The sequence below is a fragment of the Lytechinus pictus genome, chromosome 17, assembly GCF_037042905.1.
Source record: "Lytechinus pictus isolate F3 Inbred chromosome 17, Lp3.0, whole genome shotgun sequence".
Taxonomy (NCBI): Eukaryota; Metazoa; Echinodermata; class Echinoidea; order Temnopleuroida; family Toxopneustidae; genus Lytechinus; species Lytechinus pictus.
This window is the reverse complement of record NC_087261.1, coordinates 10,136,734-10,200,266: the sequence shown is the minus strand read 5'-3', so window position 1 is coordinate 10,200,266 and position 63,533 is coordinate 10,136,734. Positions and strand designations below refer to the sequence as shown.

The following is a 63,533-nucleotide window of genomic DNA, read 5'->3' as shown; positions in this document are numbered from 1 at the left end:
GGATGAAGGGCGGATCGATCATCAACTTCAGAAATTGGCTAAACCAAATCGTTAGCTGGCGCTCTTCAAAAAAGGGCCGTGGTATGTACTGGGCACACATGACTATTACAGACCCTCATTCACTCATAGTAGACCGGCCAAAACGATTTTTTATACTTTTAATTGGACGGCAAAATTTGTTAATGCTTGCTAATGCTTGGCATCCCAGCTAATTGTCTTGCAAAAATACTCAGGAATAGCGTACGGCCGGATGCCAAGCACAATTTTGCGTGAAAGTGTAATTTTTAGCGTAAATCAGAAAGAATGTAAAAAATCACGCATTTTGATATTTTGACGGATTATCATCATATTTTTGATTATCTTTGATATGGCATCATTTTTATTCAGAGTTTCAAGTTATAAGTCTCATAAATATGCTTTTCAAATTTGAATATTACACACACACATATGGCACAATGAAACATAAAACCGCGATTTCCTCAAAATAAAAGTTTTGTGAAAACTATCAATAGTTTGAAGTCTTTTTACGCAACTTAAATTCTTCGATTTAAATGCGTTTATCCTTCGAATGTATAGTAAATGTCCCAATGCCACAAATATTAAAATAATTTTCAAGTAAGATGGAAGATATCTCATTTTATGTTATCCGAAAGGAGACAATGTGCATTTTACCAGGTGCGCATTTTGAAAGAAAAATTGAAAATACCGTACATTATGTACATAATTACATGTATAAGTACATTCTAAAGCGAGTTTTTAATTGGATAGCACAATTTGTCAATTCTTTGCATCCCAGCTAAAAGTCTTACAGAAATACTGAGGAATAACTTACGGGCGGATGCCAAGTGCACTTTTGCGTGAAAGTATCATTTTTAGCGTAAAATCTGAAAGACTGTCGGAAATCACGCATTTTGATATTTTGACGGATTATCATCATATTTTTTATTATCTTTGATATGGAATTATTTTTATTCAGAGTTTCAAAATATAAATCTACTAAATAAGCATTTCAATTTGGAATATTGCACACACATATATGGCAATATGACATTAAAATTCGTGATTCACTCAAAATTAAAGTTTGTGAAAACTATCAATAGTTCAAAGTTTTTTTACAACTTAAATTCTTCGATTTTAATTGGTTCATATATTGAATATCGATCGTTTCTAATGTCACAAATATTAAAAGAATTTTCAAGTAAGATGGAATATGTATTTTCCGAAAGGGGACATGCACATTTTATCGGGGGGGGGGGGGGTGGGGTATTTTTAATGTAAAATTGAAGATACCGTACATTATAAACATAATTCAATGAATAAGTACATACTTAAATATAATGAGGATTAAAATGCCTTACTACCATTACTAGTAAGGCATTAAAATGCCTTACTTGGCACTAGTGCACCAAGTGGGAATCGAACCCAGGCCACCGGAATCCGAATCCCCCTCACTACCGATTGAGCTATCGCGCCTTAGAATGTTTCGTTTCTAATAAAAAAAAAAGCCAGCTCGGCTTGTACTGGCTTTTTTTTAAACAGATACATAACATTCTTTATTTCAAAACGTCATCAAAATATCCAATTTACGGATTGGAATATAAAAATCAGATTGCGTTTCGCGCTCGCATTAATAGCCTATATATTATTTTTTTTTAAATATGTATTAAATGCTCCGTTTTCATGTCAGAATATAAAAAAATTCTGAAATTTTCACATTACAATTAGATACGAATCATGTTCATGATTACACTTACGAATTGTGTAACTTTCTAACTCTCAGCTCTAAATTTCATGGCATATACAAAAACTGCTTGCGCTTCGCGCTCGCATTATTCAAATAGGCCTTGACGGATACTTAATCGTGCTTGTGAGAATAAAGATAATATGTACTTAATAATAAATACTTGATAAATGAATCTATTTTGGTACCCCCTGCAAAATACCAAGCCCCGCCCCCGTGCTCCTCTGCTGACAAAATCCTACCTATACGCTGCTGGTCAGTGAGCTGACTGACCAAGTCTTTTAAACAAAAGCCTTAATTTAGGGAAGAATTTGTGTTTATTACGAAAAAAAAAAAATTTAATTACAATATTTACATTCAATTAAGGTCATTATAAATAAATAGATATATATGTATAGACATATAAATAAATAGAAGAATAAATAAATAAATGACCCCCTCCCCAACGAGCTTTCCATTATTTTGCTTCTGTTGTTTTATGCTTTTCTTGATTTTTTTGGGGGGGCAAATTTCCCCCTCCCTTCACTTCCATGCATCTTCCATCAAAAGGCTTACGTCAGTGTCTGTAGCTCATATTCCCAATTTTAGAATGTAGAAGGCATTGTTTCATGCAACTACGTTCTCTTTAATCAGTTAATTGAACAGTTTATTAGACCAGAAATTAAAAAAGATCGGTCAAAAACCATCTGCATGAGCTAAGAGTTTTCATCTGCGGAGAATGATGTTTGAAATACCAAAAGAGTAGGTTCTTAAAGTTCACATTTTAATTCTAAAAGCTCATTTCATCACATGTATTGCCATGTTGGGAAATGCAGTCGTACGGCCATTATGACAAACAAATCTAAAGGCTAATGACCAGCGTCCAGCGCAGATATTGTAATATAGATGGTCGTACAACTGCATTTCCCCAAATGGCATTGGCAATACAGTCATGTATGTCCAGAGCTGCCCAGGGTCGGGCTGTTCGGCCCCCGTCTTAGACTACGATATATAACAGCATGGACCTATGATAATGAAGTAAAATAAACTGAATAAAAATTGTATTAAACTGGCAATGCAAAAGACCAAATAACATTTATTATTCCTATTTTCACATTATAATTATAGCAGCAGAACATTGGAAACAACTGAAACTAATAATTATTCACAAAAGCGCCATTCATGTGATAATAAAATAATAAGCTCATCGACCCTAAATGACGTATGACCTTGATCATGTGACCTGAAATTTGTGCAAAATGATCGATGATACTTTAATACCCTTATGTTCAAGTTTAATCATGAACTGGATCAATAAAATTTAAAAGTTATGATGACATTTCAAAAATACCCCATATGGCCAAAGTTCAGTGACTCTATTAAATGACCTTTGACCTTAATCATGTGATATAAAACTTGTGCAAGACGATCAGTAATACCTGAATACTCTTATAAGTGTCATTAATTTTTTTCTATACATTTGTAAGAGTAAAACCTGTAAGGATTGTGTACAGTATAAACCACTGAACTATACTGTTAGAGTTCAGTGGTATAACAATGAACTACTAATGAGTAACACCATAATGAATGAATACTCAAGGGATAAAAGCTATAATACTAGGATTAAGCTTTAGCTCAACTCATAAAGTAAAGCTGTTCTTTTATATAGAAGTTCTATATTATTCACACTTAACATATACTGGTACAGCTGGCTAATTAGCATGTCTGTAGATATAGTAACTATAGATAAACAGAGACTTACATAAAATCATACAGGGAAAGCAAGAAGGAATCAATCTTGCTTCCCACCTTCATCAGGTGTAGACCTGCCTCTAAAACCCAGACCACCACTCATGTGGTTAGAGGTCAATATTGGGTTCATCCGACTTTCATCCGATTTTGTTATATTATAATAAATGTTCCAGAATATTAACTATTATGACTGTGCTTCATCATTTGTTCTACTAGCTAACACTCATCCATATATCTACCACGCTACATTTAAAAGAGTGTTACATTGGTGGCAGCGTAAAGCGGAGTACGCCATCCCGCTCGAACATTCATCAGTGTTTTTTTATCAGTCGACTGTTCCTGACATTTTGATATCGATTTTGCATATTATTTTGGAGTTTTTCATCATTGGACAACTATATCACTGCAAGAGTTTATATCTGACTCTTCAACTTTTTATATTATGATATACATATTTTCGGGATTCCAATCACTTCTTTTGGAAATCTTTGCCTGCGGTTTTGAACTATTTTGATATATAACTGTTTAACTTTGCCTGTTGTTTGGAGCCGGATGAATTATTTCATCATACCAGCAGACTGTTTCAACTAGTACGTGTGCGGTCTACATGAACATGTAGCCGAGATCTTCATTTTTTATTTCTACGTTTTTGTTACTTCTATCCGGGACCTGTGCATCCTGAAATACCGACATTCCCTAGGCTGTCCGGGAATTCCAGTTTCATTTTCAACGGTCACCAATGTTTTGTCATCGCCGAGGTCTTCAGCGTCATCGCCTTGTCCATTCTTACCATCGTCGTCATCATTTATCAATTATCTCTTCGTCAACGTTCTGGCATTGGACTGTGACCTAATCTATTTCCTGGTTGCCCTCATTTTGACATCTATATAATGATATATTGAACTCGGACTTTATCTTTAACATAGTTTTTTTTAACGTTGGTATTGTTTCTTTGCTGTATTTTGCAATTGCGTAAGTTTTATTCCTTCATTCTTTTGTTTAAACTTGTACTGCTTTTGATTTTTTTATTGAATTATTTCGCCATGTATTCATCTTCTCATGACTATTCTCCTTCTCAGTCTAGTTATCACAGATCTCGCTCCCCTTCTTCCAATCACCACTATTATCGTTCTTATTCTCATGCTCATTCCTCTTATAATTCTCGTTCGTTCTACGACCATCCATCGTACGATTACGAGCAGCATAGACCTCGTCCCCGTTCTCCCATCAGAGAATATAATTCACACCCATATCACTCCCCTCCCGTCTTTCCCCCATTTGACAGGCACTCCTCTCACTTTCCGTCTTCTTCTCGCAGCAATCATTTTCGTCCTGTTTCTCCTAGATACGATGAGCGGGACCACCAGTCTCCTCGTCCTAGCAGAAAACTCTTTTCTCCTCCACCACCTTCTTCTCTGCCTAAGAAATCTTGCCTGCAGAAGGACTCTCGCTCTTATCCTCCCTCTTCTAAGTCTCCTGACCTTTCTACCACACCATCACTTACAGAAGAAAGAGGACAAAATCCCTCTCTACCATCGTCACCATTGCCCACTGCACCTCAGAATGCTCCACCTACATCTGCTTCCGCCTTGTGTGGTGCATTGATGGATAGAGGCATTCGACTCCATCAGGCCCAACATCAAAACCCTATCCTCCGCCAGGTGACTACCTGGATCCGAACTGGTTATGTGCCCCCCAAATCCACTATTCCCCGATACGAAGAGTGTCTCTTCAAGTATCGAACTCAGTTTGATCGTTTAGTGATCAGGGATGGCTTGCTATGCCGCCGGAAGAGGCATCCTTCTGGCACTATCATATATCAACTCGTCATCCCTCATTCCCTCATACCCACTGTCCTCTCAATTCTCCACTCATCTCCATCTGCACAGCACTTTGGGAAATCCAAGACAACCCAGCTCTTTGATGAGCTGTGCTACTGGCATGGGATGCGGAAGGACATCGCTGTCCTTTGCTCTCACTGTCAGGAATGCAACTCCTATTGCACATCCCTTTTCCCTTCATCTTCTTTGCCACACAAATGTGACGTGATCTCTCATCCATCCTCCCTTCCTACACCTCCCATCCCTGAACTGTGCCGAGATGCTCCCAAATCTAAATGTCCTACCAGTGCATCTACACTGCTCACCACTTTGAATCCACCCCTGGAAATCGCTTCTGAACCTCTCTCACAGTGTGTGCTTGACCTACCCAGTCCACCTCCATCTCCTCCACCGATTGCACTGGCCTATGCTGAACCTATCTTACCAACTAAATCGACTGTTCAATCACATGAAATTCATTTCTGCAAAACTCTGTCTGTTGATTCTGATGATGAGAGTGACATCCATTCTGATCACTCATCACTTCCTTTCTCTCCTCCTCTCAGTCCTATTCCTCATCAGCCCTGTCCTCCATTCTACAATCAGGGCTTAGCTTGTCACAGAGATGACCACTCTTCCATCTCACGTCATTCTCCACGTTCTCCGTCTTCTCAGAAACTTCTTTCATCCCCTGTCCTAGTCCCTCCTTCCAGGATGCATAGCACACGCATGGTCCTACACATGACACCATCTCATAATGGATGCGGTTACCATCCTCCTAAAATTCCACCATAACATCTTCTTTCACCTACTTTATTGTTTGCTCCTGTCTCCGTTCCAGTAATTTTTCTTTTTTAATGGAGACGTATCATCTGGATTTCGTTAAATTTCTCTTTCATAATTTTTAATGTGTTCTTATATTTTAGTTATTATTATTTTTTTCAAATTTCAATTTCCACATTGCTAAGTTTTAAGTTACTTTGCTGTATTTGTGCTTACAAAAACTTTCAAGACTTTTTGTAAAGGTTTTCTGAATCGTTAAGCTTTGTAGTTCCTTTTGGTGAGACACCTGGCATATTTGACTAGACATTTACTGTGCAAGCCTTAAAATGAGGATTTGTAGATAAACAAGCTAGTACAAGAATTCCTCTCCCTTGTTACTTAACTACAATTCATATCTTAATCAGTTGTTTCATACAATGTAGTCCCCTGCTTGCTATTTGGTAGGTTGACCTAAACAGCACAGATCGACTTAAAAAAAAAAATATGTATTCTGTTAATTTTTTTATATTTATGATATTTTGATAGATGTAGGTAATGTTAGTTTAATCACCAAGTTATATAAAAGTTATAGATTAATTTGTGTTCATTTGAAGTGACTGTAATTTATTTTGTTAAGGAATCATTTCATTTAGTTCCATGTAGTTGCTTGATTGTGACTTGATTTATTGTGTTTTCAAATAACAGGTGTTTCATGCTCCTTTTCTTAACTTTTTTTTTTCTTCCAAAAATGGAGTTGTCAGCTTCTGTTGTACAGTCATACATCTTTTTCATCCAGATTTACATCACTCAAATCAGTATTGAATTTTCTCAGTGTTAAGATATTGTGGATTAACCTTTATATTGGCTTTATCCTAAATGGTACTCTAGTTTTACAGATATTATTACAATTCACTTTGCACTGTTAAAAAAGATAATCCATTGGGTATGAAGTGTATTTTAGGCACTGACTTAAATAATCATGTTTTGTTTCACGATGAATCCTATTTGGTAGAAATGCAGTGAATGTTTTATTTGCAATTATAAATCTGAACTTCACCATTCTCATATTTCTCCTTTAAAGATCTTTGGATACCTTTCAATTATTAAACTTCATTTTGTTAATACTCCCCTCAAGTGAATTTTATATCTATTTAATAGTAATTTATAGTTTTTCCCATAAAGAAAAAAAACAGTGATTAAGTTTATATTGATATTGCTTTTCTGCTTTGATATTTGATCTTATTGTATAAATTTGTTACCAATTTAATTTTATACATTCACGAAACGAGGACGTTTCTTTTCGGAAGGTGTATCTAATGTAAGAGTAAAACCTGTAAGGATTGTGTACAGTATAAACCACTGAACTATACTGTTAGAGTTCAGTGGTATAACAATGAACTACTAATGAGTAACACCATAATGAATGAATACTCAAGGGATAAAAGCTATAATACTAGGATTAAGCTTTAGCTCAACTCATAAAGTAAAGCTGTTCTTTTATATAGAAGTTCTATATTATTCACACTTAACATATACTGGTACAGCTGGCTAATTAGCATGTCTGTAGATATAGTAACTATAGATAAACAGAGACTTACATAAAATCATACAGGGAAAGCAAGAAGGAATCAATCTTGCTTCCCACCTTCATCAGGTGTAGACCTGCCTCTAAAACCCAGACCACCACTCATGTGGTTAGAGGTCAATATTGGGTTCATCCGACTTTCATCCGATTTTGTTATATTATAATAAATGTTCCAGAATATTAACTATTATGACTGTGCTTCATCATTTGTTCTACTAGCTAACACTCATCCATATATCTACCACGCTACATATAAAGAGTGTTACACATTCAAAGTTATAATGAAATTTCAAAAAACGTAACCTTGGTTAGATTTCAAGGTTGATATGACGCTGTTATATCGAAACTGCCGTCGCCTCCGCCGGAAAAGTGGCCCCTTTAGTCCTGCTCTGTTATGCAGGCGAGAAAAACATTAGGCATTGACGTGGCAATTACGGCCATATTTTTTTTAGACTTTGATAATCCAATAACTGAAGTAAAATGTAGATTGAAAGAGTAGTTTAAAAAATGCTAATTCAATCGTTTTTTATTCATACATGTATATTTTCTATGTTTTGGGATATAGATATTCCTATAAAATTAATGTTACCATGGTAACGGCAAATTAAATATCAGACCTATTCTAGCAGACGACGCCCAGCCATAGCAACGACAGTGTATAAGTGTAGCCGCGCTATAGGGCACACATGAGTATTACAGACCCCATTAACGTGTTATATCATAGCTCATCAAAAAATCATTAAAAATCAATCCCTCGATAGATTTTGCTTTAATTCACTGACATTAGTCACAATTAACAGTACATTAAGACTTGAAATGTTAATCAGGTACTTGCCCAGCTCAATCAAAAGTTAAATGGCCTGAAATAAGACTAACCGTAATTTCGGCCAGTTCATTGCCAGAAAAACCAGTACTGCATTGTGGGTAATAATAATTAAAATGAAATACAAAAATGCAGTCGAGCCTCCCCAAACGCCTTAATTATGAAAAAGTGTGAACATAGCATTATCTCTATCGTTTTTCTTTTGATATACAAACATTTGATCTATTTTTAATGAATTATTTTAATCAATAAAGTCATGTGATCTTTACTTACGCCTGTCCGACATGCTTTGCGCGCAGATGAATTACTCTCGTGTGCCCTACTAGTACTTATTGGTGGAGCTCAGATACAGGCCAAAATAGTCCGGCAGCCCAGGTGGGTGTTTCATAAAGCTGTTCGTAAAGTTACGAACGACTTTACGCACGACTGGAACCTGTTCTTAGGTAAAAACTCAATTACATAGGGATATCACATAGCACAAAAAAGGATCACCAGTCGTCGTAAAGTCATTCGTATCTTATACCCCCATCTCACTAGGAAGGCGATCGTGGCGACCATGGCGATCTGTGTAAATCCCGCAAATCGTAGCAGAATCTTCCTCGAATTCTATTTTTATTCTGCGAGACGATTGCACTGCAACTTCTATGCGACCGACCTGCGCTGAAGGCGATGGTAATACGCTGAAAGTACGACGATGCCACTTTCTTGCGACGATTCGAGGCAGATGTGATGCGCTGCTTCTGCGATCAAAGCGATCGTACAACGAGGCTCATACGCTAATTAGGACCTCGGTACGGTGGTGCTACGAATGAAGCGATTATGTTACGTTCATGATGGGCTCTTGAAACGATTTCAAGCAATCGGCATACTAATCGCGGCACATGACACATTTTTCAGCCCATTGCCAACCTCCGACCAACATGGATGTCCAGAATTTGGTTGGACTTATACATCTTGGCACTAAAAGAACATCAGTTAAAAGTTGAATGCGAGGACAGGAGAAGGAGGAGGCTAAAAAGATACAGGGTCCGATCCTGGCTGTCACCTAAGTCATAATATACAATATTTTTAAAATTTCATTCAAAAGATGTCGATGAGCCTAATAGTTGATATGAGGGATGCATCCAGAATTTCATAAAAGAGCATAAAAATCTTTGATATTCTGTTTATTTTTTTCCACAAAAGTTTGTCACTCAAAAATATTTGGTAAATTCCTTTCAAATTTGCTGACAAGAAGTAGTCTACTGATGTGAGAGCACTCATAAAGAGGGAGGGGGGGGAGGGGGGCACAATGCCAGAATCTCCCTAAAGATTGCCTTTCCCAATCAATACATTAGTGATCGAATCATTAACAAAATTTGATGTTGTCTACTGTCACTGTGGTTAGAATTCAATTTATTTTCAAAACATAATCAATTTATTTATTTCTGCAGAGGTAACCCATTTCGTCATCAAGACATGTGAGCGTCTTTATTCTCTTTCCAGCTGGCTCAGCAGTAAGATTTTCATCCTCCTCCTGTACCCCCTCCTCTTCCTCCTCTACCTCCTCCTCCTCTACCACCACCATAACCCCTTGATCTTCCTCTTCGACCGCCGGCCTAAGAGGGGTAGCTTGGGCAGCTTTCCCTTTCTGGTCCCTTTTCTGGGAGGTCTGTTTGAAAACGCCGTGGTATCGCTTCGTAATCTGTTGCAAATATGATAATCCGCCACCATCGGCACGGCGTTTTATAGCAGCACGGACGGTTGTGGCGCAATCGCTGCCCAGTCATCAGCGGCGCAGCAAAAGCGCTACGCGAACGCATGTAGCGGGCTGAGAACGTGTGCCTCATGCCACCCAAAGAAGGAAGCGTCGTGGTGGAAGCTGTCTGAAGCGTGTCGAGCGCAAGGCAGTCGCCTTGTAAACGGAAGCAGCGTAGCAGAATTGTCTTGGGAACGGGCCTGAAAACATGTGATGCACTTTAGCACCTCTGCGATCTCGCTACGTAAGTTTTGAACATGTTCAAAATTTTGTGGCGACCAGGAAGATGGTGGCGATCCTTGCCGCTTCAGAAAAGATCAAGGTACGACGGAGAAGATTGAAAAGATCAAGGCACGATCAAGCTACGTTATACCACGCTTTGTCGATTTTTGACGATCGCAGTGGAATCGCCATCTAGTGAGATGGGGGTATTACGAACATCTTTATGAAACGGCCCCAGGAGGTTTATTCAACCGAAAGCCGGACAAGCAAATGACCCCCTAGCTGGATGGCATGGACCCCGACGTTTACAAAAATGCATTGCTGCTGGGTTCTATCCGTGGTCTTCTCTCCAAAATGACGTAATATATGACGTCACTCCAAAATCGCCCTATTTCACCATTTTTCAGACATTCTACACATAGCATGAAGTCAAGGGAGAATATCTCAGCCAAACTATGCTTGTTTTGTATGAAACTTTCAAAATATATTGTTCAAATAGTGCACAAGAGATATGCAAAACTTTAAGAACAGAAATTATTGTTTACATATGCAAATTACGTAATGAAATTTGCATACCATTAGTTTGGGAGATTTCTTGCCTAAAAAATTGTCGAAAATCGATTCAGAAATTTATTTTCTTTTTTAGTGTACTTTATTTGATATATTTCCTCTCAAGCATAATATCATTCTCTTCATCTATAGCTCTACTTCAAGAAAATATATGTCAGTAATCGGAAATGACATAGACTGTGATTTCAGCCCCCTTTTCAATATGGTGCGCACGTACCTAGATATCGTACGTTTTTGGCCTATTTTCACCATATAGCTGAGGTGTGCGAACGATATGCCTACTTTATTGATGTTTCCTGCATTTTGCATGATATCAAATCTTCCAAACAACATATTTTCATCTCCATTATGTCTCTGCTGATAAATAAATGATTTCAGCAAAGTTGATTGCCCACTGGGCAGTCTATAGGCTACGTTTTCAGCCTAGTTTTCAACAATGAACCTATACCATGTATGACTGCATTATTGTAGTCGAGTCGTAAATGGGAGTTCCTTTTTGCACCGTCATAATATATTTTTCACTCAACGTTTTTGTATTTGCCTGAAGTGTCTAGTTAATGAATCTTGATGTCCACTTCGCAAAATCGTGTCCAACGGGGTTCAAAATTGATATCTTTGGCGGCCCTCTTGGATTTTTTTAATGAAAAGTAATTATTTTCATATTTTTTGCACAGAGTGTGACAATGGGACAATCTTAAATGAACACGCATTTCACTATAGTAGAAATCGATTGAATTCGTTTTCTGGACAGCTAACATATTTTGAAATAAAATTTATCACGAAATTGCAATGAATTTGGTCAAAAATTTGCATGTGCATTGATATCTATCTGTTCAATCATTAACATAAACAACTACTGCAAAATATCAGCATTCGACACGAAAGAGGATATAATATACCGATAATACTGAAACGCTTCATGACAGTATGTATGTCTTATTTGCTTAGTTAAAGGGCAAATACCATATATTACTCGATATTACTCGACACCAAAAAGCGACCTCTGTAACAGTATATTTTTCTCTATCAGCTACATTATAAAGAAATGAGGGCGCAGCAAAGCCTACCCCCCCCCCCTTACGGGACCGCCGGAGTCCCCCATCCTTTTTTCGTATTTTGCCAATTTCTTGGAAAATTCGACATTTTTGGAGCCCCATTGAAGGGAAAAGACGTTTCTGCTTTGCAGTAAAGTCACTTTAATTGTTGTTTAACCACTTAGGAATAAAAGAGTATAGTTTTCTCTATCTGCTACATTTAAAGAAGAGCTGGTACAGCAAAGCCTATTCCCTCTGGGGACTGCCAAAGTTACCCACCCCTTTTACGTATTTTACCTATTTATGGGAAAATATGCTAATTTGGAGCCCCAATTAAGGCAAAAAACGTTTCTGATATGGAATAAAGCCACTTTCATTCTTTTGAAACTACATGGATATAAAAGAGTAGAGTTTCCTCTATCTGCTACAAATAAAAACCTGCTAGCATATTGAAGCATACCCCCTTAAGAGAGCATCGAAATCACCCACCCCTTTTTCATATTTTACCTATTTATGGGAAAATATGCTATTTTCGAGCCCCCATTGAGGCAAAAAGTGTTGCTGCTATGTATAAGGCCAATTTTATTTTGTTTTTAAACTATATGGAGACGAAAGAGTAAAGTTTCCTCTATCTGCTACATATAAAGGAGTGCTGGTACAGCAAAGCCTACCCCCTCGGGGAATGCTGAAGTTACCCGCCCCTTTTACGTATTTTGCCCATTAATGGGAAATTTTCGAGCCCCCATTGAGGCGAAGAGTGCTTCTGCTATGTAGTAAAGCCACTTTTATTGCTTTTAAACTATGTGGATACGAAAGAGTCGAGTTTCCTCTATCTGCTACATATAAAGAAGTGTTGGCATATTAAAGCATACCCCCTAAGGGGGTCGTCGAAATCACCTACCCTTTTTCCATATTTTACCTATTTATGGGAAAATATGCTATTTTCGAGCCCCCATTGAGGCAAAAAGTGTTGCTGCTATGTAGTAAGGCCAATTTTATTGTTTTTAAACTATATAGAGACGAAAGAGTAGAGTTTCCTCTATCTGCTACATATAAAGAAGTGTTGCCATATTGGAGCATACCCCCCTTAGGGGGTAGCCGAAATCCCCCACCCCTTTTCCATATTTTACCTTTTTATGGGAAAATATGCTATTTTCGAGCCCCCACTGAGGTAAAAAGTGTTTCTGCTATATAGTAAAGCCAGTTTTATTCTTTTGAACTTACGTGGAATTAAATGAGTAGGCTTTCTTCTATCTGCTGCTAATAAGTGATTGCACAGCAAAGCCTATCCCTCTGGGGGTTCCCAAAGTCACCCACCCCTTTTCCATATTTTTTCCAATATATGGGAAAATCTGCCAATCTTGGAGCCTCTGAAGAAGGTAGAAGTCGATGTGCCAGCAATTTTTTTACATGTAGCTGATAGAAAAAAGCCTATTCTTTTATTTCCAAGTGGTTTCCCAAATCAAAACTAGCTTTACTATATAGCAGAAATGCCCATTTGCCTGAATGGGGGCTCAAACACTGCAATTTTTTCAATAAAGAGGGAAAATAGACTTAAGAGTTCGGCAGCCCCTGAAGGGGGAGCCTTCAGTGTGCTACCACATCTTTATATGTAACTGATAAAGAAGATCCTACTTTGTCATCTTTATGTGCCTACAAAACAAAAACAAGGGCTTTACTGCAAGGCAGAAACACCTTTTGCCTCAATGGTTCTCCAAAATGACGAATTTTCCGAGAAATTGGCAAAATACGAAAAAAGGATTGGGTGACTTTGGCAGCCCCCTGAGGGGTAGGCTTTGCTATGCCCTTACTTCTTTATATGTAGCTGATACCCCCATTCCACAGAGAATTGGGCTCATCGGTCACTCATCGGAAGCAAAGTTTTTTTCTTCCGGTAACCCACCGAAGAGTATCGTATCACACTCCGATGAATCCGATTTGTGTTTGTCGACTATCAGGTCAGTGTCCGACGTGTCGGGCGTAATCCGATGAGGCGAAATCGTCCGATGAAGGAACTAAGCTCAGAACTTAGTTCGCCATCGGACGCCATTTCCGGTCGCAAATCGAGTCAGCGTCGGATGAATGTCGAGTCAGTCCGATGTGTGTCAGAATCGTGTTGTGCAACTATCGGACCTGTCTAGCCGACGTCCGACGGCAATCTGATGAGTGTCCGATGATTTACTGTCATCTGACGCTCATCTGATTGCAATCGGCGGTCTGCCCGACGCGCCTGATAGCCGCCCATCACCAATTCGATTCTCATCGGCGGTTAACGTGATAATTAGTACCGTCCGATTGCTATCCGTTGTGACATCGGAGGGTAATCGCTCATTAACCAAACTACCATCCGACACATATCGCATAGCAAGCGGCGACATCTGAAGGCCAACGGACTATGAAAGGAGGGCCAGCCGACGCTGACTTCACATATTTTCTCGGACACTACACAGCACCAAGATCTTAAATATGGCTCCAAGAAAAAACAGAAATGTTCGAGGACAGAAGGCTAAGAAGAGACCTCCCGACACTCCACAACAATCTCAAGTGGCAGAAGAATCCTCTGTGCCTTCTCCTGAGGATGCAGAGACGGAGGATAGGCCTATTCAGGCCCCAATCACTGCTCAGCCACACGACTCTCCTTGTGTTATTGGTAAGTACAGCTGAGTTAGGAATATCAAAGTGAGAAAAGCAAGTCAATATGTTTTTATAATGAATTGAATTGTAATTTTGAAATATTTGTAATCAATTCTTATCTAAATATTTGAAGAATTTTTGAGATGGAATGGAGTTTTATGTAGGCCTAAGTCATGTAAAGCTGTTTTTTCCATTATAAATTATCAGGCACCGTGAGGCCAGGCAGCACTGCTGCTACCACCAGCATCACCACCGTCATCACCGCCACAAACTTTACTGCAGGTTCCACATCCACTGCCTCCACAGCTGCTACTCCTGCTACTGCAGATGAAGATGACGATGAAGATGAGACAGAAAAAGGCAGGGACACTGATGGAGAAAATGCCCAGCCCCCTGCAAAGAGAAGGCGTAAGGCCCCGAGGCCTCCTGTCGTCCTTTCCGAAGAAGAAATGGTGGAGGTAGCTGAATTCCTCAAGGAGAACGATAGCCTGTATAACAAATCAAGAGACCTCTGGAGGGACACCCAGGCCAGAGCACGTCTGTGGGATCAGCAAGGACAGGCCATGGACAAGACGGGGTTGGAGCTGCAACAGTGGTACGAGAGTCTGAGGACAAAGCTTGGACGGCTAAAGAATAAAGCACAAAAGAGTGGATCTGGAGCTGAGGTCCTTACTGATGCCAACAAGCGCCTGCTGCAGCTTTTTGACTTCCTCACCCCTCACATGTACGTTGTGCAAAGGAGGAACATAGTTAGTGTAAGTATACTTAACAAAAAAAAAAAAAAAAAAAAAATTGTGAAATACATCATATCACGAAAAATGGAATAAAATTTAACAAAAAATTTTTTTGAATTATTTTACATTAACTTTGATTTATATCTTAACATTTCCTCATCTCAAAACATTATTTGCTTTGTATCTTTTCAGCTACAGGAACGTATTGAGGCCAGAGGACCAGCACCTCGGGAGGAGGAGGAAGAAGAAGAGGACCAGGAGTGAGGGGTGGAAAGACAGGTAGAGCCAGCCCAGCCAGAAAACCAGGAGGAAGCTACCACTAATCAGCAGTCTTTAGATGGAGCCAGCAAGGAAAGCACTCCATTCCCCAGGGGCAGCAGGTACAACAAGGGTAAGGCACCACAAAAGTCCCCGAGACAGCAGGAGACGGATGTTCTGGATCATCTTATCAAGAACCAGCAAAACAGCGAGCAGCTGATGGCCCTTTCTGCCCAGGTGTTGCGTACACTTGACAGGCCCCAGTCACAGCATCCAGACCGTGAGCAGTTCACTAACTACGTCGGTTCGGTGCTGCAGCAACTCCCTGATGACTTGTATAGGAAGGCAAACAGACTGCTGAGCAACTTGCTCCTTGACATACAAGATGAAGCCAGCACCAGACGCCAAGACTCTCTGTTCATGCAGCATCGACACACATCACTGCAACCTCCCTCGGATCCTCCAATAGCAAGACCTGGTACAAGTTCAGGGGTCAGTCAACCCCCTGCGGAGATGGATGGCAGCCCCCACCACACCTTTGGCCTACCAACCCAGTTTCCACCAGCGTTTGGCACTCCATGAAGCAGTCCTACATGGCGAACGTGATACCTGGGATGAACGACCATTCAACGCCCTCCTACACCACCATGCAGCCACGCTCCGCCAGCGCCCCTTCTCTCTCAGCAGGCAGAAGTTCTAGGGAGTCAAGTGACTTTAGTATGACAAGCTTCTTGGCAAGCCTGAATGATTCATCTCAGACGCCCCAGCAGCAGCAGACCCAGCAATGTTCACAGGAAGATTAGGGTCACCAAATGCAGAGCAAGGATGGCAAAAAAATGAAAAGAATAAAAGCAATTGTGTTTTTGTTTTCCGGCTTTGGACTTTTTTGTTTATCAGACTTGTCATTAATGAGGAATGAGCCAGGAAGACGATGTAGATTTTTTTTTGGATTAAACATGAGAACAATACTGAGAAGAAAACGAACATAAATCGGTCTTTGTTTTCATTGATTTAGTTTTTAGGAGTTAGACCCTTTATCATTTATAAGTTTTTTATCATTGACTTGTGTTTTGCTATGTTTGTAAAGATTGTTTTTGTTGAATAAAGTACGCACAGGTTGCATATTAATGTTTAGAATTATCTTGCGTATGATTTGTCATTCTTGAGTGAAACAAATCATTATTTCCCATCAATCTCTCTCTCTCTCTCTCTCTCTTAATGCTTTGGTTAAGAAATGAATACTTGTATTCGACTCCATTAATAAATTCAAATGTGAAGATTTGGAACGTAGAATGAATCAAGAAATAACAATTCAGAAAATTTACATTGTTCACTTTATTGAACACTATGCAACTCCCTTTTTAGATACATTGCCTTGGCTACAAGCTTCTTTGGCAATTCAAAAACACATCATATCCAAGTACAATAACTGATAATTATACTTGATGCAACTCTAATGTCGTACAAAATATTTTGGCAACTCAGTTACTCAGAAACACATCACTTTCATTAACTGATGTGTTTTTTTTTTTTTATTGATTGATTTTTTAAAATCAATAAGGTTTTTTGCAAATGCAACCTCACGGCATTTTGATTGAATTTTTTTTTACACACAAACATATTAGTCGCCGTTCAGACGACAAATCATGAACATTGCTTAATAATTATGACAATTAGTAATTTCAAGGCTCAACATCCATTGCGGTATTCTAACAAATGCTGGCAACAAAATAGTTAATCATAGTAATTGTCATCTTTATCTATGTCCACTTCAGGTAACAAAAGTTTATACTCCGTTATCTCAAATCATCCTCTCCTGCCAAGGAACTGCTCCTCCAAGAGGATTGTTGAAGTACAGTCTTAGGGTTTCACGCTGTGCTTTGGCCTCTGCTGTGTCGCGGAAGGGTCCTCTTGGAGTTGGTACTTCATGCATGGGAGCCATGTTCCTCCATTCTCCTGGTATGATGTTATGGTCGGTATCCTCTGTATCCAGCTGACCATGGTGCATGGCTGGGTGCCGTATTCCAATCAGGTTGTGGAGACAGACACATGTTTCTATGATGTTACGCACAACATCAGGTTGTTGCTGTAGTGTTCCTAGAAGACACTGGAATCTGGCTGCTAGTATTCCGAAGGCATTTTCCACGACTCTTCGGGCTCTACTTATGCGATAGTTGTATATCCGCTCTGTACGATTCAGGTTCTTTCTCGAGTAGGGCTTCATCATGTGGGTTCGCAAAGCAAAGGCGTCATCCCCGATCATGAAATATGGCATGTTCTGGTTGTCATTGGTCATTGGCTCAGGTGGGGGGAATCCTATTTGACCACTCTCCACTGTCTCTTTGAGCTCAGATGCATTGTATATCTGCGCGTCAGACATGTGTCCTTGAGCACCGGTGTCTATCCACAAGAACCGGTAGTTAGCATCAACAAGTGCCATGAGGACTACTGAGAAGAAATGTTTATAATTATGGTAGAGACTGCCGGAGTTCTCTGGTTTCCTGAGTGCCACGTGCTTGCCATCAAGTGCCCTCATTACATGTGGAACGTTCCAACGCCTCTCGTATTCTTCAGCAATTGCACGCCATTCTTGTTCAGTGGTGGGACACTGGATCACTTCATTAGCATACTCATCCACTATGGCTTGACAGACTTCGGGGATAAACTTGCAAATGGTTTCTCGAGCAACCCTGAAACTGTATGACAGTGACGGATACCGATCGCCAGCTGCAAGGTGCCTTATGGTACAGGCTAACTTGAGACCAGGTTCAAGGGCTCTCCTGGCATCGGTATCGTCCTTCGTGAGTCTTGGTGCGAGTCTCTGGAGTAGTTCATCAAAAAATTCTGGCGTAACTCTCAAGAAATTGAAAAATGCCGTTGTATCCTCCATTCTTAGTTCATTCAAGAGTCTGGTGTAGTGCCCATATAACAGCCTTCTCTCAGCTTGCAGCCATGGTCGAACCCAATAACGACGTAATCTTCTTCGCCTTTTTCTCAGCCTCTTTCTCAGGACCTGAAGGACTATTGCGTCTTGTTGCATAGTTTGTTGCTGGAGCATAAAAACACAGCCCAGGGCTGCAGCGTTGCGAAGAAGTTGATCCATGTCTAGTATTGTCAGGAGGTGCAGCCTGCTTTTATACTCGACTGCCGATTTTGGCGAAAATCCGACCAGTATTGGGTCAGTGTCCGATTACCCTCCGAACAGCAACCGATTTGTCGGGTTGATGTCGGGAGAGTGTTGGAAGTGTCAGATTAGTGTCAGGCCACCCTCGAATTACAATCCGACCACATTCGAATCAATCGGACGCTGCCGATGAAAATGGCGGACAGACATCGGGCTGCTACCAGTCCTTCATCCGATTACCCCGATCAATGTTGGATCTTTATAGGATTTTACGGAAAACAGGGACCAAAAAAGTGGATGTCGGGTGAATTTTCATCGGAGCGCTGACATTTTTGCAAAATTGGGATCAGATTGGCGTCAGATCAGGTTCCGATGGTCAGTGGAATGGGGGTATGAATAGAGAAAAGCCTACTCTTTTGTCTTTAAAGGAGAATGAAACCCTTGAAACCAGCTGAATCCATATAAAAGAGAAAAATCAAAGAAACATATTGTTGAAAGTTTGAGGAAGATTGAATGAATAATAAGAAAGTTATGAGCATTTGAATATTGAGATCACTAATGCCATGTAGATCCTCCCATTGGCAATGCAACCAAGATCTGTGATGTCACACACGTGCATCTCCCTCATTACTTTAGTATTTATTTCACTTATATTCTCACTTTTATAGAGTCTATCACAAGGTGAGGTGTTCTCTTTATGAGAGGACAAGTACAGAGGTTTCACAACATTATATCATTGATGAATCGTTTGTCATATGATTAGAATGAGCAAAAAGAGATGTTTTGGGGTACATTTTCAGTGTCCAAAAGGGGAGAGTTGTCCAGTTTTGGACACTGAAAATATACCCCAAAACATATCTTTTTGCTCATTCTAATCATATGACAAACTATCAATGATATAATGTTGTGAAACCTCTGTACTTGTCCTCCCATAAAGAGAACACCTCACCTTGTGATAGACTCTATAAAAGTGAGAATATAAGTGAAATAAGTACTAAAGTAATGAGGGAGTTGTACGTGTGTGACATCACAGATCTTGGTTGCATTGCCAATGGGAGGATCTACATGGCATTAGTGATCTCAATTTTCAAATGCTCATAACTTTCTTATTATTCATCCAATCTTCCTCAAACTTTCAACAATATGTTTCTTTGATTTTTCTCTTTGATATGGATTCAGCTGGTTTCAAGGGTTTCATTCTCCTTTAAGTGATTTAAAGGGAAAAAATACATACCCAAAACAAAATTTTGCCACATTGGGGGCTCCGAAAAGCACGATATCATAATAGTCAAGCTATGGATAAGGGTGTGGTATGTAACCTTCTATTTCGGAGAGAAGACCACGGATAGAACCCGACAGCAATGCATTTTTGTAAACTTTAGGGTCCATGCCATCCAGCTATGGGGTCATTTGCTTGTCCGGCTTTCGGTTGAATAAATCTCCTGGGCTGCCGGACTAAAAGTCGGCATATTGACAAGTTATAATGGGTCGAAATGATAATGATTAAGTTTGTATCAGTGGTAATTATTTCAGAATCACAATGATCAAAATGAAAATGTTACTATTAATGGTAACAAAATCTACAACAGGCAACGATAATGATGAAGGTGACGACGATGATGATGATGACGGTGGTGGTGATGATGACGATGGTGATGATGATGATGATGGTGATGATGGTGGTGATGATTGTGATGATGATGGCGATGATGATGAAGATGATGATGAGGAGGAGGAGGAGGAAGAGGAGGAGGATGATGGTGGTGGTGATGATGATGATGATGATGATGATGATGATAAGGAAGACGAGTGAATAAAATAAGGTGAGGGGAAGACTTGCAAAAAAAAATGTTTATGTCACTACATAAAATCTTCGCTCGAGCTTCATGCTCGCATTGCCTGTTTCAATGAGATTAAAATCTTGCTCAATAGGCTGATTGGGAGAGCTTAATCAAGTTTTGAAGTCAATATACAAAACATATTTCAACTCGGACATCGAGCTTTCATTTTTTTTTTTTTTACAATTTCTTTTTTTTAAGTGCTCTTTAAAATGTCTATTTTATTGTTCTAAATATTATGATTTTCCGCATACGCTATGCGCTCGCATTATTTGATTTGCCAAGTTCCTATATTGTTTTAGTGTATTTCATAAATTTCTCAAAATATCCCTTTTCATGTGTGATTGTCAAAACGTAGGCCTATTAGCTAGCGCTGTGCGCTCGCATTTTTAATGGTGTGTTGAGTATACCTCTATATAAATTCTATAACAAGCTACTTGAAAGCCCCTTTTCAGTACAATTTCTTTAAAAAAAATCGGCTCGCGATTTGCACTCGCATTGATTGTAAAAAATGTATTAACCCATGCATCCTATTCATAATTAGAAAATGCTTAAAATGTCCAGTTTTCAGGCCTTAGTTAATATCAACAGATTCATCGGTCTCATTAAGTATATTAGATCAATATAAGAAAATAAAATTTTGATAAATTCCCAATAACTAATTTAGCGCTTTTGTGGGCAGGCCCACAAAAATACATTGTTTGTGGTGTTATGAGCTTCTACAGTATACCCTTTCATATGCCCTCTTCATTTTTCACCGGCGCCACTTCGCCGGCGAAAGTCAACGGGCGATTGCAGAACAAACGAAAGAAAATTGTAAACATTACTTCTTACCTATTACAAAAAGGTATCAAAAAATTAATTACAACATATTTTGGAAGTATTACGATAAAAACAAACAATATCACCTTGTTTTTATATTTTAGCGCATTTTATACATGTAAAAAGCGCTTTATAATAAATATTGTTAGTAAAAAAAAGTTATGTTCGAGGGTATCTACATGGCCATAGAATTCAGCTGAGCTTGCAACTATCGCGCGCGGAATCTCGGTACAGGGGACTTCGGGGGAGTGTTTCATCAACATTTTCATCCGACAAGTTGTCAGATCTGACATCTTTCCCTGCATGTTGATTGGCTGAAAGGCACTGTTCCTATGGTAACTGTCGGATAAAATGGGACTTGTCGGATAAAACATCCGACAAGTCCTTTCATGAAACGCTCCCCTGGAGAGAAAAAAAAATGACATCTGACGTCATTAAAGAGGAGAAGTTCCCCGGGGGGGGGGCACTCGACCAAAAAAGTAGTGGGTATGTGCCGCGGGCGAGACAAAAAACGGGGGCCTTGGAGCGGGCTTATTGTAAAAAGGAGGGTCCTCGGAACGGGCTTCGGAACTACAAATGTTTGTGAAAACGGGGGTCCTTGGAACGGGTCGCCTGTGAATGAGTGCGTTTTCATCCCTATGGAACGGGCATACGTGCATGCAGCTAGCCCGGCGGCACGCAGATGCGATGGTCGGACAGCGCTCTGCGGCCGCTTTTCACCAAAATTGCGGCTCATTGTAGCAGCTCAATACGGCTGGAACGGCGTAACGGAAAATTTGCGAAGCTTTGGAGCGGATTTCTCTCTTCTTTTTTCTCGATAAAAAGAGAATGCTATGCTTTGGAGCGGCTTTCTTTGTTCTTTTTCTCAATAAGACAAAAATGCTATGCCTTGGAACGGAAATTTGAGTGTAAAAACGGGGGTCCCCTCCGCGGCACATACCCACTATGCATTATGTACTGAGTGCCCCCCCCCCCCCTCCGGTTCTCCGGTTTGCTTTCATACTGGCCTTTTCACCGGCGAACTTCGCCGGTGAAACAGTTTCGCCGGCGAAGTTCACCGGTGAAGTTCTCCTGTGTACCTTTCATACTGGACACTTTCCCCTTCGCTGGCGAACTTCGCCGGTGAAGTTCGCCGGTGAAAAGTGCAATATGAAAGGGGTATAAAGTGCTGACACCCCTATTTATAGAATAGAAGGTCCTTTGTTTCCAAAGGGGCAGTGGGCAACCTTTTGGCTTGGCTTGGCATTCTTACTGTACAAGCTACAACTACAAACAAATGGCCTGACCAACTCTCATCTTTTACTTTTATTTTAAAGGTAAGCTTGCAACTATTTCTTACTTTTAACTTTTCCCTTAGTAATAGATAATGCATTGTATGTTTTGTGACTTTTCATATTATGAGTAGTGTAAACGAGTGTGATTTTATGAGAATATGCTGAGAGATGTTGTAGTATTCAGGTACTGTAATTTAGTTAGTTGATAGTTTTGTAGTCATGATAATTTAATGTTAATTGGGAGAGGTCTAACCAGTTATGTTGATGCATTATGAAATGATATTTTACATAGGTGAATTCTATTAAGTCATACTGTTTCTGTCAACAAATATTAGTATTTGGAGAACGATATGTTTTGGAGTGTAAACGCATCCATGGCATGTGCATCTCTCTGCCTATTGCAGTCATATACTTTATGGAGGCGTACATTGGTTGCGTTCCCACTCTGATATATAATCAATTGTATATTGTAAGTGTATACATATATACGGTATCAGTGCTAGTCTGCTACTCAGGTATTAGATAGATTAAAGGAAAATGAAACCTTTGAAAAAAGACAGCTTGTGTAAAAACAGAAAAATCAAAGAAACAGATCAACGAAAGTTTGAGAAAAATCGGACAAACAATGAGAAAGTTATGAGCATTTGAATATTGTGATCACTAATGCTATGGAGATCCTCACGTTGGCAATGCGACAAAGATGTGTCATGTCACTTGTGAACAACTCTCCCCATTACTTTAGTATATTATATTTCACTAAAACTTACTCTTTTATCACATTTATCAGTAGATCATGTGTTCTTTCTATAGGAGAGCATGTCATACAAATTTTTAAAGAAACATCATGGATAAAGAGTTTGTATCACCATAAGAAAAAGCAAAAAGAGACATTTGGGGGTATTTTATAGTCCATCAAAGGGAAAGTTGTTCACATGTGACATCACACATCCTTGTCGCATTGCCAATGGGAGGATCTCCATGGCATTAGTGATTGCAATATTCAAAGGCTCATAACTTTCTCATTAGTTGTTCGATTTTTCTCAAACTTTCTTTGTTCTTATTCTTTGATTTTTCTGTTTTGACACAAGCTTACTTGTTCCAAAGAAAGGTTTAATTTCCCTTTAATGTGTCTTGTGTTGTTAAGATTGGAAAAGATGGGCAAATATATCATTCTTAAGATTTATCATTGAACTAATAGTTATTACTCTTTTGTTATTTGGGAAGGCTGGACTGAGTTCAACATTAAGTTGTTTATCCCGTCAAACCATGCTAGTAGGTCCATGGTCAAACGCAGCCTGGTGAATCAAGAACTTTGGTTGTATGTATAATTCATCATTTTAATTTAGGGAACTTTTATTCATCCTCCTCATGTTGGTAGAGACTGGCCAGTTAGTATCCTTGGATATGTTTATGTTAACTTGTCATTGTTTATGGGGAGAAGGGTGGGTGATCTTGGCCAGCAGGTGGTCACTGGATGTTTATATGATGTCTGTAGTTGAATAAGTTTAGTCCCAGTATTGGTCAAAAGTCCCTGGAAGTTTATGTACTAATAGTGTAGACCTGTTCAGACTAAGACGTTTTAGTTATTGGTATAGTTAAGATTAAATTTATCTTGTAGGGCAGTAGAGCTTTGAGGAATGTTTGATGGTCCACAAGGGAATAGGGTCGATGACTCGATGTCCTTAGCATGCATGTCCCGGTCCTAGGTCAAAATAATAATTAAAAAATATTAGCTCGCGCTTCGCGCTCGCATCATTTATTAAGTGTGATCCACATCCACTTCGAAATTCTACTACACAGTGCTTCAAATAGTGCTTAAATTGACTCCTTTTTTCAGTTCGAAATATCGAATGTTTTCGAGCTCGCATTATTGATCTTCGTGATTAATGTATTCAGAATGCCCAGATTCTAAGTCGAAATCTAAAACACGCGCACGCATGTTTATTGAGATAGGCAGCTCGTTCTTCATTTAAAACGTGCTAAAATCATTCCGTTTCAGATGAGAATATCAATAATTTTCTGCTCGCGCGCCACGCTCGCATTATTAGGAAGATACCCAATTACTATCCTATTCATGATTTACAAAACATAAATAGAGTGTCCCGTTTTTAGGTCTAAAATCTGAATTTTCTTCTAATTCGCATCAATAGTTAAGTTACATACCTATCCCTTTCATGATTACAAAAAGTACTTAGAATAACAATTTTTTTAGGTCGGAATGTCACAAATCTTTAGCTCGCGCTCGCATTATTTAATCGTTGAAATATGTATCGTCTTAATGGCTAACTACAAAACGTACACCTTAACCGTGTTAACAAGTTCCTTTTCGTTCAGGCCAGAACGCATATTAAAAATTTCTGCTCGCGGTTTGCGCTCGCAGTAACTATCAATTTTCAGGACAAATACATGAAAAACCAAAAACTTTTAGCTCGCGCTTCGCGCTAACACTATCTAAGTAGGGATTATAATATCATTACACATGTATGTTATTTTCTAAGAATAAAGCTAAGAAATGACTGGTAGGACATGCCCCTCCCCCGTCCCCCCAAAAAAAAATCATGACCAAGACAATTATCAATTTTACGCAATACGCCATATCGAGCCCCCTCAAATTTGTTGGCTCATTACGCCACTGGGACAATCCTTTTAAAGAAACAAACAACAATCGATTTTGATCGGGGAAACTATGGGTGAAAAAGAATTTTGGGCCCTCCCCCTATTGGCGGAAGCTGGATCCGCCCCTGCAACACACACATACATAAACGTATATAAAAAAAACTGTTCATGAACATTAAAATTTGAAATAGGGTACAGAAAAAAAAAATCTGCAAATCAGAATGACACAAGAGAAGGGGAAATTAAAGCGAACTAGTACAAAATTATCAACACTCGCACCACACTAGGTCAATCTTATCTGTTCACATTCAAATCTCTTTTCACCTTCAGTTCATCCTATTTTTTTTATATGTAAACTTATCTTGCCTGATTTTGATGCCAGGCGACTTTCTTCCTCTATAATATCTCGTAATATATTTTTGTATTTTTATGAAAGAGGGTACCCGGCCTTCAGATCTCGAATTAGAAATTTTTATTAATAAAATAACAGAATTAACACATTTATTTCTATAAAAATTTCCAGGTAATCCTAAAAACATATCCCTCCAATCATTCAACTAAACAAAAATGATCAATACAAAATTGCCACAGTGGTTTAACTTTTATACAGTCCATGAATATATGAAAATATGATTCAGTTTGTGTGCAACAAAACGAGCAGTAATTATCCCCCACATTATACACGGACACCCACCACGCCCCCACACGCGCATACAACCAAAGGGGCCGGGAAAACAGGAAACCCCAGGTTTTGTTGGTTTTCGTGAATAGGCCTAGATTCTATATTAACTACTGATTATTAAAAAAAAATCGCATGTAGAATAAATGATCTTTTTCGACTTAAAGTTGGTTTGGTCATGAGTCAACATATAATTATGTTGGTATATATAAGAAAAAAAAATGTAACAAATGACATTGTAAAGAGTGTCAAGCTTCCCATCTTATCACCTTTAATTACTGAAATATACCAAAACTTTTAAACATGATATGAAAAGAACATTTCAAATTTAGGCCGACTGTCGACGTCATCAACTTTAATGAAGGGAAACGTTTTAATGTCTAACGAAAAATAAAATCAAGAAAAAACTAGAATGATGATAATATAATAAAAAGAATGAGTTATTCTCATAGAAATAAGCCCCATTTTGCTATGTATTTGATTTGACTACAAAATACTCATTTCGAATGTCAGTGCAAAAATGCAGTGTAACCATGGCAACCATGCCAATGATCGACTTTGAAAATGTTGAACAGAGGAATAATAGGGACCGCAGAATGGTTTTGAAAGTGTGTATGGGGGGGGGGAGGAGGGGCTGACCCGCTGACCGTATATAAAAAAAATCACAATCTGATGGTGATTTTTACGTTTTTGTACACGTTTTGGAGGGGGGCTGAAGCTCACCCAGCCCAACGTTTCTGCGGCACCTGTGATTCAACTGTTTAGACCACTTCAATGAGATATATAGAACTGACGACCAAGCAACTAGTTAAATGAAATGACTGTAAAATATCTAAATAGAAATAAGGACCTATTAACCACGGTATGATCATGGCTAGTTAACCAAATAATAATTTAAAAGGTAAAGTCCAACGACAATGAGCTGATTTCAATGAAAAAAAAAAAAAAAAAATCAAGCTTGAAACTATCTCGGTGGCCTGCATGAGATGCGCGGATTCGTTACTCGGTCACAACGGGAGCGGACGTGGGAGTGGCACCGGGTACCATGGGTATGCTAAAGAGCAGCTCTTTCAGCTCTTCTCTTGCTTCTTCGTTCTCTGGGTATTTTATGACGTTTTCGTTCTCATCCAGATAGCCAAGTTCCTTCAGCCTGTCAAGGAAGAGCTTGGCCCTGTAAAGATTGACGACTGCATCCCTCCAAAAGTTTTGTATATGTTTAATATCTGCAGCAAAAAGGGCTTCAAAATCTACAAAAATGAACAAAGAGAGAGAGAGAGAGGGGGTGGAGAGCGAGAGAGATGGGGTTGCATGAGAATAAAGAAACCCAAACAAAATGGATTTTTTTTTTCATATTGTCGTAAAATCACTAACTTATACAATATACACGTTTTCATAAACAGTGGCCGGTCCAGGGGTCAGGGCGGGTGACACATCCAATCCATACCCCCCTTGAGAGCCTTTGAATATATATTTTTTTATTTGAAAATGTGGGTCCAACCGAAGTGAAGGCCCTTTTTTGTGTGAAATTTTCCGTGACGTAATCACCATCATTCGGGATGTGAAGAACTTTTTTTTTTGCTTTTGATTTATTATTCTTAATAGATCATGATAGTCACCATAGTAATATGTGTACGTCATTACTATAATGATATCATATTATTATATAATGTTAGTCAGATATATCATGTTAATGTAGCCTATAATAAAAAATTAATAATTATGATTTATAAAGCGACGTATCCACCTTGCTAAATGCTCAAGGCTAAGCTAGCCTACCTATTCCCGGGCGCACAGCTTTTTGAGGAATTGCTTAAAGGACAAGTCCACCCCATCAAATTTGAATAAAAAGAGAAAAATCCAACAAGCATAACACTGGAAATTTCATCGAAATCGGATGTAAAATAAGAAAGATATGACTTTTTAAAGTTTCTCTTAATTTCACAAAACAGTTATACGCACATCCTGGTCGGTATGCAAATGAGGAGACTGATGATGTCAGCCACTCACTATTTCTTTTGTATTTTATTATAAGAGATATGGAATATTCTAATTTTCTCCTCATTGTCAAGTGAAACAACGTCGTCGATTACTTCCTCCCTGAACAAAATAAGTGGAATTAGCATGTCTAATACCATATGGTTCAGTCAAGTTGGTCCAGATTGTCAAATCTTTTTAAAAAGGAATTATTGTATAATTCAAACAATAAAAACAAAAGAAATAGCGAGTGAAGGACATCATCAACTGTCTCGTTTGCATGTCACTGAGTTGTGCATATCCCTGTTTTGTGATAAATAAGTGAAAATTTAAAATGTCAGAACTTTGTTATTTTACATTCGATTTTGATGAAATTTTCAGCGTAAGCTAGTTTGATTTTTCTCTGTTTATTCAAATCAACATTTTTCTGGGGTGGACTTAATTGACCTTAAATTCCTGCCCGTACCCATTTACCTCAACTGGGTTGAGTACGATGTGGGTATTTCTGAAGGAAACACACCATGGCTTGGAATCGAACCCACGGCCTTCAGATTGAAAGACGAGAGTCTTAAAGGTCAAGTCCACCCAAGAAAAATGTTGATTTGAATCAATAGAGAAAAATCAAACCAGCATAATGCTGAAAATTTCATCAAAATCGGATGTAAAATAAGAGAGTTATGACATTTTAAAGTTTCGCTTATTTTTCAAAAAACAGTTATATGCACAACTCAGTAACATGCAAATGAGAGAGTCGATGTTGTCTCTCACTCACTATTTCTTTTGTTTTTTATTGTTTATATTATACAATATTTCAATTTTTACCAATTTGACATTAAGGCCCAACTTAACTGAACCAGAAAATGTAAAAACAATGGCTATTCCAAATATCCAGGGAGGAATAAAACTTTGTTTTACATGACAATGAGAAAATTAGAATATTTCATAAAATAAAATACAAATGAAATAGTGAGTGAGTGATGTCATCAGTCCCCTCATTTGCATACCAATGATGATGTGCATATTGTCTCTCCATAATTGCGCTTGCCCCCCCCCCCCCCTTCCTGCCGTGACCCACGGTTTGCCACTGTGTGCGTTTTGCTTCGTGTGATATTAGTATTCATTACACTAACTCATGAAATTCCACGGCATAATTTCTTTTTTTAATACTGCCCCCCCCCTTTTTATCAAACGACTTCTCTAACACGGTACCAGTAAAGATTAAAATAACATACACATGATGTTGTAAAATTTGTGACATATTCAGCTTGAATTTTAGTAGCCGTCGGAGGGCCATTTGCTTTAAACACTATTAGAGTGCATAAATATCAAAACAAATAACGCTATACCATCAAAATAAATTGATTAACATAAATTGCATATGATATGCAATACTTTTAATACAAATATTTGAAAAAAAAGTTTTGATTGCAAATAATTAGAAGCATTTTGGGAGGGAAATTTTATTTAAAAAACAAAACAAAACAAGGAATAACACTCCCTGCCCCCAGCCACTAGTATCCGACACTCACCGGTGCCAATGGAAGGTGTCGTGTACTACTGCGACAAGGAGAGGTGATACACCCAATAGAATCGCTTGCAAGTTTTCCTATTTAAAATACAAAAAATTCATCCTACGAAATATGATGGTTAGCATTTCGGAAAGCGCGTTTACTTTTACAGTGAATTAATTGCTGTTCATCCATTCTCATCAGCGATAAATAGGCCTATAGCATTTTTACAAACTTTTCAGACAAATGGGCATGATGGGAGGAGGTAAAGTAAAAATATTAACATGACCTTGGGTAAAAAATCAATTTTAAACGTGCAAAAGATCTTGCGACCAAATTGAACATGAATATTCATTCATTTTGATGTCAAAGGTTTTAACAGTCATGTTCAATGCTTTAGATCATTGGCAGGGATTCCCCATAGTTTCTATCTTAATAGTACACAGCCAGTTAGCAAAGTTCACTATTTTTTTAAAGGTTGTCTGTTATACCGCCACCTGTCATGATAATATATATAGTCAGTATTAAGATTATAGTTTTATTCACAAAGACCTTCATCTCCTCTTCCTTCTCATCCTTCTTCTTCTTCTTCTTCTTCTTCCACTCCTCCTTTTTGTTCTTCTTCTTGGGCTACTTCTTCTCCTCCTCCCATGGACCTGGCCACGGAGTATTATCTATTGTTACTGGGGGTGCTGTGATAATGCTCAGCACCCCCAGTAACAATAGACTAATCCTCTGTGGATAGGTCCCTGCCTCCTCCTTTTTGCATGTTCTTGTTCTTTTCCTCCTTGTTGTTGTTTATGTTCTTGTTCTTGTTTTTCATCTTGTTCTTGTTCTTTCTTCTCCTTCTTCTTCTCTTCTCTTGTTTCCCTCCCCGGTCCGTGATCACAATGCGCTTTGATATTTTATACAAAATTAAGGAAAGTCTTCTTGATGTCTAACTTTTTTCCTTAAATTGTCAATACTGATTTTCCTTTTTTTAATCAGAAGACTTAAAAAAAGGTGATAAATGAAGATAAAAAATAAAGAAAAGTGTGTCGCTGTAAGTAAAATTTAACAAATTCAGCTAAAATTCATGCGGCTGTCTGATGTCAATTTGCTGAAAACTATTTCAGAATATGCTTATCAAAGAAATACAGAGATATTGATTAACCCATGTTTGCATATGGATATGCAATCGTTTTAATAAACAAATAAAAAAAACAAAAGAAAAGTTTTGATTATTAATAATTATAAGCATTTTGGGAGGGAAAATTTGATTTTTAGATAAAACAAAACAAAACAAGGAATAACACTCCCTGCCCCCAGCCACTAGTATCCGACACTCACCGGTGCCAATGGAAGGTGTCGTGTACTACAGCGACAAGGAGAGGTGATACACCCAATAGAATCGCTTGCAAGTTTTTTCTATTTAAAATACAAAAGATTCATCCTACGAAATATGATGGTTAGCATTTCGAAAAGCGCGTTTACTTATAGTTTTATTCACAAAGTCCTTCATCTCCTCTTCCTTCTCATCCTTCTTCTTCTTCTTCTTCCACTCCTCCTTTTTGTTCTTCTTCTTGATATTCTTCTTCTCCTCCTCCCATGGACCTGTCCACGGAAAATTATCTATTTACTGGGGGTGCTGTGACAATGCTCAGCACCCCCAGTAACAATAGACTAATCCTCTGTGGATAGGTCCTTGCCTCCTCCTTCTTGCAAGTTCTTGTTCTTTTTCTTCTTGTTGTTGTTTATGTTCTTCTTCTTGTTCTTCATCTTGTTCTTGTTCTTCTTCTCCTTCTTCTTCTCTTCTCTTGTTTCCCTCCCCGGTCCGTGATCACAATGCGCTTTGATATTTTATACAAAATTAAGGAAAGTCTTCTTTATGTCTAACTTTTTTCCTTAAATTGTCAATACTAATTTTCCTTTTTTTAATCAGAAGACTTAAAAAAAGGTGATAAATGAAGATAAAAAATAAAGAAAAGTGTGTCGCTGTAAGTAAAATTGAACACATTCAGCTTAAATTCATGCGGCTGTCTGATGTCAATTTGCTGAAAACTATTTCAGAATATGCTTATCAAAAAATACAGAATAAATTGATTAACCCATGTTTGCATATGGATATGCAATGCTTTAAATAAACATATAAAAAACAAAAGAAAAAGAAGTTTGATTACCAATAATTAGAAGCATTTGGGGAGGGAAAATTTGATTTTTAGATCAAACAAAAACAAAACAAGGAATAACACTCCCTGCCCCCAGCCACTAGTATCCGACACTCACCGGTGCCAATGGAAGGTGTCGTGTACTACTGCGACAAGGAGAGGTGATACACCCAATATAATCGCTTGCAAGTTTTCCTATTTAAAATACAAAAGATTCATCCTACGAAATATGATGGTTAGCATTTCGAAAAGCGCGTTTACTTTTACAGTGAATGAATTGCTGTTCATCCATTCTCATCAGCGATAAATATAGCATTTTTACAAACTTTTCAGACAAATGGGCATGATGGGAGGAGGTAAAGTCAAAAGATTAACATGACATTGGGTAAAAAAATCAATTTTAAACGTGCAAAAGATCTTGCGACCAAATTGAACATGAATATTCATTCATTTTGATGTCAAAGGTTTTAACAGTCATGTTCAATGTTTTAGATCAATGGTGGGGATTCCCCATAGTTTCTATCTTAATAGTACACAGCCAGTTAGCAAGTTCACTAATTTTTTAAAGGTTGTCTGTTATACCGCCACCTGTCATGATAATATTTATAGTCAGTATTAAGATTATAGTTTTATTCACAAAGACCTTCATCTCCTCTTCCTTCTCATCCTTCTTCTTCTTCTTCCACTCCTCCTTTTTGTTCCTCTCTTTGATCTTCTTCTTCTCCTCAGGCTCCTCCTTCTTGCATGTTCTTGTCCTTCTTCTTCTCTTCTCTTGTTTCCCTCCCCGGTCCGTGATCACAATGCGCTTTGATATTTTTTACAAAATTAAGGAAAGTCTTCTTTATGTCTAACTTTTTTCCTTAAATTGTCAATACTGATTTTCCTTTTTTTAATCAGAAGACTTAAAAAAAAGTGATAAATAAAGATAAAAAATAAAGAAAAGTGTGTCGCTGTAAGTAAAATTGAACACATTCAGCTTAAATTTATGCGACTGTCTGATGTAAATTTGCTGAAAACTATTTCAGAATATGATTATCAAAAAATACAGAATAAATTTATTAACCCATGTTTGCATATGGATATGCAATGCTTTTTTTTTTTTTTTTAGATTTAGATTTTATTTCCGTTCAACAATTTTTTTCAAAATATAATCAAAGTAACAATACATATTCAATATAATCGATAATACAGACAAATCAATGAAATTTCGTAACAAATGTTGAATATAAATTAAACAAATCTACAATTTGTTTCAGTAATATTATCAATGAAAAGAAACAAGAAATGAACGGAGGGACTTGCCAAGAAAAGCAAAAGCTTGTAGAGAAGGCAAGCCCCTAAACTTAGTTTCAGTACTAATTATAAACAAACTATATATACAACTCTATACAAAAATCGAGACGGACACAGAAGACAGACTTAAAACAAGTAATCCACAAATATCAAAATAAAACGAATAAGCGACAACAAAAATAAGAGAAAGTAATTCAAATAATAATAATTACAGTGGTAACACAAAAAAAAAAGTACTTACAAAATCATAATAGGGAGGGAAAAGTGGCAAAGGAAAGAAAGAGGGAGATAAGGGAGGTGCAAAATAAAAAGTGCAAATGAAAGGAGGAACATGGCAGGTGCACAGGTCGTAATGTATTGTATCATGTTGTAGTGTTGTTGTTTTTTTTATAAGTAAAGTTTGACAAATTTATTGGCAGTTAAAGGTTAAGTTATTATGTAGTTTTAGTTTAGGTTATGTGTTAGCTTGACTTGTTGGTGTGGAGTATTGACAAATGAGCATCTTTTTAAGTTTGCGTTTAAAAATATTAAGGTTTGTAGATTCTTTAAAGTCGTTGGGCAGGGAATTCCAATACACAGGTCCAAAAAAGATAAAAGAGTTTTTCGCTAATATAGTACGGGTAGGGGGTAGGTGATAACAATTACGTTGTCTCGTTGGGTAATCGTGTATAGAGGAGTTTTTACAGAACATATTTGAAAAAATTGTTGGGAGATCATCTTTGTTTAGTTTATACATAAATTGGGCGAGTTGGAAAAGATATAAATCACTCACTTTAAGAATATTATTTTGGAAGAATAGTATATTTGTGTGTGATCTGAATTGGGTTTGAAAAATAATTCTAAGAGCCTTCTTCTGCAGCAACAGTATTCTTTGTAATTGTGTTTGGATCGCACAACCCCATGCCAAAATGCCATAATTAATGTATGGTAATATTAATGTATGATACAGTGTAAGTAAAGTGTGAGATGGGAGAAAATATTTGAGTTTGTTGATAATTCCGATGTTTCTTGAAATTGTTTTGCATGTATTATTGATGTGTGGTTTCCATGATAGCTTATTATCAATAGTAACCCCCAAAAATCTTGTCTCTGAAACATTTTCAAGAACAGTATTATCAAAAATTATGTTGTCAGGTATTGTATTTATTCTGTTACTAAAAAGCATAAAATTCGTCTTTTGTAAGTTAAGTGATAGTTTATTCGCCTTAATCCAGTCAGTGACATGTATAAGTTCTGAGTTTACAATTCTTACAAGTTGGTTTACGTTATCATGAGAAAAGAAAATGTTCGAATCGTCAGCAAACAATACAAATGTTAGTAAATTTGAACTTTTTTTAATGTCATTAATATATGTAATAAAAAGAAGAGGACCAAGTAAACTACCCTGTGGTACTCCACATGTAATAGGAAGAGTAGAAGAAACAACGTTGTTGACTGACACAAATTGAGACCTGTCTGTTAGGTAGCTCTTGAACCACTCCAAGGCCTTCCCCCTGATACCATAAAAAGAAAGTTTATGAAGAAGTATATCGTGGTTAATGGTATCGAAGGCCTTGGAGAAGTCCAGGAAAATACCAACAGTATGACAACCTATATCTATGGAAGAAGTAATTTTATTAATAAAAGTCAAAATTGCATGCGAGGTGCTATGATTTTCGCGGAAACCAAATTGCGAGTTCGAAAAAGTATTGAATTTATTAAAGAACGTAATTGTACGAGTATGTATAAGTTTTTCGAGAATTTTAGATAACGAAGTGAGCAATGAAATAGGACGGTAATTAGAAACAAGTTGATTATCACCTTTTTTGTAAAGGGGGATGACTTTGGCTATTTTCATTAGGTTAGGTACCTTCCCTGTGTTCATAGAAACATTAAATATGTGGACCAGAGGATCGACGATAGTTAAAATAATTTTCTTAAGTAGGAAGTTAGGAATACCATCGAAACCTGGGCTCTTCTTGGTCTGTAGATTATTAACAATATTAATAATTTCTCTTGTGTTCGTAGGATTAAAAAATATAGAGTTTGGATTTGGGTTGTCAAGAAAACTGTTGAAAGATTTATGAGTTTGAGGGACTTTGCTTGCCAGATTGTTGCCAATGTTTGAAAAATATGAATTAAATTCTTGTGCTATTGAGATGTTGTCGTCAGTAGTTGTATTGTTTACTTTTATTTTTGTTATAGAAGTACTTTTTTTGTTTTTGTTTAATGCTCCATTAATGATTTTCCATGTGTTCCTCATATCGTTTTTGAACAAATTGAGTTGGGAGGTATAATATTCTCTTTTTGCAATGCGTAATAAAGTAGTGAGTGTGTTTTTGTATGAAGTATATTTAAAGCGAGATTCGTTATTTTGTTTAGTTATGTATTTATAGTAAAGGTTGTTCTTTCGGTTGATTGATCTCAAAAGTGATTTAGTAATCCAAGGGTGGAGTGGAACCTTTTTATAATTTGATTTTCTGTTAGTGGTAAAAGGAACGTGAGTATCTAGAGAAGAGTTTAATTTGGAAATGAAAAAGTTATATGCGTCATCAACGTCTGTGGATTCAAAAACAGTTGACCAGTCTGTTGTATTTAAATTATTAACTAGATTGTTTATGTTGTCATCAGTTATCTTTCGAAATGGAGTATTGAATGCTTCTTTCATGATAATTTTATTTGTAGATAATTTAGCAAAAATTGGAAAGTGATCGGTAATGTCACTAAGGATAATACCGGCTTTGGGAATTTGTTGAGTTATATTACTAAAAATGTTATCAATTAAAGTGGCCGAGTTATCTGTCACTCTTGTCGGTTTAGTGATAAGCGGTAAAAAAGAATATGAAAGAAACATTTCAAGAAACTCATGTGAGGTGCTGTTTGAATTACAATCTACTAAGTTAATATTAAAGTCACCCATAAAAAAGCAATCTTTATTTTTCAAAACAGGATTTGATAAAATTTCATTAAGAGATTCTAAAAAAGTATTAACATTAGATTGAGGGGGTCTATAAAAAACACCAAGTACTAAGTTTTTACCTTTGGGGTTTGTGACTTCAACAAATAGGGTTTCTAGAACGTCGTTAGATATGGTCATGTTAGCTATAAGAGTATGGTCGTATTGTTGCGGTATGTAAAGAGCTACACCACCCCCAGGTCTTAGCGTTCTATTGTTAACAATCAAATCAAAATCAGGGAGTGTGAAGAGGGAACATGGATTATCAGAGAACCATGTTTCGGTTAAACCAATAAATGAAGATTTCGGAAACCGGTTTTTATCTAGAAATAGTCTAAGTTTATCAAAGTTTTTACTGGCACTTCTGATATTAAAATGGAGAAGAAAAAAACTTTCGCCAGTGTTATCTGATGTAATGTATGATTTGAAATGTTGTTCTGTGAAATAATGTGATGTAGTGAGCTGTCCGAAGTGATCATTTGCATCCAAATTGTAATTAAGATCGGATGTATTATTGTCCATAAAATTCTGTATGTGTGCATCATAGTTGGAGTTATCATGATTATCTAGTGTGCGAGTAACGCCATGTTGCGCCGAGAGAGACAACAAGTCATCGTTATTTAGAGAGCTAAATGGAAACCTAGAAAAATCCGTCATTAGCAGGGGAGATGGTGGGTAAACGAAACCTAAAGGAAGCAATACACTGTGCTACGTACAAAACACCCCCCCCCCATAAATAAACATATAAAAACAAAAGAAAAAGAAGTGTGATTACCAATAATTAAAAGCATTTGGGGAGGGAAAATGTGATTTTTAGATAAAAAAAACAAAACAAGGAATAACACTCCCTGCCCCCAGCCACTAGTATCCGACACTCACCGGTGCCAATGGAAGGTGTCGTGTACTACTGCGACAAGGAGAGGTGATACACCCAATAGAATCGCTTGCAAGTTTTCATATTTAAAATACAAAAGATTCATCCTAAGAAATATGATGGTTAGCATTTCGAAAAGCGCGTTTACTTTTAAAGTGAATGAATTGCTGTTCATCCATTCTCATCAGCGATGAATATAGCATTTTTGCAAACTTTTCAGACAAATGGGAGGAGGTAAAGTAAAATATTAACATGACATTGGGTATAAAATCAATTTTACACGTGCAAAAGATCTTGCGACCAAATTGAACATGAATATTCATTCATTTTGATGTCAAAGGTTTTAACAGTCATGTTCAATGTTTTAGATCATTGGCGGGGATACCCCATAGTTTCTATCTTAATAGTACACAGCCAGTTAGCAAAGTTCACTATTTTTTTACAGGTTGTCTGTTTTACCGCCACCTGTCATGATAATATTTATAGTCAGTATTAAGATTTTAGTTTTATTCGCAAATACCTTCATCTCCTCTTCCTCTCATCCTTCTTCTTCCACTCCTCCTTTTTGTTCTTCTTCTTGATCTTCTTCTTCTCCTCCTCTCACGGACCTAGCCACCAGGGGCGTCGATCCATTTTTCGGATGGGGGGGGGGGGCAAAATCATGAATCAACGTTCCAAAGGCGCTCGATCGTACAAAACACCCCCCCCCCCACACACACACATAGGCATATTATATATTTGTATATATATATATATATATATATATATATATATATATATGACTCATGAGATACAGACATGTATCTCACCAACAAATTAATGCGAGCGCGAAGCGCGAGCTGAAATTTTTTAGTATACTGACCTTAAAACAGGAAAAGCGTACATGTTTAATGTTTAGGACTGTTTGTATAGTAACTCATGAGGAGGATACATATCTCACTACACAGATAATGCGAGTGCCGAGAGCGAGCTGAAATTTCTTTATATTCTGACCTGAAAGCTTGATATTCTAAGCATTTTTTGTACCAATGATTAAGATTGGTATCTAAAAGAACAAATCTCTCTCTAAAAGCTCGGATATTTCGATCTGAAAAAAATGACAGATTAATGGACTTTTTTGTATAAAGAACAAGATATATTCCAACAAAATATTATTGCAAATCGAAGTGGGAGTTATCTTGAGGGTTAGAACTGAAAACGGGACATTCTATTCACCTATTTAATCATGAAAAGTATGGGTTTTTGCTACAGAAATGATGCGAGCGCGAAGAGCGAGCTGAAAATTTTTGTATTCCAATCTGAAAAGCGGACATTTTGAGCACGATTTGCTACAGAGAACGAGTTGTGTATCTCAATCTCGCTTGCTGAACATTACAATCTTATTTCATTTTTGCACGTCTGGAATTATTGGGGGGGGGGGGCAAAACGATATGTTTGCCCCCCCCCCAAATATTTTCATTGGTGGGGCGATCGCCCCCCCTGCCCCCCAGGATCGACGCCTCTGCTAGCCACGGAGGATTATCTATTGTTACTGGGGGTGCTGTGACAATGCTCAGCACGGCCAGTAACAATAGACTTATCCTCTGTGGATAGGTCCCTGCCCCCTCCTTCTTGCATGTTCTTTTTCTTCATGTTGTTGTTTATGTTCTTCTTCTTGTTCTTCATCTTGTTCTTGTTCTTCTTCTCCTTCTCCTTCTTCTCTTGTTTCCCTCCCCGGTCCGTGATCACAATGCGCTTTGATATTTTATACAAAATTAAGGAAAGTCTTCTTTATGTCTAACTTTTTTCCTTAAATTGTCAATACTGATTTTCCTTTTTTTAATCAGAGGACTTAAAAAAAGTGATAAATGAAGAAAAAAAATAAAGAAAAGTGTGTCGCTGTAAGTAAAATTGAACACATCCAGCTTAAATTCATGCGGCTGTCTGATGTCAATTTGCTGAAAACTATTTCAGAATATGCTTATCAAAAAATACATAATAAATTGATTAACCCATGTTTGCATATGGATATGCAATGCTTTAAATAAACATATAAAAAAACAAAAGAAAAGTTTTGATTACTAATGATTAAAAGCATTTGGGGAGGGAAAATTTGATTTTTAGATTAAAAAAAAAAAAAACAAGGAATAACACTCCCTGCCCCCAGCCACTAGTATCCGACACTCACCGGTGCCAATGGAAGGTGTCGTGTACTACTGCGACAAGGAGAGGTGATACACCCAATAGAATCGCTTGCAAGTTTTCCTATTTAAAATACAAAAGATTCATCCTACGAAATATGATGGTTAGCATTTCGAAAAGCGCGTTTATTTTTACAATGAATGAATTGCTGTTCATCCACTCTCGACAGCGACGAATATAGTATTTTTGCAAACTTTTCAGACAGATGGAAGGAGGTAATCTAAAAAAATAAATATGACATTGGGTATAAAATCAATTTTACACGTGCAAAAGATCTTGCGACCAAATTGAACATGAATATTCATTCATTTTGATGTCAAAGGTTTTAACATTCATGTTCAATTAATGTTCATGATCATTGGCGGGGATTCCCCATAGTTTCTATCTTAATAGTACACAGCTAGTTAGCAAAGTTCACTATTTTTTATACAGATTGTCTGTTATACCGCCACCTGTCATGATAATATTTATAGTCAGTATTAAGATTTTAGTTTTATTCGCAAATACCTTTATCTCCTCTTCCTTCTAATCCTTCTTCTTCTTCTTCTTCTTCTTCCACTCCTCCTTTTCATTCTTCTTCTTGATCTTCTTCTTCTCCTCCTCCCATGGACCTGTCCACGGAGTATTATCTATTGTTACTGGGGGTGCTGTGACCGCATACATTCGTAATTCCGACGCTTCGTAATTCCGAAGGTTCGGTTATTCCGAAGGTTCGTATTTCCGAAGGTTCGTAATACCGAAGGATCGTTAATACGAAAACCAAATAAGGTTCGTAATTCCGAAGGTTCTTTAGTCCGAAATCGAATTGAGGTTCGTAATTCCGAAGATTCGTTAATCCGAAAACAAAATAAGGTTCGTTACGAAATTACGAACGTTCGGAACATCGAACCTTATTTTGTTTTCGGATTAAAGCACCTTCGGAACAACGAACCTTATTTCTTTTTCGGATTAACGAACTTTCGGAATAACGAACCGTCGGAATAACGCCACAAATGTTCGGATTAACGAACCCTTTTTCGTTTTCGGATTAACGAACATCGAGGTATAGGCAATTTACGTGGTTCGGAATTACGAACCTTCGGAATTAAGAACCTTCGGAATTACGAACCTTCGGAAATACGAAGTGTAACCGCTGTGACAATGCTCAGCACCCCCAGTAACAATAGACTAATCCTCTGTGGATAGGTCCCTGCCTCCTCCTTCTTGCATGTTCTTGTTCTTTTTCTCCTTGTTGTTGTTCATGTTCTTGTTCTTCATCTTGTTCTTGTTCTTCTTCTCCTTCTTCTTCTCTTCTCTTGTTTCCCTCCCCGGTCCGTGATCACAATGCGCTTTGATATTTTATACAAAATTAAGGAAAGTCTTTTTTATGTCTAACTTTTTTCCTTAAATTGTCAATACTGATTTTCCTTTTTTTAATCAGAAGATTTTTAAAAAAGTGATAAATGAAGATAAAAAATAAAGAAAAGTGTGTCGCTGTAAGTAAAATTGAACACATTCAGCTTAAATTCATGCGGCTGTCTAATGTCAATTTGCTGAAACCTATTTCAGAATATGCTTATAAAAAAAATACAGAATAAATTGATTAATCCATATTTGCATATGGATATGCAATACTTTTAATGAACAAATAAAAAAACAATAGAAAAGTTTTGATTACTAATAATTAAAAGCATTTGGGGAGGGAAAATTTGATTTTTAGATTAAAAACAAAACAAAACAAGGAATAACACTCCCTGCCCCCAGCCACTAGTATCCGACACTCACCGGTGCCAATTGAAGGTGTCGTGTACTACTGCGACAAGGAGAGGTGATACACCCAATAGAATCGCTTGCAAGTTTTCATATTTAAAATACAAATATTCATCCAACTAAATTATGGTGGTTAGCATTTCGAAAAGCGCGTTTATTTTTACAATGAATGAATTGCTGTTCATCCACTCTCAACAGCGACGAATATAGTATTTTTGCAAACTTTTCAGACAGATGGAAGGAGGTAAACTAAAAAAATAAATATGACATTGGGTATAAAATCAATTTTACACGTGCAAAAGATCTTGTGACCAAATTGAACATGAATATTCATTCATTTTGATGTCAAAGGTTTTAACAGTCATGTTCAATTTATGTTCATGATCATTGGCGGGGATTCCCCACAGTTACTTTTTTAATAGTGACAGTCAGCCAAGTTCACTATTTATTTTACAGATTGTCTGATATACCGCCACCTGTCATGATAATATTTATAACCAGTATTAAGATTATAATTTTATTCGCAAAGACCATCATCTCCTCTTCCTTCTCATCCTTCTTGTTCCCCTCCTCCTTTTATTTTTTTCTTCTCCTCCTCCTTCTTCTTGTTCTTCCCCTCCTCCTTTCTATTCTTCTTCTTCTCCTTCTTCTTCTTCATCATCTTCTTCTTTTTCTCCCCCTTCTCCTCCTTCTCATCCTTATTGTTCTTTTTCTTGTTGTTGTTATTGTTGCTCTTCTTCTTCTTCTTCTTCTTCTCTTCTCTTGTTTCCCTCCCCGGTCCGTGATCACAATGCGCTTTGATATTTTATACCAAAGTAAGGAAAGTTTTCTTTATGTCTAACTTTTTTAAATCGTCAATATTGATTTTCCCCTTGTTTTAATCAGACGACTTTTTTAACAAGGGGTAAATGAAGATTTAAAAAAAAAGTGTAACACATTCAGCATGTTCAGCTTGAATTCATGCGTATGTCTGTATCAATTTGCTGAAAACTATTTCAGAATATGCTTATCAAAGAAATACAGAGATATTGATTAACCCATGTTTGCATATGGATATGCAATACTTTTAATGAACAAATAAAAAAACAATAGAAAAGTTTTGATTACTAATAATTAAAAGCATTTGGGGAGGGAAAATTTGATTTTTAGATTAAAAACAAAACAAAACAAGGAATAACACTCCCTGCCCCCAGCCACTAGTATCCGACACTCACCGGTGCCAATGGAAGGTGTCGTGTACTACTGCGACAAGGAGAGGTGATACACCCAATAGAATCGCTTGCAAGTTTTCATATTTAAAATACAAATATTCATCCAACTAAATTATGATGGTTAGCATTTCGAAAAGCGCGTTTATTTTTACAATGAATGAATTGCTGTTCATCCACTCTCAACAGCGACGAATATAGTATTTTTGCAAACTTTTCAGACAGATGGAAGGAGGTAAACTAAAAAAATAAATATGACATTGGGTATAAAATCAATTTTACACGTGCAAAAGATCTTGTGACCAAATTGAACATGAATATTCATTCATTTTGATGTCAAAGGTTTTAACAGTCATGTTCAATACTTTAGATCATTGGCGGGGATTCCCCACAGTTACTTTTTTAATAGTACACAGCCATGTCTGCCAAGTTCACTCGTGTTTTTTTACAGGTTCTCTGTTATACCGCCACCTGCCGTGATAATTTTTGTAATCACTATTAAGACCAGGGTATTAAGATTATAGTTTTATTCGCAAAGACCTTCATCTCCTTTTCCTCCTCCTTCTTCTTCCTCTCCCCCTCCTCCTTTTTATTCTTTTTTCTTGTTCTTCTTCTTCTCCTCCTCTTCCTCCTCCTTCTTCTTCTTCTTCTTCTTTTTCTTCTTCTTCTTCCTCTTCTTCTTCTTCTTCTTTTGGGAATGGAACATTGGATTGTAATGCCTGGACAAAAACAGTCACACTTTTCGGAAACGCTCTCAATTGATGTATGTGTTAGACCATGGACCTATTCGTAATTTGTCCATGGTTAGACTGACGATACATTCAATTTTCGTCCCATGTTAAAATGGATAAGGCAAATTCAATTCACACATTCTTATATTAAAGGGATGGTCCGGGCTGAAAATATTTATATTTTAATACATAGAGTAGAATTCACTGAGCAAAATGCCGAAAATTTCATCAAAATCGGATAACAAATGATAAAGTTATTGAACTTTAAAATTTAGCAATATTTTGTGAAAAAAAGGTCGTCATGAATATTCATTAGGTGGGCTGATGATGTCACATCCCCACTTTCCGTTTTCTTATGTTATTACATAAAATAATAATCATTTCATTATTTCATACTTGTGTGAATAATATGTCTCCCTTATAATGAAAAAAGTTGCAGCAATAAATATCTAATGCACTAAATCAGTTGTCAATCCAATTTTTCTAGTTCTTGGAGGAAAACAATTGAATAAACCTAATTTCATATAATAAAATACAAAAGAACAAGTGGAGATGTGACATCATCAGCCCACCTAATGAATATTCATGACGACTGTTTTCACAAAATATTGCTAAAATAATTCAATAACTTTGTTATTTGTTATCCGATTTTGATGAAATTTTCGGCATTTTGCTTAGTGAATTCTACTCTATTTATTAAACTATGAATACTTTCAGCCCGGACCATCCCTTTAAGCAGCCGACCAGCCGTTTGACCTCTTTTCACTCTATTGCTTCACTATAAAATCGTGAAAGAGACATGACTGTTGAAATATAGAAAGAAGAGGGGGCCCTTCAATTTAAAGTTGTTTGTCGAGACTGAGAGGTATGATTTTTTTAAATAAAAGATCGACAAATTCGGCAATTCGCGTTTATATCTGAATATCACGATTGACCTTTTTAATTAAACAACTTTTATTTTGAATACCTTGGTTTTCTTTTATTGATCAGCCATCAATATACGTCTGTACGTTGAAACTTGCAATTACATCATTTTAGATTATAATTGGCCTATTTTCTAAGGCGTATAATAAACGTGATATTACAAGTTACTGTTCAGATTTGCCAACGCCGAACTTTTGAGAAATGATTTGATTTGGAAGATCGTTTTATTCGACCATGTTGCTGTATAGGTCCATGATTCGACATACCCGGGGATATCAAATTCGGACGGGTTCTGATTACAGGCGGGATTGGTTAAGGTATTCACCAAATCATTGCTATATTGCAGTCTAATCTTTTGGAAAGGGTTGAAGTTAAAATCAAACGACTGCCATTTGTAAGTATTCCGATATCATTGACAAGTCATAGTCCTACGCATGGGCGGAAATCCCAGGGGGGACAGGGGGACGTGTCCCCCCTACTCAAAATAGTAGGGGGGACACAATATCAAATGTCCCCCCTACTATTTTTTGTCTTTTATGATGGTAAGAAATACATCATTCTAAATCGAAATAAAACATGTATTTTGGGACGAGATGACCGTACTTTTGGGATGATAACCTTTTTTTTGCTTGTCAAATTTCCCCGCCCCTTGTCCCCATAGGCGGATCCAGGGGGGCCGAGGGCCCCCCCCCCCCTATTGTCGGAGCAAAAAAAGAAAAAAGGGAAAGAAAAAAGGAAAAAGGAAAAAAGGAGGGAAAAAGAGAGGAGAAAAAGAAAAGAAGGACGACCAGTGCATAAAATAAGATGAGGGGAAAACTTGGAAAATAAAAAAATCTTTCGTGCCACTATATAAAATTTCGCTCGCGCTTCGCGCTCGCATTGCCTGTTAGGTGATTTGCATATATTGTTCAATATGGAGCTCAAATATCAAGTGTAGAAGTCAATATACAAAACATATTTCACCTCGGAGATCGAACTTTCATTATTTTGTGTGATTTACAAATTGATTTGTAAAAAGTGCTCTGTAAAAATGTCAGTTTTATGGTCTGAATAATTTTATCAACATTTGCTGCTTGCGCTGCGCGCTCGCAAATTGTGATTTATCAGGTACCTATTATTTTCGTGTATTCCATAAAGTTTTCAAAATATCCCTTTTCAGGTCTGATTGTCAAGACGTATCAGCTAGCGCTGCACGCTGGCATTTTGATTGGCGAGTTATGTATGTTTTAATATTGATTATACAACAAACTACTTAAAATCCCCTTTTCATGACGGTTTATCAAAAATTTTAGCTCGCGATTTGCGCTCGCATTAATGGTTAAAAATATATTAACTGATGCATCCTATTCATAATTACAAAAGTGAAATGTCCAGTTTTTATGCCATAATATCATCAGATTTCGCGCCCTCATTAGGCGTTAATGAATATGATATTAATTTAATAATTAAATTGTCCCTTTTGTTTCATCTCGCGCTTAGCAAGAGGAATAGGAAGATAGTCATCATTTTTATGACATGTCGTAAGGATGTCCCGGTCCTATGTCAAAACTCAAAGTAATAATAATGACAATTTTAGCTCTATTTTTTTAAGTGCAATCCATATCCACCTTACAATTTTCCTACAAAGTGCTTGAAATATAAAGCTGTAATTGACTCTTTTTTCAGATCGGAATATCAAAGTTTCATGATTTTCATGATTAAAGATATATTTAGAATGCCTAGATTCTAGGTCTAAATATGAAACACGCGCGCGCATGTTTTATTAAAATACTCAACTTGTTCTCTATTGAAATCATTATCCAGTTTCAGATCACAATATCAACATTTTTCTGCTCGCGCTTTGTGCTCGCATTATTAATATAGGAAGACCCCCTATTACTCATCCTTTTCATGATTTACAAAACATTGATTTTGATTGATTTATTTTATTTCAACACGGTAAAAAGCCCTCGATCAGCCTATGGCTGTTTACAAAACATGAACAGGGTGGCCCATTTTTAAGTCTAAATCTCAATTTTTCTCTGCTCGCGCTTCGCGCTCGCATCAATTGTTGAATTTTATAGCTACCCTGTTCACGATAACAAAAATTGATTAAAATTTTCAATTCTTTTTTTAGAAATTTTCAGCTCGCGCTTCGCGCTCGCATTTTTTTGATTGTTGAAATATGTAACGCCTTCATGGCTAAGTGCAAGTAGTCCTTAACAGGTACCTTTTCAACAGGTACGTATATAAAAATTTTCTGCTCTCGCTATGCGCTCGCATACAAAACATGAATAGAGTGTCTCGTTCAGTAAATATTAAAGGACTAGATCTCGAATTTTTCCGCTCGCGCTTCGCGCTCGCATCAATTGTCTACTAATATATCTATTCTGCTTGAGTTACAAAAAGTGCTTAGAATTTCCATTCTTTAGGTGAAAATGTCAAAAAAATCAGCTCGCGCTCGCATTATTTGATTGTTAAATGCTAACTGCACGCAGGTCTTTAACAGGTATCTTTTCCATCAGTTCATTTCTGCTCGCGCTTTGCGTTCGTAGTAATTATTAAGTTGCATACAGATTATTTTCAGGATAACAAACATTGCTCAGAATGTTCAAATTTTAAGAAAAAATACATGGAAATTTCCAAAAATATTAGCTCGCGCTCGCATCATATAATTAAGGATTATCATATTATATATGAATTTATAAGAATAAAGCTTAGAAGTGACTGATGAGGACTACCCCTTCAAAGAAACAAACACAAATCATCTTCGAGCTGCCGATCGGGGAAAATATGGCTGAAACAAATTTCCGCCCCCCCCCCTATTGGCGAAGGCTGGATCCGCCCCTGTGTCCCCCTTACCTTTTGGGAGAGATTTCCGCCCCTGGTCCTACGTACATGACGTAATTTTGCCTTGATCTATCTTTGATAGCATCTATAATTCTTTAGGTCCAAGAATATCGCATTGTGTTGTATCATGATTTTTCAAATAATTTATTCATCAATTTATCTTCAATTGATTCAGCATAGTAATGGTCATCTGCTTTATAATCTTCTTGTATACACCATCTTAATATATTTATTTTTAAGGTAAATTGTCAATTCGTCTACTGTCATCTCGTCCACTCATCACATGGTCTACTTTCATTTAGTCTAATGCCATTCCATTCATCAGCATTTCGTCTAACAACCATTTAGTCCAATAATTATTTGGTCCAGTCATCACTTCGTCTAATCACCATTTCGTTTCGTAAGCAGTTGGTCTAATATCTATTTCAATTTCATTAATTTTGCACAATTAACACTTAGTCCAATTATAAAGACTAAGTGGAATATGGACTAAATATGGCCATTGGACCAAACGATAATTAGACGAGTTGGCAATTGGACGAATTGGAAATAAAACATTAAAATTTCTAATTGTAATTTCTGACTTTTTGTTTTCATTGTGTAAATAGTAAGATTTTTACCTTTTATTATCTTGACACTATACATGTCAATGATCACACTGGAAATAAGCTATCGAGGTTTCGAGGGTCATCCTGTGCAATCCTGTTGTTTTAAATGGTACTTTCTGTAGGCCTATATAATTATTATGGTGACTTTCCAATTAAAATCAATCAATAAATCAATTAGTTATTGATATGATTTCTTTTTATTCCATATATTTAGAGATGTGCAACATTAAAAATTATGAGAAAAATTCACATTTCAAAATATTTATTGGACAGTTGTGTTAATTAATGTAATTCAAAGTCTCCTTTAAAAATCAATAAAATTGTGAAGATATGTGAGAAATATTATTGTCCAAACATGCCTATGTGTTTCATCAACGATATTGATTTTATCAGTGTCATTAGTAACTCATCGTAAACTTAAATTATACAATTCTTGTACAATAATTGTCGCCTGCTTCCACGAAGATTCCAGGATATGCCCCCCCCCCCCCACATTCACGACAATATGTTAACATTTGTTTATGATCAAAGTTATAACCATATTTAAAGGTATTGTTTAACTTTGTGAGCAGCCGATTTAAAAAATTATCAAGCCAAGATGAAACATGTGTACAAGTGCATGTATTAGAACTAATAAACCCTGAAAACAACCATTATTGAGAATGAAAAGCTTAAACTACAAGGCAAACCCCGATTTTGTAAATAGGTGTCTTATAGACGCCTAAATAGTACACATAAGTGTATGGGATGAAATTAAGATGGTGTTTTCGGTCACTTTATATTTCAATTTTTGAAGCACTAAATAATTATTTTCGAACGCAATTTTTTCTGGGCTTCATTTTTGTAACATATCACAGACACAGGTGACAAGTGTGACCTTCTAGCTCAGATTTTTTTAAAGTCAAACCAATGTTAACCAATCACTTTAAAAGTGAATGGCATCATACAATTCATAAATGGCCTTATTATACCATGTATACTTTAATGATGCAGTGAACATAACCTTGGCAATGAGATAATCAGGGAATTGCCATTTCCAAATTTTTGTAAAAATAGATTGGGCGCGGGAGCTAAGTGACCGCGCGAGAAATCTTGCGTGTTTATGATGCAAAAATGAGGCCAATGTCATCAGTTTGACTACCTCTAAGATGAATCCACGCATTATAACAGTAGTATTAGCCATTTGATGATTGAAAAATAAAATAGTTTCTGTCTTGAAAAGTGTGTGGATGATTGTACATGCCATCCTCCCTCTCAGAAAAGTGATCCAATCCCCTTGGTTTTACGCCCGTATCAGGGGGTTGTAATTACCCCCTTCCCCCTTACATACCGAAACAAAAACATCAACGACCGAGGAAAAAAATGAAAGGAATTGAAAAAATAAAGGGTAAAATATGAAATAATTTTTTTGGATATTTTGTTAAAAAAATGTCACAAAATGGTATGCCCCTCATTTTTATTTACGCCACAGACCATCATTATGATTATCATCATTATTACAACCACCACCATCACAGCGTTTATCTTCTGGATCTTGGTTTATAATAAAATTTGCTTTGTGAGGATCCACGGGGGGGCTACTTGAATTGTCACATGATACCTATGTGCCACACCAAAGTCGAAAGTAGGGGGCTCTGGAACTAAATATTGGTCTTAAAATGGGTACCCGGTAGGATGTGAAAGTCATTGTAGCTTGTCCAGTACTGTGTGCGCCTCACCGGCGACTGACTGGAATACTCCCCAGGGAGTGGAGGATGTGCACACATTGTGTGCGGGAATGACTGATTGAATCCGATGACCGGGGTAATAATATATCTGTAAAGCGCTTAGACACGTCGTTCCGATGTATTAAGCGCTATATAAAAAACGGATTATTATTATTATTATATTAAAGAAAGAAGCACGTTCCAAATTTTATTCCCAAAATGTCATCACCACAATTGCCACCACCGTATCCCAATCATCATCAGCTTAATCATCACCATTGTCATCATCATCATCGTCATCATCATAATCATCATCATCATCGTCATCACCATCATCTTCACCATCATCATCATCATCCTCCTCCTCCTCCTCTTCATCCTCCTATTCATCATCATCACCATCTATATCATAATCATCATCATCATCATCATCACCATCTATATCATTATCATTACCATTTTCATCATCATCATAAGATTCAAAAGTCGTCATCATCCCTATTTTACAGATCATTGCTTAATCTCCAAAAGCGTTTCAAGTGATTTACGAAGGCAGTATACTCATGTATATGCCATGAGCATGATGAGTGTTTGAAATAGTGAATTTCAGAAGTAGTTTACGGGTTATGAATATTCATGATGTGATTATGCACGTTAAATATTCATTCAATATTTTGCAATTGTGCATAATAGATTACGGTTCAATTAGATGTCACAGTCCCGAAGGCCCCCGCGGGGCATGTACATCGTCCTCATTGAAAGTATGCTGAAATGAATTTGTCAAGCGATTGGTATGAAAAGTTTGGTGGAGGGAAAGTTCACCCTGAAGAAAAGTTTGTATTAAAAATATATTGGTAAAGGTAAAAGCTCTGGAACTAAATATTGGTCTTAAAAGTGGTGGTCTCCGGAACGGACTTTGAATCAACGATTTCTAAAAATGCATTGCTCTGGAACTGAGCGTCGATCGAGCTCACCGCCCCCACCTGCCGAGTAGTTCATGATGGGCGCGCACTGGAACGAGAAACCACAAACTTGAGGGTCTCTGGAACGGGGAAAATTAGGAATTTCTATGGCTTTCTAACTTGGTGATGCTCGATCTGGAACGGAAATTTAGGCTGAAAATTGGGGTGAGGATCGTAAATTACAATTACATGTACTCGTTTGGACTCGTTTGGGCCGCAACCGGGGTTGGGGGCTCCAGCGCACTTTTTCATTCATGTTCACCCCCTTCCCCCACTCTCAAAATCGTTCCGCTACCATGCACGTAACGATGTCCATCCATAATGTTGCATCGGCCAATCACGATCGAACACTGTTAGGTAATCAATTAGCCAGAATGAGTGGATGCATGTAAAACCGTAATATAATGTTTTCCTTTTCTTACTTTGAATTTTCAGAAGTTACGTCAATCGCATTTGAGAGTCAAATCGATGGCACCGACTGGTGAATACAGTATTACAGCAGAAGAAGCAAACAGTTTCCTGGACAATGTCTTGCAGATGAAATCTACAGAACAATGGATCAAGGCCAACAAGGTCGCTTTCTTGGAAGAGTTCATCCAGAGTATGGAACACCACATCCCCTTCCAGACAATCTCAGGGATCGCCATTCCTGATGGGAAGCGTCGCGTGCCATCAGCAGCCGACATCAAGGCTGATATCGTTTCGAAACTAGGAGGGGTATGCTACCAAATCAACATATTCTGCTGGATGCTGCTGCGTGCTCTTGAGTTCGATGCGCAGTTAGTTCCATCAGATGGGTTGTATTTGCAGGACAATCACGTTGGTATTGTCATCAATGGCCTAACTGGCCAGAGTTCCAAGCATCTCCTGGAGGTCGGGAGTAGCTATCCATCTCGGCGACTAATCCCTCTAGATTTCGAAGACTGTTCGCCGGAATATTCTGATTCCTACATGAAGTATCGGTTCGTCCGCCGGGAGGAGGGGACGATAATCTTCCAGCATGAAATCAACACGGTGTCATCACTGGCGTGCAAATATCCAGAGCTCATCGAGGGCGAATGGTTTTCTTTCCTCTTCTACCATACCCGACAATCCGTGAGTGTATCCCATTTCGACAAAAGAATGACCAAAACATTCACTGAAGTCGGCGACCTCAACGTTCTGACAAGCTTACGTTGCACGGCCTACCCCAACGGTCGTCTTGTCTGCATCAAGGATTCCAAACTCATGCTGGAGGATGAAGAGCATCAGGTACAGTGTTTTTACTTCCGATCACGTGACGAGTTTCTACAAGCATTCCAGCGTTATTTCCCTCAGTTTTCGGAAAGTATGATCCGAGCCGCCATGAAGAATGTCCAGTTCAAACTGCGCTAGACAGCAGTAGTCATGCAATGAACTCGTGATTAATCTATCATTTTGCGGAAAAGGTTTACGGTATTATGCTAGGACTTGAGATAGTGGATCGTTGGTCACGGTGAAATGAAGAGTTCATATAGGTACCGGTGTATATTCAAGAGAACATTCACATTCCTCTCTCCTGCTCTACAACTCTACTCGGAGGAGTCACAGACTCGATCCCCGCATCTCTCTTACAACACAACTTGCCTCTGACCTTTCCTGGTATTATACATATCTCGAAAATTCAACTGTGGAAGGATGGATAGTTCGGTTGACCATGCTTCGTATTTATATTGAGAATCCTCTAGTACAAGCTTATTCCGGTGGATTCGGCTGATTTGAGAGGATGCGAGGAGACGTCCCAAATTTTGCTTGAATCTGAACGGGTGCAGGCCAAACATTTTCAACCTTACAACCATATGATATACATCATTATACATACATACTGGGAACGAAAGGGAATCAATTGAAAAGAGTTAATCATCAGGATGTAAATACGCACAACTATATACCAAGAAAAACTGATTCCATCTATAAATTTCAGGACACAATCTCGGCTTCAATTTTTCAAGCAAAGTCAAACAAAAGAGTGTTTAAAGAATTTACGTTTTCCGCCCTAGGCTCATCATATTAGTAGTAAAGAACATCATCAACATATTCGATTTAATAGATGCAGAATTAGGCAAACACTTACAACCAACGTTAAAGTTTATACTTTTTCAATCATATTTTCAAGGGAGTAGCTGTTGGTAAGTTATCCAGACGACAGATTTTAGCAAGTTAAAATTAGTTTCACTTTTCTGTCCTTCGGAATCCAATTAAAATTATATTTCCTGTCCTTGCTGATCATATGGGCTGTGGCACAACACGTTCGCATCATGAATATACGATTCGCAAGCGCAGATCCAGGGGGCGATCGAGCGGGCTTGATACCCCCCCCCCCGTCCTTTTTTAATTCTATTCATGTTTTTTGTAATATATATATATATACATACATACATATAAATATATATATATATATATATATATATACATATATACTGTATATATATGTATGTATATATATATATTGTATAAATAGTGTACAATCTGTTGTACAATGTACTGGATTATATGTACGACAAATATAAAATTATCCCGAGTGCAGGTTTATTTCACCGAGGCCGAAGGCCGAGGTGAAATAAACCTGCACTCGGGATAATTTTATATTTGGAGTTCATATCGGCCAGTAATATTGTATGATAGAACGTTCACTATTTATTATAGTAAATTGTACAACACGTAGCTTGTTGTATTAAAGCGAGCAAATGGGAGGCTGCATGTCAAACATTCGTACCGTACGTTGCACACGTACCACCGTTGCACGGGCCAGGAAAGGGTGACGTCACTATAAAAATTAAGATTCAACGCATTGTACGCGTTTAGTAAATGCTGACGCGCAGGGCTTATTGGCTAAATGAGCATTGCCATTATACTCCCCATTCATTTAACACGGGTTCAGTCAGACCGCAGGTCCCTATGCTAATGAGCAAAAAGGCCAGATTCATCCAAATCATCTCGTGGCTGAATCCTCCTCCTTGCAAAATCTCGTGATTCGTGAGATTTTCTTTCTCTAAGAATTTACCTGTTTTAACCTCAACTTAAATGAAATATTATTGCACCATCAGATAGAGTAAAAGTTACTCTTTCATATTGGTCATTTATTTTGTATACAATATTTTGTTAAATAAGTAAATTTCTGGCCTGAATATGTGCCTCAAAACTGAATTTTCTTCCTCTGTTTTCTTTTGCAAATTGTGCAAAACTTTTTATTTTGAGCCTCAATGATATCTATATCACCATAAAGCTGAACTTCTGTACTTTCTCACAATGCCACTCTTGATATGCGGCACCTTTTAATCGGGTCAAGATCACACTTTTCCCACCAAGGTACAAGACGAGATTTCTGAAATTTTGTACTTGCATGAAATCCAGAGTTCTGATTGGCTGGATAAGGTTCACAGAACAACAGGCGCGGGGTATTTGAGGAGATTACCACATGGGAAGTGTGATCTTCCCACGAACCCAGGCACTGGAACCGTTGGAATTTGCCATTGTGTGGTCTTTTTGACCAATCAGAGTGCAGTATTCTTGTTTTCAAGCTGCTTTATGTACTTGGCAAATGAAAAGTGTGATCTTGACCCGATTAAACCAATTCTTATTTTGAAACCTATATCATTTTAAAGCATACATATTCAGCTTTATCATGATATAAAAATCATTTGGGCTCAAACAAAAACAAAGTGTGAAAATAGCAGCTTTTGTCAGGTGAAAATATTTGTTTTGTAGCATATTTTAGATCAAAATTTTAGCCTATATTACAAAATCTTTGAATAAATCCAAACACATGACCTAAAAGAATGATTCTTCTTCTTTACAATGGTACCAAATTCTTGAAATTCGATGCACAATTAGAGCAGCAATGACCGAATGAAAAGAGGTGTTTTGGTACGCATCAAGCTCATTAAATATGCAAAACATCTCAAGTCATGAATATCACTTGGATGAAAGAAGCCACTTTCTTGGGACCTGCAGTCTGACTGGGTTTTACCCTCCAAAAATCGAAAGTTATATTGTACATATGTACAATATAACTTTTTGAAGGGAGGTCACGTGGTACCAATTTAGCCAATCACAGCTCGTATTTTACTACCACTATTTACTATATGTATATATATATATATATATATATATATATATATATATATATAAATGTAACCAGGCATCTACTCCTTAACATGACTACTGTGTCTTGCACCAAATACTTAGGCGGAAAAAAAAAGACAAGACGATTGGACGTTGCTGATAGACCACAATTTAATCCGAGCTTTCGGCCTTATATTAGGCCTTCTTCATGGGTTCTATGTTAACAAAAACGAACGAAACATATCAATAGTATAGAGGGAGCAATAGGTATATACATGTAATAACTGATATAACAACATATCAACAACAACGTCGTATGTAGTATATGCACACATACACACATGCACATATATATATATATATATATATATATATATATATACATCTACATACATGTACACATACATATACACATATATACATACATATATACATATACACACATACATACGTATCCACACATACAAATATATATAATATATACTGTATGTATCTTAATGGGGAGAAATTTTACCTGGGTCTTTGGGGTCTTTCGGGCTGATGTGTGCAGTGTCGTGTGTTCGGTCAAGTTCAGTGTGATATAATTGGCGCGACTTAAGTTCATTCAGGTGTAACGGAAAAGGTATATGGTCAAAGTGGATTATGGGTCATTAAACTATACAATCTCGTATCTGGTCATTTGCCTGTATATAATTAGTTTTTATAATGTAACCATAGAGCTATTAATAGCTCCATTATGTAACCTATCGAATTTTACGAGATAACAGTGTTTCAAGTACATAGACGGACTCCATTTCCCTTCCCTTTGCTGACCTCGTTGCACTTCCCAGTACTTTTCTCCATATCGATTGTTGTATTATATTCAAAGTTTTTTTTTTCTTTCTGTATATTGAATTTTATTACCCTGCATTTTCTCATTATAGAGAAATGCTAACCTCGTTGCACTTCCCATTATTTTTCTCCATATTGATTGTTGTATTATATTCTAAGTTTTTTTTTTCTGTATAGTGAATTTTATTGCCCTGCATTTTCTCATTATAGAGAAATGTCCTGGGCGTACATTGTATTCCTTTAATGTGCAGATTTGCAAATAAAGTGATATATAACAACGTTGAATGACCCATAATCCACTTTGACCATATACCTTTTCCGTTACACCTGAATGAACTTAAGTCACGCCAATTATATCACACAGAACTTGACCGAACACACGACACTGCACACATCAGCCCGAAAGACCCCAAAAATCCAGGTAAAATTTCTCCCCATTAAGATACATACAGTATATATTTATATGTATATCATGATATATATACATGGTATATGAAGTTAGCATTTTCATCTACTTGATGTAAGAAAAGAGTAATATAAAAATACCTCGGTCAAGAGCCGTGCTGGTGATCGGACACACCCACACAAGCACTCAATTTACCTGTTGATATAAAAAATAGTAAAACTCTTGTCATGTTCAAAAGATTATCCAAAACTTACTTTCTTGACAGATTATGATTATTTTCCTTCAATATATATTTTAAGTTGATGTATTTGCATTTAAGTTGATGACCTACTCAGAATTTATGTTTAGTATGTACATATGTGGGTGGATGTGGTTGTGTGTATGGGAGGGTGTATATATGTGTGTTTGTAATAGTTTTCCATTCTATTTTTAGCATCTTAACCTTATCATATATATTTTTTTCTCTCCTTTTGTATCTTGTAGATTAGTATATCCTATGTTTTATGTTAATAATCATAAGTATTCCAGGGCCCTACTCACAAGCTTTGCTTTTAAAGGGGTCCTAAAACCAATTAGTCTATGCTATCATCTAATTGATGTATGTTTATGTACTCATTTACGTTGTATGTATATCTATTTTGATCATGATGTGATGTTTTTTGGTTTTGAAAAAATAAACTTGAACTTGAACTCTCGTTCTCTCTTTTCCCCTATCTCTATTTCTCTGTTGATGCAGACAATCATAAATACATCTTTCTATTCCACCTCTCCCTCCCTCTCTTGAGTCTCTTCTCTCTCCCCCTCCCTCTCCCTAAACCCTCTCTTCCTCTCCACTCTCTATCTCGCCCCCTCTATTCGTACCTAAGGGGGGGCATGGGGGCAGACTGCCCCCCCCTGACGAGTCACAACTCATGCAGGGGACGTACCCCTGCCCCCCTTACGAGTCACAGCTGATCCAGGGGACGTGCCCCCCTTTTTGAGAAGCAAAATTAATAATTAGTAATGTAAAAATGCAAAGGGACGTGTACCCCTTCTTTTGCTTGTCAATTTTTTTTCTGGTACGAAATCCTTAATTTGTGGTTGAAGACCTTTTTTTTTGGCTTGTCAAATTTTTTCGCGGACGAAATATCCTCCAAAAAATTTGCCCCCCTTTTGGAAAATCCTGGGTACGCTGCTGCCCTCTCCCAATATCTCTCTCTCCTCTCTCTTTCTTTCCATCTCACTCACCCACTCACTGTTAATGTCAGCACTGGCGAATCCAGGGGGAGGGGCACAGCCGGCCCGTGCGCCCCCCCCCCCCATTCGAGAAGCAAAATTAAAATTTGTAATGTAAAAATGCCGTTGAAACAGAAATGTGCTTCCCCCCATATTGGGAAAGTGAAGACCATTTTTTAACTTTTTTTGCTTCTTAAATTTTTTTTTCTGGGACGAAATTTCCTTAATTTTTTGTAAAAACTTTTTTTTTTTGCTTGACAAATTTTTCCTCGGAAAAAACTCCCCCCTTTTGAAAAATTCTTGATATCCGCCCCTGAATATCAGACAAACTTTTTTTAAACACTCTCACCCCCACACACATCCACCCCCTCTCTCTCTCTCTCTCGAATATAAAATTCACATTTTCACAATCTTTTACAATCAACGGATGAAGAAATGATAATGTACGATTATACTCCAATTATATTTCTCATACCAAAATGACATTTGAGCATGGCAATACACAGTTGTTTATTACCTTACTTTACACAACCGTTTATCCAATTGTTGGTCACATTCCTATACAAACAATCGAGCAGAGGTTGACAACATTATTTCTTGCAGTTTATTTATTCATGTTACCTTTTGAATTACAAGTCATTTAACAGTGAGAGTTTACTTTTTTAAATTACAGCATTATAAAGGCTTAATAACTTCAGCGGTTTTGAAATAAGTTTTCGTTTCGTACATAGGTATTGATCAAAATTTTGGCTCGAAACCCAAAGAAATAACTGCCCATGCAGTTACTGTAGTATTTAGGCACAAACTTTCTCGGTAAAGGGTACTTTATAAATATCATTGAGTAGTTTTTCAAAATCATCAGGTATTTGTACGATGTCCTCGTTGTCATCAATAATGCCGAGCTCTTGCAGCTTACCAAGGACGTAATCGGCGATTATCCGCTGTGTCTTCGCATCATCAACTCGTTCAGTGAAGGCGGCAGTCAGATCTGAAAAATAAAAATATGAAAGAAGCACAAAGAAAATTGATATCGGAGGATAAATCGACAACTGAAGACGACATCTTCTCCTGTCTTAATATCTCTGAGGACATGAGGTTATATACCTCGGTCACATTTGCTCTACGGCGGCCGGATACGGCGAGTCGAAAACAGCCGTTTTAACATTTTTTTTGTATAAGCTACATATAGGTGGTTTAAATGAAGTATTGAATAAAACGGCTGTTTTCGACTCGCCGTACGGCAGCCGTAGAGCAAATGTGACCGGGGTATTAGAATTAGGGTTATCATAGAGGTTTTGGTTCAGAGTAGTGTATAGAGATAGGGATTAGGGTTTTAGACGGGTCAATATATGGTTTGACCCGGAACTAATTGCAACCAATGATTTTTCAACTGTTTCTGGCGGAATTTGACCTCAGGAATAACATACTGAAAATCTACCAAAATCCGCAAATGGGAAAGTAGTTATTTTCAAGATGGCCGCCATTCACTGAAAATTGATATAACTCACTCATTATCAACCCTAGAATCCTACTTCGGTTCATATTCCATGGTCCAGTGGGTAAACGAATTCATTGATACAAGTTAGAGTGAATATTACCTCTCCAATGTACCAGGAAAATCCAAGATGGCGCCCAAAATTGCTTCCGTAGGCTAAAAAATCTACAATTCATCTATTTCTTACTTGAGTAGCTTCAATTTGGTTTCTATTCAATGGTTTTTATTGTGAAGTAGTACATCTTGACAAGTTACAAGGACAACCAGTGGTCTTGTGTGTCCAAAAGTCCAAGATGGCTTCAAAAAATTGAGTTTAAAATGGCTTGTAATACTTAAAATGGACATACCTCATATCATATTCACCTGGGAGATATGATTTTTGCGTCTAGACCATGGTTCCAATTGTCCAATAATACATTGGGACAAGTTACAAGGACAGTCAGTGGTCCGGTATGTTAATAAATCCAAGATGGCTTCCAAACATGGAGTAAAAAATGCTGTTGCTATTAAAAAAAAACCCGAGCATAGTTTGTTCAATAGTGATTTTTGTGCCTATGCCATGGTTAAATGGGTCAAATAATACATTGGGATAAGTTAAAAGGACGATGGGTGGTCAGGTATGTCCAAAAGTCCACGATGGCTTTAAAAAAATAGTAGGCCTATTAATTAGCCGCTGGTTTTTACAAATGGACATAGTTCATGTAATATCCGTCAAGGACATATGATTTTGATGTCTATACCATGGTTTTAAAAGTCAGAAAATTGGGAACAAGGACAGTCAGTGGTCCAGTATGTCGAAAATTCAAGATGGCTTCCAAAAATCGGAGTCCAAAATGACTGCTGTTACTTTAAAAATGGACATAATTAATTTAAAATCCACCAAGGAGATGTGATTTCGGTGTCCACATAATGGTTTCATGGTTAATATTATACGTTTGGACTGGTTACATTGATATGCAGTTGTCCAGTTTGCCTAAAACGACTCATATCACTAAATAATGGTCATTGTTCTACAATATCTATCTGTAAGAAATAATGTTGGTGTGTAAATTGTGGTATGAAGGGTCAAATAATACATTAGGACAAGTAGCAAGGATGGTTAGTATTACATTTTTTTTAAATACATGGTGGATTCTAAATTTTCATAAAAATGGGTGTTGTTACCAACTCATGAAACAGCATGATAACTTATCCCCATGCATTTAAGTGTAGACGACAAGATTATTTGTCACAGGTGGATATTGTTTGAACTATGTCCTTTTTTAATTAACAACAATCACTTTTTAACCCAACTTGGATTTTAAGGCAACATGGATAACTGCATATCATGGTAACCAGTCCTTAAGTATTTTTTTACCCTTGAAACCCTAGTGTAGACACAAAAATAATATCCCCAAGTAACAACAGTCATTTAAAACCCCAATTTTTAAAGCTATCTTCGATTTTTTGACATACCTGACACCTGACTGTCCTTTCAACTGAACCCAATATATTACTTGACCCTTTAAAAACTAGTGTACATTTATACACCAAAAATCATACATCCAAGGTGTATTTCTAATGAAATATGTATACTTTTAAGTAACAACAGTGAATTTACACCCCATTTTTGAAGTCACCTTGGATTTTTTTAACATACAGACAACTGGTCTTGTAACTTACCCTAGTGTTTTACTTGACCCTTTAAACCATGGTTTAGACACGAAATTCATATTCCCCAGACAGATATTGAACAAACTATGTCCTTTTATAAGTAACATCAGACATTTTTTACTCCTTTTTTGGAAGCCATCTTGGAATTTTTGACATACTAGACCTCTAACTGTCATTGTAACTTGTCGTAATATATTATTTGACCCTTGAAACCATATGTTAGACACCGAAATCATATCTCACAGGCTGATATAAAATGAGCTATACCACTTTTAAACATCAGCAGCCATTTTAGAATCAATTTCTGGAAGCCATATTGGATTTCTGGTCATACCAGACCACTGACTGTCCTTAAAACTTGTCCTAATGTATTAATTGACCCATTTAACCATGGTGTAGACACGAAAATCATATTTCTGTGTATTGAATATACTATGTCAGGTTTTTTTTAAGTAGCTACAACAATGTTAGTCTCCATTTTTGGAAGCCATCTTGGATTTTTAACATACTGGACCACTGACTGTCATTGTCACTTGTCCCAATATCTGATTTGACCATTGAAAACATGGTCTACCAAAATCATTATGTTTTAGGTGGATATGAAATGAACATTTTAATTACCAACAGCCATTTAAAACTCGATTTTGGGAAGCCATCTCGGATTTTTGGACACTATCTTGGATTTTTTCGACACACCAGACCACTGGCTGTAATTGTAACTTGTTCCAATTTACTACTTCTCCATCAAAACCCTTGAATGAAAACCAAATTAAAGCCAATTAGATGAATTGTGGATTTTCAGCCTAAGGCAGCCATTTTGGGCGCCATCTTGGATATGCCAGGTACACTGGAGGGCTTATAATTCACTCTAGCCTGTATCAACAATATTTTTTACCCCCTAGACCATGGAATATGAATCAGAATAGGATTCTGGGGTGGATAATAAGTCAGTTGTATCCATATTCAGTGAATAATGGCGGCCATCTTGGACGGCATCTTGAAAATAAGCACTTTCCCGGATGCGGATTTGGGTAGATTTCTGGTATGTTATTTTTGAGGTCAAATAGTACAAAAAGCTGTTAAAAAATCATTTGTTGCAATTTGTTCCATGTAAGGGTATTTTTGGTCGTATATTGACCCGTCTATTTGCACTGTAAAAATGAAGTGCTAATATGCTTATACAGTGCTTGTATAGTGACTGCACTACGAGTGCTGATTTTTTAGTTCAAATTTAAACTAGAAAATCAGCACTCGTATAATATGGTTTATGTTTGGCTTAGCATGGACCTACATGGGCTTAGGAATTTCTTTTTCATCGGAGCATGGTCGATGGAACCAAAGCCATGAACTGGTGAAGCACCCCTATGATTTTTTCAGAGGATGCTGCAGCACCCCTTGAAGTCAGGTTGACAAGCAACAAAAAAAGGGGGGAGGTTATTGTTCAAGAATGACGGAGATTAGAAAGGATTTTTTTCTTTGTTTGTCAACTATGTTTACCGACAACAACCCCCGAAACAAAAACAAAAAAACTTGTTTATAGCGCGCTTTTCCCAAAATGGCCTAAAGCGCACGCAATTTCATTTTACCTAATACAAAGAGAGAAATACAAATGACAAACACAATATATAAATGAAGGCAGTTGCCTATAAGACTAGGTAAACTTTAGGGACGTCTTGAATTATTAAATTGTTGGGGGTTGTTTTATTGTGAGAGGGAGTTTGTTCCGTTCCATTGCAACAGTGAAGGTTCTACCTCCGATCTGTTTTCACATGTGGGAAGATTTAAAAAAGGTTTAAAAAATGGTTTAATTCTTTCCAGGACCTTGCGTACTGCCATGGTGGAATAGACGAATATCAAGAACAGTTCTACCCGAAATATTACAATGAAAATCGCATGGGTTTCATCAGAATGAATGCTTCCTGCCTTGTTTTTTTTTTATTCTTGATGGAAGATTTTAACGTGTTTCAAATAAAATAAGCTCTAGCTTAAATAATGCTTTTTTCTCCATGCCAATTACCCAGCATGAATAAGTATCACATTATAAATAGATTTGTTCTTTTGTATTTTGTTATGTGAAATTAGGTTTATTCATTTTTTTACACCCACTAAGAACTAACAACAAATAGATTAACAAGTGAATAGTGCATTAGATGTTCATTGCGGCAATTAATTTCATTGTAACGGGGGCATATCATTCAGACATGCATGAAAAAATGAAATAAATATGATTTCATGTATACAGCATGAGAAAAGGGAACGTGAGGATGTAACCTCATTAGCCCACCTATTGCATATTCATGACGACGTGCATATATATTGCTAAACTTCAAGTTCAAGAACTTTAATCTTTATTTGTTATCATATTTTGATGAAATTTTCAGTATTTTGCTCCGTGAGTTTTACCCTATATACTGAAAGGTCAAGTCCACCCCAGAAAAAATGTTGATTTTAATAAATAGAGAGAAAAAAAAGATACAACACTTTCATCAAAACGGATGTGAAATATGAACGTTATGATATTTTAAAGTTTTGCTTAATACTTCACAACAGTTATACAGTGTTTGCACAACTCAGTCACTCAGTGATATGCAAATGAGAGAGTCGATTATACCCCTCACTCTTTTATTGTTTGAATTATACAATACTTCAATTTTTACCGATGCGACAAAAAGAACGAACTTGACTGAACCATGAAATGCTTTTTGACAGGATAATGAGTAGAAAATAAGAATATTTCATCCTTCAGATAATAAAATAATAATAATAATAATAAAATACTTCATTTGCATGCCTACCAGGAAGTGCATATAACTATTTTGTGAATTTTATAGAAACTTCAAAATATCATAACTGTCAAATTTTCAGTGTTATGCTTGTTGGATTTTTCTCTTTTTATTCAAATCAACTTTTTGGGGTGGATTTATCCTTTATGTTTTCTTTCAGTGCGGGAGTACCCTTTTAATGTACGTGTAAAAATGAAGGAATGATCAATGGAGATTTGAAAATATTTTTTTAGAAAGAGGAAGAGGGAAAAATTATATTAGAAAATAAAGAATAAAAATGGCATTTTAGAATTAAACATTCGATCACGAAAAAGCTTGCAGCTGTGTAATTTTTCCATATACAATGCATTCAATAAACATAAATATAAAATATGATATTACAAAATAAAAAGAGAAAAATTGCATTTTATAGTAAAAAAAATCGATCCCGAAATAAATTTCTGCCGTGTAATTAGGCCATTTTGGATAACAACTGTAAAAACTAGTCCCAAAATGATTGAGTAAGCCAGATATTACAGAAAAAAAAGATATCGCCAAAAATTAATAATCTCTCAAGATCCTTTTCTTAAGTGTTCATCATCTTGTCCAAGATCCAAATCTAAGTATGTTTCATAATGATTATGTCATGGTAGTAAAGTTCTGAAACTTTTCGGGGCTCCAGTAATTTCATATGCTGTGACTTTTAAGAGTGCATTTTTATGATCGATCGATAAAAAAAGAAAGCTAAAGAAATTGAAATTCCCTAATTGGAAATAAACGCAGAATTCGACTTTACCTGCACTAGCATTGTCAGAGGATTCATCATTTTGCAACTCCACGTTGGAATTCTGACCAAAACCATCACACCAATCGGCCAACACGCCGATCGCGACAGCTAGTAGCAAGGCAACGGGTATTGCTGATCTAAAACACATGGTTAAGGACTACCTTGCTCAGAGTCTCGTCGCTTTCAGAAACCTTCAAAGAAAAATTCAAAATTGGAAGTGTTTTTCATGGACCATGTTGCATGGAACTTTTTTTTAATAGGAGACAACTATTTTTTACCATTGTGTCACTGTGTTAAAGTCGATGACACAATAGATGCTAACCTGAGTATTTTACCGGGGTATTTTAATCTCTAGGTTTTGTGTATAACAGGTCACATAAATAGGTTGTATGCATTAAAGAGATCCCAGACCACGTCATAGTTCCCGAGCCTTATACCTATTCACTGCTAGAAAAAACACATGATTGGAAAGACCATGGACCTATTATTGCTTGACATTGGTCCCGGGGGGGGGGGGGGGCACTCGACCAAGAAAGTAGTGGGAATGTGCCGCAGGCGAGACAAAAAACGGGGGCCTTGGAGCGGGCTTACTGTAAAAAGGAGGGTCCTCGGAACGGGCTTCGGAACGACAAATGTTTGTGAAAACGGGGGTCCTTGGAACGGGTCG

At 37.1% G+C, this 63,533-nt stretch overlaps 3 protein-coding genes across 3 annotated transcripts; 2 read left to right on the top strand and 1 right to left on the bottom strand.

Annotated features, from left to right (window-relative positions):
- The first annotated feature begins 14,111 nt into the window (after window positions 1-14,111).
- Window positions 14,112-19,174, top strand: LOC135157180 (uncharacterized). Its single transcript, XM_064112040.1, has 3 exons — window positions 14,112-14,676; window positions 14,868-15,415; window positions 15,587-19,174. Exons 1-3 carry the CDS (start codon window positions 14,493-14,495, stop codon window positions 15,656-15,658), a joined length of 804 nt encoding a protein of 267 aa, XP_063968110.1. The 5' UTR covers window positions 14,112-14,492; the 3' UTR covers window positions 15,659-19,174.
- On the bottom strand, window positions 17,454-18,755 carry LOC135157238 (uncharacterized). The gene has a single exon (XM_064112197.1). It carries the CDS (start codon window positions 18,753-18,755, stop codon window positions 17,454-17,456), a length of 1,302 nt encoding a protein of 433 aa, XP_063968267.1.
- A 30,928-nt stretch (window positions 19,175-50,102) lies between the features above and the next one.
- On the top strand, window positions 50,103-51,008 carry LOC129280337 (uncharacterized). Its single transcript, XM_054916369.2, has one exon. The coding sequence runs from the start codon at window positions 50,103-50,105 to the stop codon at window positions 51,006-51,008; it is 906 nt and encodes a 301-aa protein (XP_054772344.2).
- Window positions 51,009-63,533: the final 12,525 nt, after the last annotated feature.

Bases quoted from the DNA above. Each gene is read 5' to 3' on its own strand.
- LOC129280337 (XM_054916369.2), top strand. From the start codon at position 50,103: ATGGCACCGACTGGTGAATACAGTATTACAGCAGAAGAAGCAAACAGT.
- LOC135157180 (XM_064112040.1), top strand. From the start codon at position 14,493: ATGGCTCCAAGAAAAAACAGAAATGTTCGAGGACAGAAGGCTAAGAAG. The intron at 14,677-14,867 runs GTAAGTACAGCT...ATAAATTATCAG, and splicing joins CGACTCTCCTTGTGTTATTG to GCACCGTGAGGCCAGGCAGC. The intron at 15,416-15,586 runs GTAAGTATACTT...GTATCTTTTCAG, and splicing joins AAAGGAGGAACATAGTTAGT to CTACAGGAACGTATTGAGGC.
- LOC135157238 (XM_064112197.1), bottom strand. From the start codon at position 18,755: ATGGATCAACTTCTTCGCAACGCTGCAGCCCTGGGCTGTGTTTTTATG.